At 33.8% G+C, this 72089-nt stretch overlaps 3 protein-coding genes across 4 annotated transcripts; all 3 read right to left on the minus strand.

Moving 5' to 3' along the window:
- Positions 1–315: 315 nt before the first annotated feature.
- On the minus strand, positions 316–6974 carry LOC120254178 (nucleolar protein 10-like). The gene is made up of 13 exons (XM_039262327.1): positions 6845–6974; positions 6479–6577; positions 6216–6307; positions 5573–5673; positions 5028–5118; positions 4767–4825; positions 4510–4630; positions 4363–4431; positions 2586–2638; positions 2370–2478; positions 1014–1184; positions 780–913; positions 316–683 (listed from the first exon to the last, which is right to left on the minus strand). Exons 1-13 carry the CDS (start codon positions 6972–6974, stop codon positions 551–553), a joined length of 1362 nt encoding a protein of 453 aa, XP_039118261.1. The 3' UTR covers positions 316–550.
- Positions 6975–10744: 3770 nt separating this feature from the next.
- Positions 10745–16327, minus strand: LOC120254177. The gene is made up of 5 exons (XM_039262326.1): positions 16107–16327; positions 15603–15692; positions 12893–15528; positions 12595–12784; positions 10745–11210 (listed from the first exon to the last, which is right to left on the minus strand). Exon 3 carries the CDS (start codon positions 15521–15523, stop codon positions 14048–14050), a length of 1476 nt encoding a protein of 491 aa, XP_039118260.1. The 5' UTR covers positions 15524–15528; positions 15603–15692; positions 16107–16327; the 3' UTR covers positions 10745–11210; positions 12595–12784; positions 12893–14047.
- Positions 16328–22191: 5864 nt separating this feature from the next.
- Positions 22192–30703, minus strand: LOC120254179 (cysteine synthase-like). 2 transcript variants are annotated; one of them, XM_039262329.1, is made up of 10 exons: positions 30405–30703; positions 30159–30268; positions 29994–30051; positions 29235–29498; positions 28999–29136; positions 28843–28894; positions 28359–28438; positions 27850–27909; positions 27651–27731; positions 22192–22340 (listed from the first exon to the last, which is right to left on the minus strand). In XM_039262329.1, exons 1-10 carry the CDS (start codon positions 30444–30446, stop codon positions 22248–22250), a joined length of 978 nt encoding a protein of 325 aa, XP_039118263.1. In that variant the 5' UTR covers positions 30447–30703; the 3' UTR covers positions 22192–22247. The 2 variants fall into 2 exon arrangements, with proteins under 2 accessions (XP_039118263.1, XP_039118262.1); XM_039262328.1 differs by lacking the exon at positions 22192–22340 and adding an exon at positions 26482–26719 and having other exon boundaries at positions 30405–30699.
- Positions 30704–72089: the final 41386 nt, after the last annotated feature.

A 72089-nucleotide genomic window follows, 5' to 3' on the forward strand; every position in this document is an offset into this window, starting at 1 on the left:
AAAAAAAAAAAATGTTAATCTACTTGAAAACCTTAAATCACAGTACATCTCAAGGTTCCATAACATAGCATATCATATATATGCAACTTTGGCTACATGAATATAGAGTATTTCATAAGAACCAAACACTTCATGGCCAGACCTTGAGTTCAACCTCCATTCCCGAAATTACGACATCATTACAATGGTTGTGTGAAATGGGCCATAGTCGAGCACTTCCAGTAGTCGGGGGCTTCATTCCAAGAGTGTCGTATCTCCCAATTTACTGCCATCTTCACCAGGATGCACGCTCTTCACCAAGCTTCAAGATCATCGACGACCGCAACCCTATCTTCAGAAACTCACAGAGGAGTTCAGCCAACACTATCTCTAGGATGATTAAAATCAAAACCCTCTTCTATGTCTCCCTTTCAAACAAGGAGAAGAAGGCCATTGTCTTGTCTCCATCGGTCTTTCTCGAGATGACATGATAGGGCTTTTGTGACGCGTGGCCATTGCTAGCTAATGTGGAAAACTCAACGGCTGAAATGATGTGGAATGGCATGATATGTCATTGCTTGGCTGATGAGGAAAAAAACCGTGACATGGATGCTCCAGCATGGAATAAGTATGGTGATGAGGAGTGCTGACAGTGTATTCCGGGATCCACATCAGCATCAAGCGCCTGAAAATGACAGAGTGACCTGCCGGTGGACAGGAATTAAATTTTGGTAACCGTTTAGAAACAAATTAAAGTTCAGGTACCCAAAATAAATAAAGGAAAAGTTAAGTAACCTCACAAAAAATTAACTCTATAGGCTATCAAGAGGTTGCTTCCTATGAAATATGTCAAATTCAACCGTTCAATATCCTCTTTAGTTAAGAACTTGTAGTCATCATATATGGTCGTCTGCGATCCTTCTTCCATTTCTTCCTGTATCCAGTGAGAACCAACATAAAATAGTGGTCTCAAAGACAAAACTGTAATCTTAAGATGCATAATTAATAGTAACTAGGGAAAAACAACAACAAACCGTTAAGTTTTCAAGGTAGGAACACCACTTAGGGGCAGGTCCTAAAGCAGGTATGAAATAAGCTGGTATCTGGCTGCAGTCCAAAGCAGCCAACAGTAAACCGCTTTCTCGGAACAAACATACATCATTGATTGCCCCTGTACTTGGCTCAATGCTGGTCATATTATCTCCCTGGAAGAAGGTGAAGAACAAGATAAGGCAAAAATTGCTCCTATATTATTGTACTTTCTAAGAAAATACAAATACAACTGATTTTAAAGAGGGCCACGATCTACAAGAGATTTAAATAAAGAAAGAAATCGGTGAACTATAGGGCATAAACCAAAAAGAAAGTTCAGATATAATTAAACTCCAACTCCAAGCAAGAGATCGGATGGGAATTATAGAGATGATCACTCTAACAGATTTTAAAAATTGTAAATTACAGAACTACATGGGCATAAACAAAGAAGAAACTTCAAAGAGCACATAATAGTCAACAAAAGAAATCACGAGTGCACTAAAATGATTAAAAGAACAATATGATCCAAAAACAATTGAAAGAAAAACTGCATCCTAGGTGGGAACCTAAATTTATCCAAGTTTAAAAACCTTTCATACCACACTAGGTTAAAACTTAGTAGGTGTAAGTTATACCAGCTTTGCTTAAGTAAAAAATGCCAAGAACTAAAAAGGACTTCATTTCAAATGTACCCTTTCTAGATAATACACCTAACACTCATGCCAAGTTGCCCACATTAATAGTAGACAAGAGTGGTTATAGACTTAATAGTTCTTATAATCATATATTAAACAAGATTGAAACTAAAGAACATCCAAATTCACATTACTTAGCAGAAGTTCATACATTTGTCCAAGTAAACATTTCTAACCAGAGAAGAAGTAGAACTCCATCTAATTTTGCTAAGTTTTGCTGAACCTGTCTTTTTCACAGCAGCATAGCTAATGTATCTCCCTTTCACAATGGTCATGGATGTCATGTGCTTCCTAGCAATTCCACATCGTAAACTGTTACATGTGAACCCAACAAAAAAGGCAATAGGCAACCCCACCATCCAGTAGGCAAGTAAGCACCTCTTCACATATCATTTAAGCAATAAAGCATCATCTAGCATCCATTCAATCTACGTAAATGAGTGACTTGGCATATCAGGAAATAGAATAAAAACCACAAGAAGCAATGGCCATGAGAAAAAGTTCACACAAATCAAATGGACAATGGTATGAGATGGGCACAGTTCTCTCAAACTTTTCAAGACAGGCTTTCTTTTCTATCTGGTGAGGAGCAAGCATGCAGTGTCTAACTTAGGTGCCACCACCCAAAAATTCCACATAAGAATTACTTAAACTACTCACCGTTTCAGGACCCCAAATCCTGATAACATGGCAATCTGTGGTGATGATTTTTGGTTCTGCAGAATTAAGTGTTTGATGCCACTTAATATCCAATACAGGACTTCCACACCTACAACAAAACCAACAAGTTGGTGTAAGCAGAATTTAAGCATCATGTTCTCTTCCCTAATAATCCATCCGAGCATTTAAATGATTAAATATGGAACAAATACTTACATGTGATCCTTGATCCTAACAGGATCAGACATACGCAGGTCATATATTAATATCTGCATTAAATCTTGGAGTAAGACAAGTTTGAGGATTTAATAATACAAGCAATCATCATGAACAAAAACAAAAAGTAATTTTTAAGTACATAAAGATAAATTTTTGGGGAGTGGGATGGTGAAGCAAAGTGAAGTGGATGTAATCAAACTACTCCACATTGAAGTAAATATTTTATAACTTCTTTCAGCACTTCACACAAAGTTTTTTAGGACTAATATTGCAACTTGGTCACAATGTAACTTTGTATAACCATTGTTCATATAAATCTTAAACAACTAGAAACACTCTTGTAACATAGCTTTTATCTATTAGCACTAAGATAAAGATGAAAACCACAGAATAATGCCTTGGGGTGCTAGCATTCAAACCATGGAAGCAGGAAGAAATGAAATGCATATAACTTACTGCCTACCATTTCCAGATATTGTGAGATTTTCTTAAATTTTAAACCAATATTAGACATTATATTCATTCCAAATATCAAAATAGAAGCATAATACACCATACACCATTTTCTTGCGCAAGGTGAAGAACTTGCCAGACCAGGAATATATCAACATGTCCCAAACTTTAAAAAATACCTACAGGTACGGTCCCAAAAAGTAAAGCAAATTCAACTCCTTTATTATTCTGAAATTATAAATGAAGACATCTTAAATAGGTTGCTTTAAATATTTCCATTTAATTCGTATACCAACTGTTTTCTATGAATAAGCATAGTTATCAGCTTACCATCATCGTAATTAGTGTAAATGGGATAATAGACTTATTCCTGTTATGATGACTGCAGTGATGAATTGAAGCTTGATCCTAGAGAGCATTACAAGAGCCAACCCAAAAAAGTGACCCTGCAAAATTCTAAACGAGTAGAACCTGAGCCAAGTCCACTGTTGGGATTTTAAATTTGAATTAAGCCAGTTCAAAAGAATGAAAGGTCAACCAAGCTTTGTTTAGTAATAAAGAGCTAATTCTATGAACTATAAAGCCTTTCTCTATAATGATGCTTCATTTCATCCACAAATGACATGCCTCCTACACTCTCTATGTAGTCTCTTCCAAATTACGTGTCAAGCTTCACTGATCCAAATTTAAGAATAAAAATATAATAAATTTGCAAGTGCTGTGAGCCACAAAGAAACCACACATGTTTAAGAAGGAAGCCTATATTCAGCCATTATTTCTTTTGATGAGATTGCAACTGAAATATATGGAGGTTTTGGATGTTATGAAATATATATAATAGATGCCTAGCTGCTAATTAGAAATTTAGAAGTAATGAGAGAAAGGAGGTAATTACTCCTGCCAAATAAAGAATTTCTACGTTTATCACCCAACAGACCCAGTTGCTCAAGATTCAAGAAATATGAGATGGAAATCACAAAAGGAAGAAGAAACTTACACACCAAAAACATATACGTTGTCATTCCAATGATTAAATACAATGATGACCATCGATAAAGTGCATGTTTCTAATGGCAAGAGAATCCCTTTAAATAGAAATGTATATTATATAATCATATAGCAGATGAAGAAGATTACTAGGAGACAAATTACTTGCAACACTATAAAACAACAACTTCAAAAAGACGTGCATAAAATGTCTATCAGAGACTGCAAAAATAGATTTAAACTACACAGTATGTTATTTAAAAAGGGGAAGCATCTTTCAAGAAAAAATTTTACAAAATAAAATAAATTATAGAGTAAATTGATATTATCATACCTTTCCAGTGCTACTCCCAACAGCCATCTGGTAACCGTGAATATCCTCAAACTGCAGTGAAGTAACCTCCTGCTAAAAAAAAATAAATGATCCACCAGAATAAACCCAAATATTGAAAAGACCAACAACAATAGGTTGAAGCATTACCTGATCAAGATCACCAGAATGAGCAGCAGCACTAATCTGTCCAATAGCAGTTTTCTTTCTCATATCAAAGCATTCCACAGATCCATCTTCACCACCACAAGCAACAAGACCATGCAATGCACTACATTAATAAAAGGAGAAAATTATTCATCAGTTTTCATATAACGAACTCACTAAATGAATCCAAGGTTCCGAGTTGTAGCCCAAGAAATAAAAAAGATATTCACTAGGAAACAATCAAAAATACATTTGACAACCTTCTTGAAACCACATTTATAGCGGTTGATTGTGTGCTGAGTGATGATAAAAAACATCCCTGCCAACCCAAAAACAAAATGAAACCTAAGAAAGAAGTAATAACAAATAAATGAAGTGAGGAAATTCTAAAATCCAATTTAATTAACAACTAAAAGATTGGCCAGAAATTTATTTTCACAGTTCAATATTAAGAATGTGTACTTGATGGTAATGACTAATTGTCAATTACTTGCATCAAGAAAAAGCAGTCTTAAACAAACCTGTTCCAAATTGATTCTATACAAATCAGGAGAGGACGCCGCACAAAACAAGTCACAGGACCAACAGTCATATGCGATATCCCTTCCCATCCTAGCAAAATAGAAACAATCAATTTTCTGACCACAAATTTAGGATTGCTGTTATATATTATATGTTAGTGATCTGATTTTGTAGTGAATTTTAGAAAGGTTATAAATATGCAATGCTAGGTGTAGCTTCACAAGGAAAGAATACAGGATGTGATTGTCTGTTTGTATATATTGAAGCAAATCAGCAACAAAAGATGCAGATTAAAGTGAAAACTTCCAATCTTTTAAAAAAGCAAGGTATTAGTCCCATCTTGAAAAGGAGCTATAAAATAGTTCATAAACATTTCATTGAAGACCATAATTCAATTCACACCTAATAAAACCATTCGTAAGCCAATAGGTTTGTTGGATGAAAATCCCCAATTACTCCACCATGATGAACAATATGGTTATCTTTAAGATACAAAAAGCATACAAAGTACAGCACTAGAATAATCAATATAGAAGAAAACAACCTTGGAATCCATAAGCTGCAGTGACTTCCATATTTTGCATGTAGGCATACTGAGCGATCAGCGCATAGAAAAGCAATCTTGGAATAATCATCAGACAGCACCTGAGGAAATTTTTACATCATCAATACTCTAAAAAGAACATTCAGAAGTTGGCTTCAATGCACAATGTTAACTTCTCTTAAAGACATATTTTCCAAGCACAGGAATAAATCTAGAAGGCCTGTCCAAGAAACCAAATAACAATGGCAGCAAAAGCAATACCAGGGAAGAAGACGCCCCTTTCAAAATGTAAGATATGAAAAGTTTTAGTTAAGGTTTCCAAAGATATTTATGAAAACAAACCTCCGAGATACCATAATAGAAAGTTTATTTTCAAACAAAGCCATCCCAAAGAGGTCCTTTTCCTCAATTAAACCATAAAAGAAAGTTCACTTTTTTACTGAAGTCAAAGATTCTTCAGATCATTACAAAGAAGGGTTGTCAAGTCAAAAACCAAATACTCAGTGACTCAGTGTTTGAAGTGAACATGTATTCAATTTGCAGAACTAAGCATTTCAACAGCTTTGAACATGAAGATTATTAGGCATAGAATATGCCAAATTTCTTCTAATGTGCAGGACATGGAAATTTATAATGGGCGTACCTGAAAATCAATAATTTCTGAAACTAGGTGTCTTTCAAACTTTAGTGACAGTTCCCTCAATTCATACACTTTAACTTGTGGAGGGTATATACCTAAATGTCAATATCAAATGATCAAATTAAACATGAACCTTCCATAAGAACAGAGACAATGTAAGTTCATCATACAGTAGTTTGTACAAATTATGCAACTTAGCACATTAATCTGTGATGCCAACATCAACTTGTAAGCATTGAAATAAAGATTTAAAACTCAAAAAGTACCTGATGAAACAACATAATCTCCATTAGGAGTCACCTTAATTTTTGTTGTGGCAGTCTCAAACCTCAAATCTTGGATCAAATCCACCCTTTGTAGATAACCTAGCATTATTTAAAAATTGTTAAAGGGAAATTTCACCATTAAACCAAATAGCACCAAAAACTACACTAAACTATCCAAACATTAAAAGAAGACAATATCAGTGGATATTATTGAATCTTTCACAAGAAAACAATAGTATGAATTCATTCTATTCTTATGTTTCCCTAGAAAAGATCAAGTATGCCAACTTTACTAGTTATATTTCACAAAAAAGCATGATTCTAACCGACAAAATAACATAATAATTCTAAGTATTATAAGAACACCTTTGTCTTTGCGAAGGGATTTGAACTTCTTGGGAGTGAGCCATGAGGTCAGAGAGCGTTGGCCAGAGATGGAGTAGAGCTTCACACCATTAATGGAAGTGAAGTTGATCTTCCCACCATAGCTCGCCATGGACGGCACACTAGTGTTTGCCACCAAAAATCAAAAGGTTATTAATATGCATGGTTCATTCATAACAATGTCAAAAGGTTAAAATATTTCTGCGTTGGACTATTATGTGTTTTGATTAACAATGAATAGAAAAGGTTACAGCGTATTATAAGGCAACAAGACGTGCAAGCACCAGTACAGTTATTCTTATTGTAAATCAACAAAAAGTATTACTAAAGTGTGCATGGAATAAGCATCATTGTTTAAAGAAATACAAAGGTTCTTTCTTTCTTGAACCAAGAGCTAAAACCTCAAATTAGATAATTAATACATAGGATGAATAATCAAATTCAATTGCCTTTTCAATCAGATTCAAGTCGAACTTCATATTTAAAGATATTTTCAAGCTGACTGGTCAAGTAGGGTGCATAATTAAACTAAACAATTGACAACCAAGTGGAAGAGTAAGTAAAGACTTGGGATGGAACCTGAGTAAGCTGCCAAAGGAGTAGACTTGGGAATCTGCCAATTGAGCAGACTTGGGATGGAACCAAATAAGCAGGCCGCCAATTGAGTAGTAGACTTGGGCAGACTTGGGATGGAAATAATTTTACTGAAACATAAATGAGACATTAAATATAATAGGGTAAACTATTCAATTAGTCACCCAACTTTCAAGTAACTCCTATTTTAGTCACCATACTTTTAAAAATTTCAATTGGCTACCTGTACTTTAAATTCACTCCTATTTAAGTCACCGGGTCTAACTCCGTCAACAGCGTTCCGACGTGTCTTGCCACGTCTCACCCAAAAGAAGTTTCTTGTGAACATGGAGGAGTTTATTTATTTATTTTGTCCACGCCAAAGAGCAAGCATCCTTCGCACCAAAAAGCAAATGTCCCATCTCCTTGTGAAGCTCATCACCCAGAAGAACCCTAATCGGCTGAGAGGGGAAGAATGACGAAGACCTTGGTGATGATACTGTCAGGCAAAGAAGCCTTCCCCTCCCCCAACAATCAATTATTCTCTCTGTGGCCATGTTATTCTAAACCCACATCCAGGACTATTTTAGTGTTCATCAACTACAAAATAAATCAAAAATTCCAATCCCTAACCCTTATCCATCTTTGTATCTCAAAGAATTCTAAACCCACATCTTTGTACCCAAAAAACTATAGATCATACTAAAATCAATCACGAATTAAGGAACAAAACTTCATAAATGAAAACATGGTAATATATAATTAATATATGTGAGGGAAAAGCAAACCTTAAGGGATAAAAGTGAAAATCAACCTGATCTTGCACATTTGTTGCCATAGCATCGGACGATGATGTAGCTCACTACAACAATATTCTTAGAGGGCTAAGGGTTCTCAAAAAGAGAAAATCTTAGGAAAACTCTAATATTTTGGGTGTCGATCTTCTCAAAAAGGGAAAATATCAGAAGAACCCTAATGTTCTAAGTGTTGGTCTTCTCAAAAGGGGAACATCTCAGAAGAACCCTAATGTCCTAGGATGATCTTCAGGAGGGTAAGAGGAGATGGGACGATCTTCACGAGGATGAGAAAAGATGGGATGTTTGCACTTTGGCGTGGAGAAAATAAACTCCTACACGTGTCATTCCAGGTGGCATGAGCAACTTCTTTTGGGTGAGACGTGGCAAGACACGTCGGAACGCTGTTGACGGAGGTAGACCCGGTGACTTAAATAGGCGTGAATTTAAAGTACAGGTAGCCAATTGAAATTTTTAAAAGTATAGTGACTAAAATAGGCGTTACTTGAAAGTTGGGTGACTAATTGAATAGTTTACCCAATATAATAACAGTGAGTGAAATAGACAAGCCAACCAACAATTTGAAAAAGTAATGGAGCTAATGGAAAATACATGGGATGAATTCAGTCACTACAAGGACACAAAGATGTAAAACTTATATATTCTCTTGGTGGGTCTCATCAACTTAGATTAGTAAATGATACTTGTATAGTTGCCTTACTTTATTTAAAATAAGCAGCGCATTTAATTAAAATATAAAAAATAAAAACTAAAAAAACATGTTGGAATGGTTCCCACACAAAAATGTAATGACATAATCACAGAGAAGACAGATTCAGTGCCTGGATTCTAGCTGCAGGGAGATTTGTCACACTTCTATGCCGCTTGCTCAATTGTCTTGTCCGTGACTTTGGATTCTTTCTTTGCTGAACACCAGGTACAGCAACTTGTTCATCTTAAGCTTTTTAATTCAATTATAGAAGAATATTTGAGATCGTTTGTAGTCTATGATCATGAATCATATCAATTAATTCAAAGTATACAAAAAACCTAATTGGCACTTCAAATAATTTATTCATAATATGGCTTTCCACCAAAAAAAACTAGAGAAACTTTAGGGAAAATGCAAGCCTTTGTGAAGTTATTCTACAACATTCATTATGGCATCATTTTGATCTAACAACAGCAAAAAGAATGACAATGGCTCACCAGTTAGCAAGTGAGTGTAATATAATAAATCATTCCCAGCAAGGCCTTCAATCAGATCACACAATTGCTTCCCATCCAGAACCTTCCTTAAAACTTGGATATCCTGCAAAAGTGGGGGAAAAATAATTTTTTAGACCAAAAAAATCAATAAATGGATTAAGAACACAATAAATCATTCACCCAGCCAAGCGACTACATTCAATGGTGAAAACACACCGAATTCTAAGGCCCTGGCAAGGAAATTATATAAAACATCTGGCCTATATGATTAGAGACTTACACTGAATTGATCGGATCCACATCATAGTAATTCATTTTAAATATTTTACTGTAATCGTTCTTTGCATCCTCGCCATCCATCAACATCTCAATGGTCACCAGTGCTAAACTCATTCCTCCTCTTTCAAAATCATAGTCCTACACCTCTTCCCCAAATCCTAAGGCTTGGTCAAAAACTCTGCCACAATGCCGTGAGTCCGTGACATCTTCCTCGACCCTCGCCGCAACACGATCCAGCTCCCTCACCACGCTGGCTGCCACAATTGCCGCGCCGCCTGCCTCACAGCACTGGGTGCCACAACTACCACGCCGACCTGGTGTTGAGATGTAAGTAGTTCATACCTGCACATTTCCTCAAAAATCCCAGCTTTTGTGTGCTTTTATTTTGATTTTGTACACAATGTGTTTGTTTTACTGATTCTTTGGATTCTTCAATGTGGGATTGGTGGTTGTGAATTCTAGGGATACGCTGGCAACAAGTTGGCAGTGTTTTCTCTTTGCAGCTTTTAGGCTATGATGTGGATCTCGATCAATTCAATGCGGTTCTAAGATCATATTGGCAAGATGCTTTATATAATTATCTCGCCAAGGCCTTAGAATTCGGTGTGTTTTCACCATTGAATATAAAAATATCAATCACAATTATACATGTAAATCAAAATATATTTATTCCATGTGGTGGGAAAAGGACTAAAGGGAGGCATGGTACCAACCCAGGATGCTCTCGCCGGTGTTGCGTATTATGTAATTTACTGTTTAGGATAAGCCATTGAAAGATAACCTTTGGACAATGGGAACACGCAGTTGTCTGTAAGCAACTTATTCCGGCAACAGCAACCTCTTTACTACCATTCAAAAAGCTATCCTTAAAACTAAGCAAGAACTCCCATCCTGCAACACATAAATTGTAACACAATCAACAGCTCTTACCTTAAATCAAATTGGAAATTCATGAGGGCGCCTACCTTCAGTAAATCTCTTCAAACTCTGTAGAAAGGGAAAAAATGACCATAATAATCGAGCTATGCCGCTTAATACTAATACGAGTGTTTCATCCCATTGTTTATGGGCGGTACTATGGCTGCAAAAAATAATAATGATATGTTCATTCCAATGACCTTATTTACAGGCTATGAGTTACCATGTATACAATGCTAGAGCAATAATCAAGTAAAGAAGGTTCAATTCAGGCACTTGACATGCCTATGATGTATAAGCACATGAACAGCTTTCCCACCCTTTCTCCCAAGCTCTTTCCCTTGCCATTCATCCTTGGATGACGTTGCTGCCTGCCAAAGAACGATATTTTACAGCCACATATGTAACTAGTATAGCATTTGCCTTCAATGTTTTCTCATATTCACCAGATGTGTAACATGATCAAGTATAGGGAAAACATAACCCCAAAGGCAATCCTCCCACATGCTGTTGGAGAGTTTCTGACCATGACAGCCCAGGGTTTGAAAAAGAGTTTGAATAGCTGAGTTTCGTACCTGAAAATAAATGGGAAGCTCAGAATAAAAAAACTACAAAGGATGCCTCAAATTAAAACAAATATTCAAGTTCAAGAGAGACAAATTTGTATATCCTATCTCTGAAATGCTCGAATAATCTCCCTTTATGTTATGGCTGATGAATTTTGGGATGCTAAAGCAAATAAACATTTCAAAATGAACTGATAATTTAAAAGCAAGAAGCCAGTTAGCAAGACCAAGAACAACATGCTGTGAACTCACGCAAGTCCACCACCAGAAGGAAGAAAAATCAACAGGTAACGTTCATCTAGATTCTACAATTAACTTCCAGCTCTAATTTGTACAGAAATACAAAAGTGATTTTGCTGATATGAACAAACAAACGAACTATAAGTAATGGCAGCACATCTAACTAATCAAAAATCTAACCTGCAGTAAAGTGTTTTGGATTTTAAATTTTATGATTTTAAAGATGATATTTATACAGAGCAATGCAGATTTACCATGCACAAAACCTTAAAGTCGTAACCAGTTTCATACAGGTTTGCCCACATAAAAGCACCAAAGGCTAAAAGCATTCCCAAGAGAACTTATTGAGTGCATTCTCAATTCATAACCAACCTTCACTAAAGATGGCCCAACCCATATTAAGATATCTTACAGCGAGGTTCCTAAAACTTGCAAGCATATTCATAAATTGCATCAACAGGGACTTCTCATATTTTCAATAAAAACAAATACTAAACAGATGAATACAACATTCTTCCACACATGATGGGATCACCTAATGAGGATAGGGATCAGATAACCGTGGTTTACATGTGATCTAGTGATCTATTTCTTATCACTTAAGAATCCTAGAAAAAGAACAAACCCATCAACCTATGTGCATCTTTTTATTCATCAGACAACATAAAAGAACAAAACCATTCTCTCCACCCAACTTAAGTCTATATAACAAATTCAAGCACCTCTCCTTGTCAAAGATTTCAATTATCACAAGCATACATGAATGATAACAAGGAGATCTTCATGGAGTCATTGTCTGCTGCGTAGAAATCAAGAGGTATCCATGTACCATACTAGGATGTCACTATTCTCAACAAAATGGTAAGAACATTACATGTACACAGATACACAATCACACATTCTGACTTATAGTTCGATTGCATGAAAAAGACCTGTCAAATAAACCAGTAAAGATGCCATAGTCAACAATGTAAGTCACATAATATAAGGTAATTATTAGAGTAACTAATTGTCCCATAGGGATAAAAGAGTCTGGGTCTCTAGGCCTATCAACTAAAGCTTTTAAGTTAACTTAAGCCAAGATAATGTGTTTGGTTTGCACTTAAGCCAAGGTACCCAAAGAACTGGTAATGAGAAGAAAAAGGATACACACCTCTAGTCTCTCATCAGCTCCAAGCTTCTGAAGGAAAGTGAAAACTGAAAAGAGCAACTTGGTACTATCAAAATATGTAGAATACAACACTCCATGAATCCCGTTAGTAGTATGAGTAGAATGTTCATCTTCAACCGTATCGCCTAAATTACTCCCTGGGGCAATGCATGCTTGAAAATATCACTGACACCTGTTAATTGAAAACATTATAGAGGTAACAGTATAATGCTTTCAGTTCTTTGTCCATAAAATAACAAAGCATATTAGCCCTTTCAAAAAAAATGAAAACCTAGCTTACCTGTTTCAGTTGCCTTAGTAGATCCCTTGGCAGTCTTTTGACCTAAACCTTTTGCAATGGAGTCAGTTGCAGTGCGGAGGAGCCCAATGGCAGTCAAACTTATATTTATGTCAGTTTTCTGAGATCCATATGCCCCAGTAACTTCTATACATCTACAGTAATTATTTGACAAAAAAAGTTCCATAAAAAATTGCATGCCATTATAGTGAGAAATATGTGAATAAACACCAACCCAATGTACAGATTCTTAAACTTTAGCTGATCAAGTCATACTTAATGAGGACCTCATTAGAAGAAAAGGCTACTGAGACTTAAATTTTTCTGTCTATACAGAATCCTCCGACAATGAACAATAATTTGCATTATTCTCAACTTAAACACAAGAAATAAAATTGCCACTTTAACATGTAAAACAAACATATCAAGTAGGACACATACCCAGAAAAATACAAGAAACTGAACATCCTATAATTTCTCAAAATTCCTCAACAGCATGATGCTTAGTGTCCATGTGTGATTAGTATGGCCAGTTTTATACTCACCACTTGATATGTAGGTAACTTTCCATCTTTTTTTTATGGCAACCCACTAAAGGGATTATATAAATTTCAAGTTTTGATTCATTGCATAGCTTATCTACTTCCTTTCTAGTATATGTTCATCTAATAAACATAATTCAGTTTAGAAGAGTTCAAATTTGCTAATAAGAACTTTCTTAGTAACATTGCAATCAAACAGACTTCTAACCATTGCTAAAATACCTTGTGGTTGCTCAAAATTCCCACATAAATGCAAAGCATTGGCATATGGACTTAGGTGCGAAAACATACCTTGTTTATGTTTTACAACCTTCTTCAAAGATCCTTCAACAAAATCATAAGTATATATCCACTCTAAAACCAAAAACACAAGAAGCTTGCCATTGATCAATGTGTAGTTACTATCTCCTTTCGATCCACACCTAATCCCAATGGCATTATATCAAGTTCATGGACTTTCCTACACGTGCCTTGCGTGAAACCTATTGAACTCTATTCAACAAGCACAATAAAAGAAGCCCAGATCCATATAAAAAATAAAAGAGCCTAAGTACAACTGAAATACAAAACAAAATACAAAAATACAAAATATGTAAGATGATGAAGAAAATAAAAATCAAGCAGTTGATGGCTGCTGATCTTGTGGTGGTGTCACGATGGTGGGTGGATCCTGACACAAAGGCTGCTGATCTTGTGGTGGTGCCACAATGGTGGGTGGATCCTGACGCAAAGGCTGCTGATCTTGTGGTGGTGCCACAATGGTGGGTGGATCTTGACGCAAAGGGGATGGAGAAGCAAATGGAGAAGAACGGTGAGATGATGATGGGGATGATGATAAAAACTGCTGAATCAAAGACTCGAGCCGGCCAAAATGAGCTGCTACCCCATGTGTGAAATCCCTCAGCTCGGCTCGAACCTCCCGCAGCTCTGCTCGAACCTCCTGCAGCTCGGCTCGAACCTCAGCTCGAGTCTCCCGCTGCTCGGATCTCAACTCCTCAACCCCCTTCTCGAGCGCGCTGAATCTATCTCTGGAACTGAATGCTCGGGAGGGTCGAGAATTGGAAATTGGCAGCTCAGTCGCTGCCGCCTGATCTGCATGACCAGAGGAGTGAGTCTCTGACTCGGACTCTGACTCGGACTCCTCTAACTCTGCGCCCGGCTCTGGAGCTCTAACCAATCTATAGACTACGCCCCGGTCCTTCTGTCGTCTCTGCACTACCCCCATGGCACGGAGAGTCTCCATAGAGAGTGAAACAAAACCTCCAACACTCTGCATCTCCTCTGTCACAGTCAAAACTCCCAAACCCCTCAACAATCTCATGATATATGGTCCGCAGAATAATACTGCAACTCGAGGATCCTGGGCCTGGTGCCAGATTAAATAGGCCACCGCATACCCTAAATGGATCGGTACCCCCTCAACCATGCTCCACAAAAATAATATATCGCGAGTAGATACCACTCCAGAGCTCTCGCCTAGGCCAGACAAAGATCTGCTCAGGAGGGCGTGTACAACTCTAACCGCTGGATCCCGAAGCTGAGCAGCCTTCGACCGCGCAGGGTTATAAACCGTCTCTCGGCTGACCTTTCTCCAGTACTCGCTCGGAGTGATGTGCACTGGAAGCTCTAGAAATAAATTACTGTACTCAAATGTCCGTGTGAACTCCAACTCATACAATCCTAGTGCAATAGAAAACTCAGTGACGCTCATCTGATACTGGACTCCATAAGCTCGAAACTGAATCACTTTCGAGCTGCTCATATTGATCTGTGTGAGCTGCGTCAGATCAAAATCAAAAGTCGCCAAGAACTCTAAAACAATCTCTCGGTACACTGTCTCCTGTACACTGAAAAATTTGTCCCAAGCTCCAACTGATAATAACTGTCGGACTCTCTCTGCAAGTCCAATGCTCTCAAGCACGGCATAATCAAGTGTCCTCAAGTCTCCAAACTGCCGTGTACTCAATCTCTCATATCGCTTGAGCTGAGCTTTGTCAGAAAAGTCCAAGGATGGTGCTGCAGAACAAGAGCTCTCTCCCTCTCCTCTCGGCCTCATGCCCGGTCTACGAGAGAAATTCTTGCACCTCGGCATCGTTTCTACGCAAAAGAAATCAAAACCAATCAAGTTTCCATGTGGTGGGAAAAGGACTAAAGGGAGGCATGGTACCAACCCAGGAAGCTCTCGCCGGTGTTACGTATATTCCGATCTCTGAACACCCAATCCAAACCCGATGGGCACGAGTCCCAAGCCCAATCAAGCTCTGTGAACACAAAAACATATATATAATTTGTTATATCATTTTCTTATAATTAATTTCAAGCCATTAATTTAGATGAGTTCTATAGCCGGTGAAGCAGGGGAACTCAAGTTCATGTAAAAACTCACCCACATGGTTTTAAAAGTCTACAATGTTGAAAATCTAATAAAAAAAACTCAGTAAATCTACATGGTTTCAAAAGTTCTATACCAGAAAACAAACTTATCTTGAAGTTTATAGATTTGGCACAGCCCAGTGGGAAAATCTAATAAAAAACTCAGTAAATCTACAAATGGCACAAGACACTTTGATGAACTTCTTGAATTAGAAAATAAAAATATTAAACCCAACTATAAATGAAAATCAAAATAGATTTCTTCCATGTGGTGGTAAAAGGACTAAAGGAAGGCATTGTACCAACGGGGAAGTGCTCGTCGGTGTTGCGTCTCGCCGGAGCTCCGAACGCCCACTCCAAACCCGATGAACAAGAGTCCCCGACCCAAGCAAGCACACGGCACCCAGGAGTCCCCGATGTAGGCCCCCAAGCACGCACTGCGATCGTTGCACTCACAAACCCCTGAGCACAGTGACGGCGAGCACTAGAAAGAGAGAGAAGATCTCCAGAAACCAGGAAGAAGAAAAAGAAAACAAGGGTTTAGGTTATTTTATTTAATTATTTTTTTTAAACCTCTTTATAAAATTTATATTTAATAATAAATTAAATTTCGAGAAAATGTCCAAATAATCCCAATATATCCCCCATCAAAAAAACCCCTCGCTTTTTGGCATATCCTACCCCCTCTTTTAACACGGTTAAATTGCTTGTGAAATTACATTGCCACCTTGTAAAAGTTACCTAATTTTTAGGTTGTGTTTGGTTTGTGGTAATGTAAAAATATTATTAAAAAGTTAGTGATAATGTGTTCAAATTAGTATTGTTGGTGATACTGTGAGATTACCGATTAGTGAAATATAACTAAATAAGATGGTAATCTGATTACCATCAAAATAGGTGTCTATCTAAATTATCAAGTAGGTGGTAACGTGTAATGTTTTTTTTTTAATTATGCCCCCACTCATTTAATCTAATTCTTTATTATACATTTGTACTCATTATTAGTTTTTATTTTCACTCATTATCTTTGATATTATAATTTAATTATTTATTTATCTAAATATTTTAAATTAAGTTTTTCAAAACTTTATATGTAGGTCCGTAGGTGTATTTTGGTAAATACAAAGGTATTTAAAAAATTGTGCAAAAAAGTAAAAAAAAAAATTTTGATATTATAATTTAATTATTTATTTATCTAAATACTTTAAATTAAAATTTTCAAAATTTTATATATAGGGGTATTTTGGTAAGTAAAGAGGTACTTTAAAAATTTGTGAAACATTTTTTTTAATATTATAATTTAATTATTTATTTATCTAAATCCTTTAAATTAAATTTTTCAAAATTTTATATGTAGGGTATTTTGGTCAATTTGATATATTACTGAGGTAATTACTATGACTAACTAAATATGGTAATAAAAAATTACCAATAATATAAATTCTCAACCAAACATACTAATCTCACGTTACCATAATATTCCCGCACATATAACATTCACAACCTCATTACCACGGTAAGGCCATCTCCAACCTACAACTCCAAATTTCTACCCCAAATCCCAAATTTGGTTCTGCTACAGTAAATTATACTCCAACCACAAACCCCTAATTTTACCCCAAAAAAAGCATATTCACAAAATAATCCTTCCACATCTTTTTATATATTATTACTATTCAATAAAAAAATACTTAAAATTAATCATTTTAACAATAATTTAATTAAATATTTATTATAATTTAATAATTTACTAATAAAAATAAATCAAAAAATTTACAACTAAATTTTTTTTAATTTATGATTTTATTTATTTAAAAATTGAATTATAAATTTCTTAATTATCTTGATAAATAATGAAATTATTTTTTCATATAGCAGGAAAATATTTAATATAAACACATGATTGATTACAATTTTAACAACATAAAAATTACTTTAATTAGATATTTTATATTGAAAATCATAGACAAACACACAACAAATACTTAATATTACAACATAATATTATAAAAGGAACATAGTCTCATTGATATGAAGAACTTTCTGAATTAGTATATTGTTCCCACAAGTGCTCTATCAACACATTATGAAGTGCAATATGAGCTTCTTTGTCTTTAATTTGATTATATCAAGCCACAAACTTTTCAAATCGAGCATTTTCATCTTCGGTGACTTCCACAGTTGGTCTAGGCATATCTGTCGATTCTACAATCGGCGCGCTAAGGTCTCTCTCATCCTCAACTATCATGTTATGCATGATAGTACAAGTTTTCAATATGTCACCCAACACATTCTTACTCCATAAACGTATAGGTCCAGCAACAATTGCAAATCTTGCTTGTAGAGTTCCGATGCACGTTCCACATCTTTCCTGTATGATTCTTGTCTCATGGCAAAGTATTTTTTTTTTCGGCTACGTGGCTCACGAATAGTTTTCACAATAGTTGACCATTTAGGATATATGTTATCAACTAAATAATATCACATGTTATATTCTTTGCTTTGAATAACATAATGAACAGGAGGAGCAATACCTTAGCTATATTAGAGATCAAATGAGATGATTCTAACACATTTATGTCATTATTCGTACCTAGCATCCCAAAACAAGCGTGCCATATCCAAAGATCAAATCAACAACTACTTCAAGAATAATAGTTGGTGACCCATACTGACCTTTGTATTAGCCAGCCCATGATGTGGGACAATTTTTTCACTTCCAATGCATACAATCTAGACTGCCCAACATTCTAGGAAAACCTCGTTGTTGCCCAATGTGTAGTAACCTTGCGATATCGTTGGCATTGGGAGTTCGAAGATATTGATTCGAAGAAAATCTCCATAATTGCACGACAAAATCTATTCAAGCTTTCAATGGTAGTTGACTCACTAATGTTCACATACTCATCAGTAGCATCTGCTGTTAAACCATACGCTAGCATCCGGAATGTTACAGTTACTTTTTGTAAAGTTGACAGTCCAAGTCTACCAACCCTATCTCTTCGTTGTTGAAAATAGTTGTCGTGGCTTTGAACTGCATCCACTATCCGAAGGAACAAAAATCGGGATATTCAAAAACGTCTTCGAAACATGTTTTCATTATATCGTGGATTTTTTGAAAAATAATCATTAAACAAGTTTTGATTTGCCGCTTCACGATCTCGATGTATCATTGCATGACCTGGGATGGAGCCTCCACGAACAGCTTCATTGTTACAAAGCATGAGAGCAAGGAAAGAATCCTATTGTTATTATGAATTATTTGGCAAACTATTTCATCTTCTGATAGCCCTGTATGAGGAGTCTCCATGACTTCATCCTCTGAATTAGAAGTGCCTCCAATATTAAAATTCATATGGAATGACTGAAGAATGTTTACTACCAAGGAAAGAAGCTAAGGAAAAAAACCATTGCCATCCAAAGCTGCCAAATTGGCTCTTAATATGGGAGCCCAGAAATCACTGTGTCATCACGGGTCTCCTATACCCTCACATGTCTTCGTGTGCAAGTCACGGGTCTCATGTGCCCTCATATGTCTTCATGTGCAAGTCACGGGTCTCCTGTGTCCTCACATGTCTTCCTATGCTAGTCACAGGTCTCCTGTGTTTTCACATGTCTTACTGTGCTAGTCATGGGTCTCCTATGCCCTCACATGTCTTCATGTGCAAGTCACGGGTCTCCTATGTTTTCACATGTCTTCCTATGCTAGTCACTGGTCTCCTGTGCTAGTCACGGGTCACCATATTAGATACACATTATATATAACCTCTTCTACAACACATATTTGTTACCTTTGATTGAAAATGAATTCTCGTCAATCAGGATACAGCAATGTAGAGGATATCTTCCTTTGCCAAGTTTACATGAAACTTTCTCAAGATCCGATTATTAGTGTAAACCAATCTGGTGAACGTTTTTGGTCTCGAGTGAAAGACAAGTATGCGGAGGAAAAAAATAGTAATTGGGTGTCTCGTAATGTGAATTCTCTAAAGAAATGAGTTCAAGCCATAGAGAAAGATTGCCGAAAATTGAATGCATGCAGTTGACAAATAGAGAATTTAAATCCTAGTGGTGCTTCAGATCAAGATATTGTAAGTATATCTTTACAATTCTAAGATGCAAACTATGTATTATTTTCTTTTAGCTTAACATTACAAAATTTTGTAATTAAATCAAGCAAAACTGTTGCTAGGACAAAATCCAAAATACCACAACGGTTTCAAGTATGATCATGTATGGGATAAGGTAAAAAATTTTGAAAAATTTAAGGACCACGTGCTCATTCCAAGGCGAATGTCTTGAAAACATAGCTTCAATTTTCTCTCCTCTGAGTTAGAAAATGCAACACCCGAATCTCAATCTGCAACATCCCTTGGATTGTCACAATTTTCAATTAACCTAGATGATGATAGTGGTGGAAGCTCTTCCTAACGTCTAATCGGTGTGAAAAAGGCTAAATTGAAGAAAAAGAATGAAGCTGATCTTATATCTGCAATGGGCAAATTGCAAGAAGATAACTGACAACTTATGGAGATACTAAAGAAGAAAAATGCAGATAAAATGGCTATGAAAGAATTTAAAGAAGAAAATAAGATATTGCCTACAGATTTGAGCATAATTACTGATCCTAATATTCGTGCTTATATTCAATCTGAACAAGCACGAATTATGCAAAAAAGAGGATATTTTCAACAATCACCTCCTTCAACCTCGAATCTCTTTGGAAACTATTTCAACAATCTAGGCGGAAGTGCTGCTGGTTTACCAGAATATTAGTTTTAATGTAATTAGTATTTGCATTGTATTAGCTTTTATTAAGGTTATTTTTCAATAAAATTTTAACTATTCCAGTTTCATAAATTTGATCATAAATTAATTTAATTAATAATTTTATTATTAATTAAGTAATTAATTACACACAAATTAATTGTAGATATATAATAACTAGTTATAATTATATTAATGAATTAGTAGTTTTATAATTTTAATTACAATAATTATAAAAATAAAAAATAATTAAAAAATTAATATTCTTGTGGGACCCAAAATTTGACCCAAAATTTGAGATTTGGGTCATCTATTGGAGATGAACTAATCTCATTACCGCGGTAATATATCATTATTGCGAACCAAACGGTCTTTCTGCCAATGACATTGGTTTGAATCCCAAAGAATAATAGAAAACTGACACTTCCTTCATCTTCTTCTCTATATATAGCTGTAGAAGTTGTTGCTGTCATTGCCGGGAAGGAGAGGAACGTGGAGATTTGTAAGTGTTCCCTGTGCTAAAGTCACCATCTAATTGATGATTATAGCTGGGTTTCTTTGTAACAAAGATGAGTGCTTTGTCATAAAACCTGATAGGTATAGAGGCCCGGTAACACCTAGTCGGCAACTTTTTTTTACTTAAAGATTGTGCAAGACCAAGAACTCATGCTCTTACGCCTTAATTTTGTAGATGAGTTTGACAAATATTCTGGATTAGTTATTATTTATTATATTCCTACTCAAATCTTCTAAGTGAAGTGTCACTTTTAACCTATGAATTTGTCATAGAAAATATTGTAGATAATTAGATGAATTGAATCTTATTTGTGATTCACACCTCTACTTTTAGTTTGTGAAAATACAATCTATAATCTTACTTTCTATTCAAAATTTGTGTCATTGACGTCTTATTCATTGTTATCAGAGAAATATTATAAATTATGTGAGAAAGTGAGTAATGAATTATATCGGGGGACTAAATCCGATAATATCAATTTATGCACATCTGAACCACTATTGTCGTAGAATTAACTCCCACAATAAAATTAATTCACATTTTTTAAAAAGTATGGGAATTAAATAAATTTTTTTAAAAAATTGTTTGCAAGAAAAAATTTAGAACTCCTACCATCTGACAAAGAGTATGGGAATTCTTCTGGAGCATCTTTTTATTTAAAAAGTAAAAAATCCAAATGACATATTCTTAAATATCCTTAATTTTTTCCAGAAGAATGGGGAAAAATAGAGGCAATCCAAACAAAGGTCGGCTAATTATAAAGTTTTCCATTGAAACATTACTGCCTGAAATTAATTCAAATGACTTTTAATAATTAACGATTCAAACAGCTACTGTTAATTAGTGCCAAAAATCAAGCAACAATAACCCTTAACTATGATTTAAGGACCATAATTAGAAATTAATTAATACCACTGGGCATCTTGATTCACTTATTCCAAACATAACAAACAAAACTACTTCCTTGATCCATTAATGGAACATTAAATCAGGCAGAAATTTAATAGAAGATTCAGTACATAAAAGTTCTTTGTTATTCAAGAACATTATCAAGCACATAGACAGTGCTTCTTCAGTAGATAACTTCTCTTATTCCTATCACTCCAAAGAAACACAGACACGATGATGTCTGGTAAAACAATGTTGATTGTTCGAATTCTCAAGGCTCAAAAACCATGTTCTCCGCTTCATCTTTGATTGACTGGAAGAGCACGGAGGAAAGATAACGCCCTCCGGCACTAGGAAAAATCACCTGCATTTATCAGCAAAATTGACTTAGAAATAGTACTATGCCTAGGCCTGTCAATTGATTAAGCCCGTTCTTGAGCTGGGTAAAAGTTCAAACTCAAAATTAATTTCAAGCCGAGCTTGTCTCGATCATATATTTTTATTATATGAGTAACAAAAACATATTTCGACCCTCATTGTAGTTTGTTTTGCCTATTGTATAGAACTTTTTAATTTTGTGCTCTTGACTAAATTGTGCTAGGCTCGAGCTTTCAGAAAGCCGACCTCGAGCAAATATATTGAAGCTAATTTTGAGCTCAAGCTGAGACCGGCACATTTATAGCCCCACATGTGCACTGGTGCCATGAAATGGATGCAAGAGAAGTTCTTCAGTTTCTAAGATTGGTTCCTAAAGTAACCAAAGCTTAATACGGCAAAACCGGAGAAGTTTATTGAGGGAGATTCTCAAAGAATTTTTTGTGAAAATTCAACAAGAGCAGACATTTGTGTTAGTGGTAAAGGTCTGCAACAAATTTACCTCGATTAAGATCTTCGGACTGCCAGATTAGTAACTAATTTTGGAATGATAGAAAGTTTTTAGTGGCTGCACTTTGTATACTCCGTATAATTTGGAGAGGAAATCAAATAATAAGATTCGTATTGCTGATGGTAGTTTCTCTCCTATTGCTGGGAAAGGAAACATTAATCTATCCAAGAGAATAAGTCTTAAATCGGTACTCCATGTTCCAAAACTCAAATGTAACCTTTTGTCTGTCAGCAAACTTTCAAAGGATTCTAACTGTCGTGTTATTTTTTTGTGATTCTTCTTGTGTTTTTCAGGACCAGAGCTCGGGGATGATGATTGGGAAAGCTAAAGAGATAGGCGGGCTTTACTATTTTGATGAGACCACTCCTAAGAATAAAAAGGCTCAAGCTTATAGTAGTATGAGTTCGAACTCTACTTTAGACAGAATAATGGAATGGCATTTTAGACTTGGTCATCCTAGCTTTTCTTATTTGAGACATTTATTTCCTGATATATTTAAAGGTGTTGATTGCTCTTTACTTCAATGTGAAACTTGTTTTTTATCAAAAATCCATAGAACAAAGTTTTCACCTAAACCTTATTATCCTTCAAAACCATTTTTTATGATACATAGTGATGTTTGGGGGCCTTCAAAAATAAAAACATTATCCGGAAAAATAGGTTTTGTAACTTTTATTGATGATCACACTAGAATATGTTGGGTTTACCTTATAAGCAGGAAATCTGAAGTTGAAAAACTTTTTAAGGATTTTTATAACATGATTGAAACTCAATTTCAAACAAAAATTTGCATCCTTAGATCAGACAATGGAACCGAGTATTTTAATGAATGTTTAGGGGAGTTTCTAAAGAACAAGGGCATAATTCACCAATCTACATGTCGTGATACTCCACAACAAAATGGGATTGCCGAAAGAAAAAATAGACATTTACTAGAAGTTGCTAGGGCTATCATGTTTTCGATGAATGTTCCCAAATATTTGTGGGGGGACGCTGTTTTAACATCTTCATATTTGATAAACCGAATGCCTACTCGAGTTTTAAAATTCATGACTCCGCTAAACAAATTAAAAGAAACATTTCCAATTCTTCGAATGTCATCAGACATTCCTTTAAAGGTCTTTGGGTGCACATGCTTTGTTCATATTCCAACCAAGTTTCGATCAAAACTAGATCCTAAGTCTAAAAAATGTATTTTTATCGGATATGTTCCAAATAAAAAAGGGTACAAAATGTTTTTAATCCTATTTCAAAAGAAAAACCTACATTAGTATGGATGTAATCTTCTTGGAAAAGATACCGTTTTTTCAATAAAAAAATCAACTTCATGAGGAGTATGTTTTTAAATAAAGATGATTTTTTTGGCAAGTATCTCAACCATTACCTAAAAATGATTTTTAACACCAAATGTCTTTTGATAAACAAGAACCCGAAATAATGGGTCAAAAATAATAAAAAAATAATGAGAATCCCGGTCATCGGATACCAAAAGTTATTTTTGCCTAGTGAAGGGGAGAAATACTACGAAAAATTGTAGTCGAGCCTCTGGTTTATTCTAGGAGAAGGTTTCATACAAGGAAGATTGCCCAAATTGATCCTTTGGTTTCTTCCCAAAATCAAGAACCGGGTAATGGTCTTCAAGAAACACAGGTAATTCCAAACCTTGATCCCATCTTTACATCTACAGAATCTCAAAATCAGGATATAGTAGATCTAGATCTTCCTATAGCCAATAGGAAAGGAGTCCGCTCTTGTACAACAAAACACCCTATTGCAAAATATTTGTCTTATAAAAAAATTACACCCAAACACAGAAGTTTTTTGTCAAAAATCTCTAACTTGTCTGAACCTAGAACAATACAGGAAGCACTCAATAGTCCGACCTGGAGGTTAGCAATCAAGGAGGAGATGGATGCTCTTTTGAAAAATGAGACTTGGGAAGTTGTTGACTTGCCAAAGGACAAAACCACTGTCGGATGTAAGTGGGTTTTTACTATAAAATGCAAGGCTGATGGAAGTGTTGAAAGATACAAAGCACGACTCGTGGCAAAGGGGTTTACTCAGACCTACGGGATTGACTATTAGGAGACCTTTGCCCCGGTAGCCAAGATAAATTCGATTCGTGTTCTTCTATCCATAGCAGCAAATTGTAATTGGCCTTTGCATCAACTTGATGTAAAAAATGCTTTCTTCAATGGCAAATTGGAAGAAGAAGTCTTTATGGATCCCCCACCAGGTTTTGAGAAGAAGTTTGGCGAGAACAAGGTTTGCAGATTGAAGAAATCTTTGTATGGGCTAAAGCAATCCCCTCGGGCTTGGTTTGAAAGGTTCGGGAAGGCCATAAAAGGATATGAATATTTTCAGAGTCAAGCCGATCATACTATGTTCTATAAATATTCAAAGGCAGGTAAATTGGCTATACTCATTGTCTACGTCGATGATATTATTCTTACAGGTGATGATGTTAAAGAAATCGAGACGTTGAAAGCAAGAATTGCCACTGAATTTGAAACTAAAGACTTAGGGCCAGTGAAATACTTCCTTGGCATTGAGTTTGCTAGATCACAAGAAGGGATTTTTATCAATCAACGAAAGTATGTGCTTGACCTACTCAGTGAAACTAGGATGCTTGGATGCAAAGCAGTTGAAACTCCAATTTAACCTAATAAAAAACTACAAGTAAGTGATACAGTTGTTGGTGTTGACAAAGATCAATATCAAAGACTCATTGGAAGATTAATCTATCTCTCACACACTCGCCCTGATATCTCCTTTGCCGTTAGTGTGGTAAGCCAATTTATGCATTCTCCAAACTCAGACCACTTAGATGCTGTCTACCGATTTCTCAGGTACCTAAAAGGGACACCTGGAAGAGGATTGATTTTTAAAAATAATGGGCACTTACAAATCGAGGCATTTACAGATGCAGATTGGGCTGGGAGTGTTACAGACAGACGATCTACTTCAGGATACTGCACCTTTGTAGGAGGAAACTTGGTGACTTGGAGAAGTAAAAAACAAAGTGTTGTGGCTAGAAGTAGTGCAGAAGCTGAGTTTAGATCGGTGGCTCATGGAATTAGTGAAGTTTTGTGGATTAGGAGAGTTCTTGAAGAATTGAAAATCTCTACCCCACCACCGATTAAAGTATACTGCGATAATAAATCAGCAATTGCCATTTCACACAATCCAGTTCTTCATGATCGAACAAAACATGTGGAGATAGACAAGCATTTCATTAAAGTAAAAATCGATGGAGGAGTAATTTGCATGGTGTATATTCCTTCCACAGACCAAGTAGCAGATATCTTAACTAAAGGTCTTCAGAAGAAACAGTTTGATAGTCTAATTTTTAAGCTGGCCTTGAAAGATATTTTCATGCCAACTTGAGGGGGAGTGTTGAAAAATAGCCTGCTAAATAATACAACTATGTATATTAGCTATAAGAAATCTTTTATATAGCTGTGATTATAGCTGTGATTAGGCTATATTAGGATATTCTATATTTAGTTGATTGCACCCATGATTGTAGAGATTACCTCTTAATTGTAGAGATTACGATTACTTACCTTGTAATTGTTTGGCTATTTAAACTCTTGTAAAGCAGAAAAACATCAAGAAATAAGAAAATCTTCTTCATGTTTGATAATAACATTATGAAGCACATAGACAGTGCTTCTTCAGTAGATAACTTCTCTTATTCCAATCACTCCAAAGAAACACAGACACGATGATGTCTGGTAAAACAATGTTGATTGTTCGAATTCTCAAGGCTCAAAAACCATGTTCTCCGCTTCATCTTTGATCGTCTGGAAGAGCACAGAGGAAAGATAACGCTCTCCGGCACTAGGTAAAATCACCTGCATTTATCAGCAAAATTGACTTAGAAATAGTACTATGCCTAGGCCTGTCAATTGATTAAGCCCGTTCTTGAGCTGGGTAAAAGTTCAAGCTCAAAATTAATTTCAAGCCGAGATTGGCTCGATCACATACAATTATTATATGAGGAACAAAAACATATTTCGACCCTCATGGTGAAATTTAAATTCAGTTTGTTTTGCCTATTGTATAGAACAATTTAATTTTGAGCTCTTGACAATATTGTGCCTAGGCTCAAGCTTTCAGAAAGCCGACCTCAAGCAAATATATTTAAGTTAATTTTGAGCTCAAGCTGAGACCGGCACATTTATAGCCCCACATGTGCACTGGTGCCATGAAATGGATGCAAGAGAAGTTCTTCAGATTCTAAGATTGGTTCCTAAAGTAACCAAAGCTTAATATGGCAGTCACATGAAAGCACAAAACCGGAGAAGTTTATTGAGGGAGATTCTCAAAGAATTTTTTGTGAAAATTCAACAAGAGCAGACATTTGTGTTAGTGGTAAAGGTCTGCAACAAATTTACCTCGATTAAGATCTTCGGACTGCCAGATTAGTAACTAATTTTGGAATGATTGAAAGTTTTTAGTGGCTGCACTTTGTATACTCCATATAATTTGGAGAGGAAATCAAATAATATGATTCTCTTAAGTCTTTACAGAACTTAGAAGTCGAGTAGTATACTCAAAAGATTATGTAGACTCCGCAAGAATACGAATTGATTATCAGCAAAATGTGAGCTATTGATGTTTCACATGCGGAAAAGTTTTGCAAAGATATGCAATGCAATATTCATTTGAAGGACATGGATTTTTTTCTCAGCAATTTATTCATCTGCAGTGAAGAACTTTCAGGATGGGAAAATTAAGATGACAAAATAATCTATGAAGCAATTGAAAAAGGTATAAGCTTACAACAATGAGTTTCCCGTCGTTTTCTGGTCTCCGGGCAAGCTTAATAGCAGCAGCGGCAGCAGCACCAGATGATATACCAACCTACAAAGTAATGTTCTACTTTAGCATCACAAACAAAAGACATTAGACAATGTATAAACTATTATGGAATTCTCATCATTTTAAGTTTGTAACTAGAAGAGAGCATTGATAAACTCACCAACAACCCTTCCTTCAGTGCAAGAAGTTTTGCTGTTTCAATAGCTTCTTCACTTGAAACCTTTTTTTTTTTTTTTTGCCAAATCACCAACACACAAAATTTAGGTGTTTCATGTGCAATAAGAATAAAAAAATACAGAGAAATCCAAAGTAAAAGAAGTTGAAAAAAAATAAAACCCACAAAGTACATCAAGATCAAGAAATAGTGACAGTATTTTGTGTAAATCCTCATCTAGAGTAACAGAAATCTTGAATAGAAATTTCACAAACTACATTTTCTAGCAGTCTTCAATTATTTACACAAACCAAATTGTTTGCATAAATGATGCATGTTCTTTTTTATGTACACAAAACAAATAAATATAGGCCAATATGTTCATGGATTGATGATGTATTGGCCTTGCATTAGAAATTGTTGAAAATTTGTCAAAGCACATAAATCCTTTCAAATTGCAAGATAAAATCATGAATGCACAATGACATTGCTAAATGAGAAGTTTGGTGGCTTACCTTGACAATTTCATCCATAATATTAAGATCAATAACTCCAGAAATAAAGCTTACACCAATCCCTGGGATCAGGTGAGGACCTAGAAAGAAGATATTTGGTCAGCTCAAATCATGAAAATTTTGACTAAAAATTAAGACCTGTTTGTTTTGACTTTTGAGAGTATTTTTCCTATTTTTGTTTTAATAAGATTTTTTTTTTGTTTTTGTTTTTTGTTTTAAGAAAACCTGTTTGCTTTGATATGTTCAATGAATCAGCTTTTAAAAATGGAAACAAAAAATGTGTTTATTATAAAATTATAAAAAAATATAGTTTTTAAAAATAGAATCATTTTCCTCGCTCACATATGCATGAATACATGGCACATGTATTAAAAACTTACAGTGATGGTATTTAATAGAAACAAGTTAGTAGTCAATTTTATTGAAATGATTCAATGATAAATTAATAGATAACACAAGAAATAAAAAGATAAAAACAACCCACCAAGTTTTCCTTCAGATAAAAATGCACTTTCAGCTGGCTCCACACCATAGACCTTGATCACAAGACAGACACAAGAACTTAGTTAAATTTACCAAGCTCAAGAGAATTGAATCTGAACTCATGAAATCCACAACATCAGTGTCCACTCAGACAAACCTTAATGTCAGGATTTTGCTCCTTCAGATACTTCCCAGTTCCAGTGATTGTGCCTCCGGTCCCAACACCGGCAACAAAAGCATCAATCATACCACCAGTACCTTTCCAAATTTCAGGCCCAGTTGTCTCATAATGTATCTGCAGATTCATACAAATAACATCAATGATGAAACTATTCAAGAAAAGCAAAATTAAGCTCAGTTCTGAATTACAATGCAATATATATATATATATACATTTGGGTTGGCAGGATTATCGAATTGCTGAAGAATGTAAGAATGGGGTGTTTTTGCTGCCAATTCCTTAGCCTTTGCAATTGCACCTTTCAAGCCTGCATTTGGATCAGTAAGGACTAACTCTGCACCAAAAGCTTTCAGAATTATCCTTCTCTCGAGTGTCATAGAGGCCGGCATTGTGAGAACGAGCTTGTAACCCTTTGCGGCCGCTATGAAGGCGAGGCCGATGCCGGTGTTACCACTAGTGGCCTCAATCAAGACACTCTTATACCAAATTCATAATGCCAAAGAAAGGAAATATATGTCAGCTTAACACTCCACAGTAATGAAAATAAGGTTTCAGCAAACAATCTAGATAAGCATAGACAGCTTTATCGAAATGGTTGGTTTATAGAATTTGAGATCAATTCCAGTCATACATTACCACAGTAAGAAGAGTGACAAGAACATTAGCAAATGAAAGCATGCTCTTAATATATTAAGCAATTATAATGATTTTTTCAACCAATGATCAATGATTTAAGTATGATGCTTACATATCAAAAACCAAATGAAAAGAATATTTATCAAGATTGTCATTCATGGATACTACAGCCATGTATACAATGAACAAAGACAGAGCATTCATAGAAACCATGGTAAACACTGAACTCAGGCGCATCAAATGTATGAAAAAACAACCTTACATACTAACAAAAAAAAAAAAAGGAAAGAGTGTTCAAAACTTAATCGTCATTTTCAAGTGCTGAACTTGCTAACCTTGCCAGGTGTGATAAGGCCCTTCTCCTCAGCATCAGCAATCATACTGTATCCAATCCTAGTAAACAGAACATTAACCAAATGTCTCAGAGCTACAATAAATTAAATCATAGAAGAAAAAAAAATGAGATTTTTAACAAAAAATAAGGGATAAAAAGCCATTGCCTGTCCTTAACACTGGAACAAGGCTGCATAGTCTCCAGCTTAGCAGCAATTCTAGCTCGGCAGCCAGTGACAACATTGTTTAGATACACCAACGGTGTATTCCCAATCAACTAAGCATTCCAGACATGAAAACACTCAAAAATTCCACTCCAAAAAAAATATAACTCTTCACATATAAAGAACATCACTGATTCAATAAATATTATGAAAAAAAATAAAACTAAAAAAAAAAAAATAAGAACTCACTTCAGTGACATCTTTGGCAATGGAAGGACCAGCTTCACCCATTGTTCTTCAAATAAACTCCACAATTAAAATACAAAAAATAAGAAGAAAAATCCTATCAAAGGATTGATCAAAAGGCATCAAACACTTGGGATCATAACTGAAAACACTGAAAGAAGTGAAGATCTCAAAACCCAAGTGTCAGAGCACCTTCAGTGTCAGAGCAACTTCATGTGCTTGTGATCTTTCATATGATAGAGATGTCTTTGGAATTTTCTCCAAAAAGAGATGGGTTCATGCGGCGACGTTCACGGTGTTAAGTGAGGGAGATAAAGAGTGTGCATTATGGTAAGAATCTTGAAAGAGGTGGGGGACAAGACAATATGCTCCACTGGAATGGATAAAAATTTGTTCAGTGAAGGACAACATCATATCAATCAGAATCAGTGTTGAAAATGAATGTTATGGAGATGATGATGGTGGAGAAGGCAAACACTTCTTCATGGACGAGACTAATAAAGTAAATAATAAATAAATAAATAAATTCCTTTGCTTCTTTGTTTTGTTGTAAAGAAAATGTAAATGTATGTTCATGAGTGTGTTCATTTTACTGTGTGCCACGTGTCTCAGGGATGTTTGTTATTATATGGCACTCTGAGCTTCTTTCAATTTCATTAATCCGATGTGCTTGTTTCAAACCAATAATGTATTAAAAACAATCACTTAATTTATTGATATCAGATTATATATATATATATATATATATTTGATGTTCATTCTGTTTAACAGATAAATTTAAATATTACTTTGTGCATATAAAAAATATAAATATTATAGAGCTTAAGTTCTCTCGTTTGTCTGTTTTTTCACATATGATTTATCCATATTATTAAAATAAATAAATTAATAAGTAAATAACAAAAAAATTGGGTGGTAAAAACTAAACTAATTAGATAAGTAAAAATCCACTAGAAATAAATATAATAAGAAAGAACAGGAGCTCTTAATCATGGAGAAAATTTTAGCAGAAATCCACTGGAAATAAATACAATGAGGGGAATAGGGGCTCCTAATAGCAAAGAAAATCTCGTGCAACAAATAAATAACAAATTTTGTAATATAGCTTGAAATGTTTATATTTCAATATCCATTATTTTATCAATTTCTCTTTTAAGTGGGAGAGAGAGAAAGAGAGTCTATTATGGGAAGAATATTAGCAGAGCTGGGGAACCATATGCTCCATCAAAATTGGATAAAAATTTTTGAACGATGGACAACATCAATCACTGTTGAAAAGGAATGTTATGGAGTTGATGGTGGAGAAGGCAAACACTTGTTATGGTCCGAGACTAAAGAAATTTTTTAAAAAAATCCTTTGTTTCTTTCTTGTGTTGCAACTTGCAAAGAAGATGTAAATTTATGTAAATGTAAGTATTCACGTAGTGCCACCTGTCTCCGGTAATGTTTGTTATTATTTCGGTGCTCTTGACTTTTTTTTTTTTTAACTCCGAACTTCTTTTAATTTTAATCCGAGACACAATTCATATTTTTATAAATTGAATAAATACAAAATTTATTAAAAATAAATATTTGATAATTTAATATTAAGTTTTTTTTTTTTGCATAGAAAGAGACAGATTTAAACTTTAATTCACACAAATGGAGAGTATAAGTGTTGTAAAACTCATTTATTGGTGTGTGATCATCTCATGCACGTGATTTATCCATATTTATTAAAAATAAATAAATAAATATAAAAAGAGTTTAGTGATAAAAACTAAACTAAATAAAAAAAATATAATAAACATAGAGCAACAAGTACACTGCTGAAATCCACTAAAAACTGAACACAAAAAAAAGGAAAAGGGGCTCTACAGCTCCTAAGTGTAGAGAGAATCACCTCTCCTCCTTGGGTGCAACAAATGCATAACATATTTTATAATTTTGCTTTGAAATATTGTTTATGTTTCATTATACATTATTTTATCAATTTCTACCTTAAATGGGTGTTATTTATTATGAAATGCTTGAAATGGAGAAATACAAAGAAATGATACTATATGAAATGCTTCCAGTAAGGTATTAATGTACAGTAAAATGAGCTTCGTTTCCATCACTACAATTAAAAAAAAAATAATCTAAAAATGAGTTTTATTCAAAAATAAAAAAAATCACTAAAATGAGTCAATTTTCGATTCTCTCCATTTAGACTAAAATAAATTACTAAAAAAAAAACACTGTATTTGAGTAACTTTCTTACTCTTTCCTATTATTTCAGGCCAAATAAACAAACTCTTTGGTTGTAGACTTGTAGTTTCATTATTTAAGACTCAGTTGTATAGTGTTACACTGTTAGTTTATATTTCATGCGGTCTTTTTTACTTATCTAATTTTAGACTTTTTTTTTTTTATCTTTTTTACTTAGTCAATTTATAAAATTTATAAAGTATTAAATATTATTTTTTAAAATTTACCATTTATATTAAATATAGTTCTAAAATTTTTAACAAATCATATTCAACCACAGGTTATATTAAATCATATTTTAAATAAACATAATTTTAAAAAATTAATATAATTATTAATAAAATTTAAATTATAAAGTAATTTTAATAAAAAAATTAATTAATATAAATTAATTAAAATAAACAACTAAAAAAGATAGAGAATATTTGACAATGAAACGCAAAGAGAGAATCAAGATGGATTGACAAACCCTAGGACCTAGGTTCTTATGGTTTATGGGCCACACCTGCACGCGGCTACCAGGCACGTAACCTGACGGGCCAGCCTGGCCCGCTAGATTCTCCACATCCACACTCAAACCAATGTCTCTAAAAAAGCAATAAAAGAACCATATCTTGTACTCAATCATGTTTGTAGTTTTTTAGCAACTTTTGCAAAGAAACAATATAAGATCTGTATCTTTTATTAAATTATTATTATTATTATTATTATTATTAGACACCGATGCTTGTTAATCATGGCTCCTTTGTTCTCCCACTTGTACCCAAAGAATGGTGTTTTTCATTTTTTTATATATATTTTCAGTGCTTGCCACCTGTCTCATTTGATCCCAACTACTGACCTTTTTAATTTGCTTTTTTTTTCCGTGCAATTAGACACATTTAGATAAAATCTAATTCTATTTTAAGGCGATCTCCGTACATATATTTTGAACAAAATGGGGCTTTTTTTTAAATATTGCATTTTTTAATTATTTACTAAAATAAGTATCTTTTAGATTAATTACCAAAAATCTGTAAAAGTCTAGTGGAGATATCTTTACATGTATATTTTGAACAAAATGGGGCTTTTTTTTTAAATATTGCATTTTTTAATTATTTACTAAAATAAGTATCTTTTAGATTAATTACCAAAATACGCAAAAAGTACCATGGAGTGTACTTACATTGTACTTTTTTGCACATGGGTAATATTTAAATTTTTTTTTTCAATTTTATAATAGTTTTTTATATAAAATTTTACATTTACAACCTTACAAATTTTTTAATTAATTTTTTCACAAATCTATTTATATTTTTCAATGGTTTTTTTATATAATATTTTACGGTTTAGTCCTTATAATTTTTTTAAATTAAAATTTTTTTCACAACTCTATTTAAAATTTACAATGGTTTTTTAATATAGTACTTTACTTTTAAGTCCTTATATAAGAGAACCTTAGTGTTGTAATCGGGATATAGTTCCGAACTCTCAGAACATCTTCAAGTAATACGAGAATTCCCGAGTTTGATCTTAGGACCTTCGTTTTCGCTTTAGATCTTTTATTTATCCTTTTCATCCGTTTAGAGTATGATATTTGCTTTTTTTTTTTATTACAAATGACATGTGTTAGAAAGAATTTTAATTAAAAAATATATATAAGGACTTAAACGTAAAGTATTATATTAAAAAACCATTGTAAATTTTAAATAGGGTTGTAAGAAAAAATTTTAATTTAAAAAAATTATAAGGACTAAAACGTAAAATATTATATAAAAAAACCAGATTTGTGAAAAAATTGATTAAAAAAATTTGTAAGGTTGTAAATGTAAAATTTTATATAAAAAACTATTATAAAATTAAAAAGAAAATTTAAATATTACCCATATACAAAAAAGTACCATGCAAGTACACTGCATCCTACTTTTTGCGCATTTTGGTAATTAATTTAAAAAATACCTATTTTAGTAAATAATTAAAAAAAATGCAATATTTTTTTAAAAAAAAGCCACAAAATGGTGGCATAAAATATAGGTTTTTTTAAATATTAAAAAAAATATTTACTAAATTATGCATGTTTGGAAATATTTACCAAAATACGCAAGTTTCTCCCGTTTTCCCATTTTTTTTATTTTAAAAAAAATCAAATGATTGTTTACTTTTGCATTATCAGGCTTTCTTTGCATTTTAAAAAAAAAACAAAAAAAAAAGCGAAAAAAAACTAAACAACCAACCGTTTGCATTATCAGACTTTCTTAGTATTTTTAAAAAAGCAAAAAAAAAAAACTTTACTAACGGATATAAATTTATGGTATAATCACTCAAAAATAGTCCTCATGCTTTTTCTCTCTCCTTTTTGGTCCTCTCTCGAAATGCTCTCATTAGTCACTCTCTTTGAAAATGTGCCCACTTGGGAAAAAGCTCGTCAGGTCCCTCTACTTTTAAAAATGTGCCCACTCTAAGTGGGCACATTTCTAAAAGTAGAGGGACTCATGGGAGCATTTTTAACTAAGTGGGCACATTTTCAAAAAGTAGAGGGACTAGATCTGGAAAGCAGTAATGACAAAAGCAGGGAAAGAGAAAGAAATAGAAGGACCAACTAGGGTATTATACCTAAATTTATCCGTTAAATTATTTTATTATTATTTTTTCTTATATAATGCCCACTTCCCACTTCATACTATCTCCCCCCATTCTCATTTTCTCCCATTTTAATCTTATTTCAAGTTCTAATTGTTCTAATTGTTTGAGTGTTTTATACTTACACGTGTACGTGATTTTTGTTGATAATTTTTGATGGCGTTCTTAAGATTACAGAGTGATCACATTTCATCCATTTGGTCGGAAAAGGTAATATTTTTGTATACTTAGATAACGTTGAAATTAATTATTTATTAATAATTATATTAAGACATTAGTTTCACATAATAATTTTTTTTTATGTCATACTTATTAATCGTATCTTATTAGCGGCCGAAGCATGTTTGATTAGATAACGCACTATATTTTTAGGGTAATTTTCTTATCAATAATTGTATCATGTCATAATTAATTATTGTATTAATAATTATTATATTAACCTTGAAGAATGTTTACTTAGATAGCCTAGTATATTATTTGGTTATTTTTTTATTATTAACTGTATTAAGTCATTATTTTATATTAATGATTGTATTATATCATAATTATTAATCGTATTAATAATTATCTTATTAGCACCCCAATCATGTTTAATTAGATAACCCACTATATTTTTAGAGTAATTTTTTTATTATTAATAATCGTATTATGTCATTAGGTTTTATGAATAATTTTATTATGTCATAATTAATTATTGTATTAATAATTGTAATATTAACCTTGAAACCTAACATATTATTAGGTTATTTTTTTATAAATAATTGTATTAAGTCATTATTTTAGATAACCAAGTATATTATTATGTTAATTTTTTATTGTATTAATAATTGTTATATTATGGTGAAGCATGTTTATTTAGATAACCTAGTATATTATTAGGTTAATTTTTTATTAAAAATTATATTAAGTCATTAGCTTATATTAATAATTGTAATATTTCATAATTATTAATTGTATTAATAATTATATTATTAGGTTAGATAGATGATGTATTACATAAATAGCACACTAATGTTTATGGTTTACTCTTCAATCATATTTAATTTTTCGATGGCATATGTTCGGATTTATGATTTTTTTCATGTCTTATATTTTTTGAAGTCAACCTATTTTATTTTTTCATTTAATATGAAATTGATTAATTTATAACTTTCTACAGCCTGATCGGGTTCTTAGGTGTAGACATGTGTCTATCGTAGAGCCTCCTCCAGAAATCATAGGCCTTTTAAGAGAATCCGGGTTTTATCATGCGGCTCAAATTCGTAATTTCCTAATTGATGCCGCTCTTGTGAGCGCATTAGTGGAGAGATGACGGACTGAAACACACACGTTCCACCTTACATGTGGTGAGACAACAATCACGTTAGAAGATGTGGAGCTATTACTTGGCTTACCATTAACGACCACGAAGTTATCAGACAGACTTCCGGCTTAGGAAGTGCAGTCTGTGCATAGTTGCTTGGATTGGTCCCACCGGCGAAGCAAAGGAAAGGTCAGAGTGTAACTCTAACGTGGCTTGAGGAAACATTTGGCATGTTGCCATACGATGCAGGTCAACGACAGATAGAATGTTATGTACGTGCCTATATCCTAAGGCTTATCGGTCGTGTCCTCATGCCAGATATGTCTCAGAATAGGGTTCATCAAAAGTGGTTACCACTTCTAAGGGATTTTACAGAAGCAGGAAGATACAGTTGGGGTTCAGCATATCTAGCAACCTTGTACATGTCTTTATGTCGTGCATCCAACAAGGATATGAAAAATATCAGTGGATCTATGATATTACTTCAATCATAGGCATGGTACAGGATTTCAAGTATATCCCCTCGAACCCGTGCTATCGTATCCTTTCCTCTGGCTCGAAGGTGAGAGCAAATTAAATTGATGATTCATTTTACACTTAATTATAATACATTGAAATTATAATTCATTCTCATTTTTTAGGTGGGCGCACATTGAAGTGGATGATGATAGCCGCAACAACAAGCACAATGTGAAGATATATAGGCAGTTACTAGATCGGTTGGAGATGCAACAGGTAATGTTGTTAAAAAAACTGATAATTCATACACATACTTTAGGTATTAATAATCGTTGATTATTTGGTAAATAATTTTGAACAGTTTATATGGCGGCCTTATGATTCGAACGAGATAATCGCACAAGTGCCACATGACATTTTCGCGAACAGACCTTTATGGACTGCGTTTACATCATTGATTTGCTTCGAAGTTGTCGAGTGGCACCAAACAGATTGAGTGATAAGACAATTTGGCTTCGCCCAAGGTGTTCCTCTCAATCCAGTTTGCATTGGACCGACCCATGATCATGATCTTCGTGGCAGAATTGACACAGATTGGGCATTGATGCACAAAAGATGGATTGGATACTGGAGAGATAGAGCGTCACGTTGCCTCAGCCTCTATGTTCCTGCCAGGAATAACGCAATGTCGGTGGAACATTATGACTGGTATACTACTAATACCATACTATTTTTATCGACAGATCAGGACCTATTGGATCCTCGTACGAGAGGGAACACTCTTCTAACGCCCCTCAGAGCGTTTCCAACAGTAGTTGTAAATGTGTCACCACCGAGTCCTCCTGTACGAAGACATCGTCGGCATAGTTCTCGGGCAGAACACGACGAGGCACATATTCCTTGACACCCACATCATGAAGGGTACCAGCCATTTCACTCATCAGATGATATCAACGTTACTCAATCATCTCATCTCCATAGATTTCCTCTAGTTGAGCCCAGCAGATACTCGGTTGATTTCGGGATGGAATTTATGCAGAATTTATTTGAGTATTAACCTCATCCACCTATGGAACGCGGACAATCTAGTCGTTCATCTTCATTTCGGCAACAAGACTGGGAATCACCCCCAAACCCTTCATACTTTGCTGTGAACCTGAACACTCCAGCCTCAGCAATACACAATTCGGATGAATCATCTGATGACGACCCGCCAGCCGAGCAAGCACGAAGACCTAGGCTATGGGGACTGCCTGACAGAGATATCCATCCACCTCAATGTTTTACTGAGAGGTGGCAGCGTAGACGGTAGAGTAGACTCTTGTATTAGTTGTTGTTTTTCTTTATTGTGTGCACAAAACCATCTGTAGTATTTTTTTGCTTGGTGTTGTATGTTGTGTATTTTTGAAAGTTACTTTTTCTTTGCATTTGTTTTTTCTTCATATGCTTTAACAAAAGGCTTTAATTATAAGTCATTGCATGTTATAATTATATGGAAGGTTTATGTCACACCCACCCCTTCTACCGAGGTAAATGTGGCACCCATCAGTTAAAATTCCCTTTTAACTGGAAACTGACACCCTGTTTTAAACAAAAAGCGGACCTACTGAAATCACAATTTACAATTTTTTTCACCAAGTACGAGGTTCAAATACATAAATACTAATAAATATAATTACTCTAATTTGCGGGTACAACCGCTACTGAGATCATGACACCAATAAGAAGAAAGAAAGAAATGAGGGACCCACTGCGAGTCCTGGACTCGACCCACGACTAGCTCTATACTCGATCGAGGCAATCTAGGGTCAGTGCTCCTGCAGACTACTGACACATTCGAGTTGGTCGGTGGTGGCTTAATAATTTCAAATACTAAAAATACGATGTATATAAAGTATATAAATACCAACTGCTCAAATAATTTTTCCAACTTTTCCAAAATACCAGAATTCTAGCAAAATACATTTTTAAAGAACTTTTGAAACATAAATTCATCATAAATCAATGTCAAAATAATCGATAATATAAAACCATTCTCAAATCCATAGCTCGAAAACTCTCCCCAGACTTAGCGTACGTCGCGACTAGGTTGGGAGCCGTCAGAATCTTCGTACCCTTGGCGTTGGCCCATCGGTCCCGTGTGGTGACCCCGGGATCCCGATGTATCATCCAATCGAGGGGCTCTACGCTCCCACGATCCGGACCAATCAACAATCGAGTCCACCACGCCACCTCTAAAAGGGTGGCCCGTGGGAACCCACTATCTGCGATGAGTCGGGGCCTTAGCCGCCGTCAGCCATCAAACCAACATGTAGATGCGACGAACAATACAAAGTCTGTATAAATCATATCACATGGTCCTTATCCGGGACATTCGCGATGACGATACGTGCATAATATCGAGTAAAATCCAAATACAAAAATACCATTCCTATGCCGGGAATGAAAACCAATTCCACAAATATTGTTGGTAAAACATTTTTAAAATGCTCACATGATTTCACAAATCATTTCCAAATCAAAAGCATATATAACCATCAAAAAAATAAATACATGAATTGAATAATTAAATCACATATACATGTATTTTTCACTATTCACAAATACATATAATTATACCAAAGCGATGTATCAATACGATTGTCAGGAACATCAACGGCAAGTAAATATACGTATATTTTAACCTTATACGCAAATTAAACATGATAAAATGAAATACTTAAATAATTATTTCCAAAATACTAGCCATTAAACAGTTATTTCAAAATAATAATAATTAATCAATTATTTAAAATAATAGCCACTACCAACTCACCTGGTGTCCTTGGGTTAATTCCCAGACCTGGAACTCCCTCCTAAGCCTGAACAACACCTAACAGAATAATATAATAAAAATAAATATCACATTGAAACCCAAAAGAAAATACAAAAACCAGTAATTGACTCTCTAATTGGGCCCACTTATTCCAATCGGTTAAAACTCGGCCTTGAATAGTTAAATCGGTCTCCAATTGCACTTAAATTAACTTAATTTAGGCTAAACACTGCTGAACCAATTTGAACCAAGATCAATTCCACTGAACCAAGTTTAATTGCACTGAACCAAACTCAATTTCACTGAACCAGATTGAACCAACCCAATTCTTATACAAAATTTCCTGGACCAACTTGGTTCAACCGAACCCAAATTTTCTTGAATTGGTTCAGCCAAAATCCTTAGCCCAACATCCAAACCAAGCCCAAATCAATCTCAACCAACTCAAATTAACCAAACAATTCAATTCCAACCACACTCAATTTGATTTGATCAAACCTAGACCAAATTAATTCAATTAAACCCAACCACACCAATTCTCATTCAAACCCAAGTCCATCTCAACTTGATTTGATCAAGCCCAACTCAACCAAATCAATTCCAACTTGGTTTTAATCTAATCAAATCAATTGGACTAACTCAACCCATTTCAATCCAACAATCATCATTAACACCTTAATCATCATAATCATCAATTTAATTAACTAAACCAAATTTTAATCTCGGTGCTACTGATAGCGCTACTGATGAAATCCAGTGAGCAACTCCACCCAATCCAAAGCAATTTCATCACAAATCTGAGGTTTTTCGACACAAATTTCATCTCAAAACAACACCCTCATCATTCTCATTAATATTTCTTCAAATTCATCAACATTTTCATCAAATCCAACCATAAATACATATATATACATGCATACATACACATGCAAAAACAATACAGAGGAAGCTCTTACCAAAGCCAAGTCATCCCTCCCATGAGCTCACTCCGACCCGATCTCCAAAGTCCTCTCCTTAAAACCTCAAATTTCTTCCCATTTCTTCATAACCCTCGGGATTCTTGTAGCAAAATGGTGGAGAAGAAGATGAACAACACTCAAGCTCTAGATTTTTCTCCAAATTTAACTTTCAGCCGAAATTTACATTTAGTCCCTCAAAACATAATTCCTTACAAAACAGTCTCTGAAAAACTCACAAATGGTCCCTGAATTATAAAATAGTATTCTCAAAAGATCCTTTCAAATTATCCAATGGTCCTTGAAGTATAACACAATATTTCCATATGATCCCTTCAACTTACCTTTCAGTCCTTGGTTTCCATAAATATTTTATATCAATCCTTTTTCTATTACTCTTTAACCCAAAAATCTTTTATAAACTTTTTACACTTAAGTCCTTGATTACATCACTTGGGGTTTCTCAACAATATTACTCGTAGAAAAAAATCTTCTATGAACTATAGTAATACCCTGAATATATTTTTCCAACGAGTTAATCACGAGGTTCGAGGTATTACTGATCCTTTCCTTAAGAAAATTTAGTCCTCGAAATTTCCTTAACATCGTCAATCGATATCATTTGAATTTCACTTACTTGTTCCGAATCATTCTCTTGTTCCAAATATGCTCAATAGTAAATAACAATCTTTGTGAAAGGATGTCCAAGTATCTGCGATGATCAAAGTGAACTGATTCCTTCTATACGATTGTTATACATGGTATCTGACACTCTTCGATGTGTTACTCGGCTTCCTCACTTCCAAAAACTCATACTGATAAAAATAATCTTGTATTTTTCCACAATCTAGAAGAAAAGCAACTTCTTATTTACAAGTAGGAATACATCATCTTTGGAGATACACAAGTGGAATACAAACATCTCAAGCACACAAGTGGTAGTACAAACAGGTTATTCCACTATTCACAAGTCTCATATAACTACTGAACCTCATCCTTGTCTGCGGTTTCTGCGGTTCAACCTTTCCCGGTTCCATTGCTCAACTGCTGCACCATAGTTAAGGACTGCATGGGCATCATCATATGCCGTTGCAAACTCCTCAGAAACTCCATACCTCCTTCTCAATTCTGGCATATGACTCTCGTCTAGGTGAAAAGCGTTCCATGTAGATATTCCTCGACTCACGAGCAACTATAGAGCTAAAATCTCTGGTATTCATAGTTACCACATAACGAGCTTGTGGGACATAAACATCAGTCATTGCTTGCTCTTGATTACCAGGTGTAATAACAGAACTAGAAGATGCTGAGGCAACAAGAGTAGAGCTAGAGGGTACTTGAGCAGCATTATTGGTTTCCATCTCTTCTTCCCTCTTTCGTTCCTCCTCTCTCCTTCTCTGTTCCTCCACTTCTCTTCTATGTTCTTCTTCCTCTCTTTGCTGCTCTTCCAGGAAATATCTCTCTACTCTTTCTCTATTATACCTTGGAGGAGGTCCTCGTCTCAGTCGTCTCAAACGCCTTGGTTCCATTACTCAAAAATCCTTAAGACACTCAAAATCCCACTGATGAAAAATGCAAGTATGATCTTCTCCTCTATTTAAACACAATTAAACCACACTCAGAGGAGCTGGCTATAATTCATCCAAATTCAGACAAATCAAGCTCGAATCAATGTCACGTCGTGACACACCTTTTAAGAATCAACAGAAAGGTGATAAAGAAGACTGGTTACTCACGGGCTAAATCCCTCATATCTTAAACACAGGTATGTCCAAAGTATCTTTCAAATCACTGATGCAAATCAGCATGTGCGGTCAACAAAGAGAATGCCAAATACCCTTCTTTGGCGACTTTTTAAGTAAACTTATTTTTAGATAAAACCAATTCCAATAATTATCTCAACCCGTGACCCTAATCACAGTGCACTGCTCAGCTCTCTGCCTCAAATGTCAAAACCTACTATCAGCTCTCATTCCAAATATGCAACTTAGGGTTTTTAACACTGATTGGAGAGTCTTAATACTTCTCTCGGGCCCTTAACTTTTCCGTCTAATCACTACTAAACCCTCTAAGTCTAGACATGACTTCTAAACTTAGGCTCGGATCACAGACCCGTAATCTCTACCCAACCGGGGATATCTCAACCTCACATCCGATACCAAAAGATGTCACACCCACCCCTTCTCACAGAGGTAAATGTGGCACCCATCGATTAAAAATTCCCTTTTAACTGAAGCCCGGCACTGTTTTTAAACAAAGAGGCACTCTACAAATCACGATTTACAATTTTTCACCAAATGCGGGTTCGAAATACATAAATCTGATAAATATAATTACTCTAATTTGCGGAGTACAACCGCTTTCTGAGATCATGACACCAATAAGAAGAAAGAAAGAAATGAGGACCCACTGCGGTCCTGGACTCGACCCCTGACTAGCTCTATACTCGATCGAGGCGATCTGGGGTCATGCTCCTCTGCACTACAGACACATTGAGGTTGGTCGAGTAGTGGCTTAATAATTTCAAATACTAAAAATACGATAGTATATAAAAGTATATAAATACCAACTGCTTAAATAATTTTCCAACTTTTCCAAAATACTAGAATTCTAGCAAAATACATTTTTAAAGAACTTTTGAAACATAAATTCATCATAAATCGATGTCGAAAATAATCGATAATATAAAACCATTCTCAAATCCATAGCGAAAACTCTCCCGACTTAGCCGTCGCGACTAGGTTGGGGGCCGTCAGGTCTTCGTACCCTTGACGTTGGCCCATCGGTCCCGTGTGGTGACCGGGATCCCGATGTATCATCCAATCGTGGGCTCTACGCTCCCACCGATCTCGGACCAATCAACGATCGGGTCCACCACGCCACCTCTAAAGGCGGCCCGTGGGAACCCACTATCTGCGATGAGTCGGGCCTTAGCCCGCCGTCACCATCCAAACCAACATGTAGATGCAGCAACAATACAAACTGTATAAATCATATCACATGGTCCTTATCCAGGACATTCACAGTACGATACATGCATAATATCAGTAAAATCCAAATACAAAATACCATTCCTATGCCAGGAATGAAAACCAATTCCACAAATATTGTTGGTAAAACATTTTAAAATGCTCACATGATTTCACAAATCATTCCAAATCAAAGCATATATAACCATCAAAAATAAATACATGAATTGAATAATTAAATCACATATACATGTATTTTCACTATTCACAAATACGTATAATTATACCAAACTGATGTATCAATACGATTGTCAGGAACATCAACGGCAAGTAAATATACGTATATTTTAACCTTATACGCAAATTAAACATGATAAAATGAAATACTTAAATAATTATTTCCAAAAATACTAGCCATTAAACGCTTATTTCAAAATAATAATAATTAATCAATTATTTAAAAATAATAGCCACTACCAACTCACTCGGTGTCCTTGGGTTAATTCCCGGACACTGAACTCCTCCTAGCTCGAACAACACCCTAATGTAATAATATAATAAAAATAAATATCACATTGAAAACCCAAAAAGAAAATACAAAAACCGAGTAATTGACTCTCTAATTGGGCCCACTTATTCCAATCGGTTAAAACTCGGCCTTGAATAGTTAAATCGGGTCTCCAATTGCACTTAAATTAACTTAATTTAGGCTAAACACTGCTGAACCAATTTGAACCAAGATCAATTCCACTGAACCAAGTTTAATTGCACTGAACCAAACTCAATTTCACTGAACCAGATTGAACCAACCCAATTCTTATACAAAATTTCCTGGACCAACTTGGTTCAACCGAACCCAAATTTTTCTTGAATTGGTTCAGCCAAAAATCCTTAGCCCAACATCCAAAACCAAGCCCAAATCAATCTCAACCAACTCAAATTAACCAAACAATTCAATTCCAACCACACTCAATTTGATTTGATCAAACCTAGACCAAATTAATTCAATTAAACCCAACCACACCAATTACTCATTCAAACTCAAGTCCATCTCAACTCGAGTTTGATCAAGCCCAACTCAACCAAATCAATTCCAACTTGGTTTTAATCTAATCAAATCAATTGGACTAACTCAACCCATTTCAATCCAACAATCATCATTAACACCTTAATCATCATAATCATCAATTTAATTAACTAAACCAAATTTTTAATCTCGATGCTCATGATAGCAGCTTACGATGAAATCCGTGAAAGCAACTCCACCGATCCAAAGCAATTTCATCACATAAATCTGAGGTTTTTCGACACAAATTTCATCTCAAAACAACACCTCATCATTCTCATTAATATTTCTTCAAATTCATCAACATTTTCATCAAATCCAACCATAAATACATATATATACATGCATACATACACATGCCAAAAAACAATACAAGAAGCTTCTTACAGCTAAAGTCATCCCTCCCATGAGATGTTCACTCCGACGATCTCCAAGTCCCTCTCCTTAAAACCTCAAATTTCTTCCCATTTCTTCATGTAACCCTCGAGGTTCTTGTAGAAAATGGTGGAGAAGAAGATGAACAACACTCAAGCTCTAGATTTTTTCTCCAAATTTAACTTTCAGCCGAAATTTACATTTAGTCCCTCAAAAACATAATTCCTTACAAAAACAGTCTACGAAAAAAACTCACAAATGGTCCCTGAATTATAAAAATAGTATTCTCAAAAGATCCTTTCAAATTATCCAATGGTCCTTGAAGTATAACACAATATTTCCATATGATCCCTTCAACTTACCTTTCAGTCCTTGGTTTCCATAAATATTTTATATCAATCCTTTTTCTATTACTCTTTAACCCAAAATCTTTTATAAACTTTTACACTTAAGTCCTTGTTCTGTCCACTTGGGGTTTCTCAACAATATTACTCTGTAGAAAAATCTTACTGCAACTATAGTAATACCCTGAATATATTTTCCAACAGTTAATCACAGGTTCAGGGTATTACAGTTTACATCATTAAATATTACAACAAAAAAAGACATTTAGAGTACATTACGACCGACTACTTAAACCGACAATGTTGGGACAATTTCGGCAACTACGTCCTTCGTTGCGACATAAACTATAACGTTTTCGCTGAACACCTTCCCTAATATTCATCTCATTATGAATCCTTGTAGATTTTGGTCTACCTTTCGTTGGTCTTCTCATCGTAATAGCAGGACGTAGACGTAGACCATTATAAGGCTTCTAATATCCCTTATTTGATACCGGCTTAAACTCTTTACAATATACATTAAAAACTGTCTGAAGCCTATACACGTTGTCAACATTCTCCTCCCAATGTAGACGAATATATGAGCATGCTGCAAGGACATGCTGACATGGAAAATGTAGCGTATGAAAGCACCACAGTCGCAATAATGTGATCATAGGTTGATACGAAAACTACTAGCTTGTCGCCCACATTGTGGCGGTGACATCTCATCTACCATGGATGACTTCTCTTCACGGTCAAATTGACGAATATAAATGCTAGATACTGCTTGTTGATTTTCTTGGATTACCTTCATTAGTGATTCTGAGAAGATAAGGCCTGATGCAATCTGAGTTTGCGCCTGTACACCTTTCCTCACAAACAACTCGGCCATTTGGAAGTACGTTGATTTAACCATAGCTTATATAGGAAGGTTTCTTGTTCCCTTAAGCACTGAATTAACACATTCTGCGAGGTTGGTTGTTATGTGACCATACCTTCTCCCTTCTTTATCGAACGCTTGAGTCCACTTCTCCAGCGGTATGTTTGAATCCAGCTTCGAATGATCCTGTGAGATCATTGTTGATGAACACGTGTGATGGCCAATGTACTTTGTAATTTCCCAAAGCTATCTCTGCTTGCTGTAGGATGCGCGAACCCTCCAATTGCACCCATCGCCATATGACTTACATTTACCGGAGTATCGAGTCGGATCGGACTCGATAACTTTGTATTCGACAGATTTAAGTAAGCAGTAATGCTTAATTGCGGTCACATCATCATCTTTGCTTCGAAACCTCATGCCTACATGCAGATCTCCATCTGTCGTTGCTCCACTTAATGTGTCGGTATACAATAAAGGGTACTCCGAAAATTCTTGTGCGGACATTGCTTCCAAATCAATGGCCCGCATATGTGCTGGAGGCTCCATTGGTGCCATTGTGAAATTATGGCTGGTCATTGGAACGTCTTCAAGATTGCATTCTTCTAACTGAATGTCATCAACACTTGCTTCAGTGTCTTCCCCAAAGCTGTCACGATCGTCGTCCTCATCGTCTCCACTTGATCGCCCATACTGACTGAATTCAGTTTCATGAGTATCATGAAAAGAACTTGTTCCGCCTTGTAGATGTTGTGAATTACTAAAATAAATATTGGGTGGTGGATCATCTTGTGCCCTCCACTCCGTAGAGAGCCGTTCAGGTTCATTAACTTGGCATGGTGATGAAATCCTCTCCCGTCTCATATTGCGTTGAACTTCTTCATCTGGGGCTGTTTGTTGTTGGGAAGGAGCACCCTCGAAAGTTGCAGTACTGAACTCCACGTACAATTCAATAATGCCAATATCTGGATTTCTTTTGTGGTAGTCAAACATCATCCAAACATTTCGGTCATTACGTAATTTGAATGACAAATAACAAATCTTTCTAGATCCTAAAGAAATTGGGAGCCGGTATTTGATACATGAAACTCCTAAGTTGTCAGCAGTCTCAATGCTTTCTTCAATGGATCTCTTTAAATTTTCGTAAGAGATGTCATCTTAGACATAAAAATATTATTGATCCTCCGACGAAACTATAATTGTGTCTTCACTAGCAGTGATTGAACTATTGTAATAAACCAATACAAGTGAATTCTCTGCTATTGTTGAAGACAAGAAGAAGAAGTATGGGTGAGTGAGTTGAAAGAGAGTAAATAGTGTGCAAGAGTGAAAATGGGCTAATAATGTTAGCTTATATAAAGAGCTCGAATTTTGAAAATTTTATTTATGAACATTGCAGGTTTGACCGTATTAATTACTGATTGGTGCAGGTTTGACTGTCTTACTTTGTCCTAATCACTGAGTGGTGCAAGTGTGACCGGCGTACTTTATGCTGAATGGTACATGTTTGATTGTCCTACTTTGTCCCAATCACTGAGTGGTTCAGGTTTGAAAGACGTACTTTGTGTTGACTGGTACAGGTTTGACTGTCCTACTTTGTCATAATCACTGAGTGGTGCAGGTTTGATCGTCATACTTTGTGCTAATCACTGACGGGTGCAGCTTTAATCGATCTATTTTGTACTAATTACTGACTGGTGCAGGTTTGACCGACCTACTTTGTGCTAAGTACTAACCGGTGCAAGTTTGACCGTCTTACTTTGTGTTAATTACTGATCGGTGCAGGTTTGACTGACATACTTTCTACTAATTACTGACAGGTGCAAGTTTGACTATCCTACTTTGTGCTACTTATTGAACGGTGCAGGTTTGACCAACTTATTTTGAACTAATTACTGACAGGTACAGGTTTGAGCAACTTATTTTGAACTAATTACTGATCGGTGCAGGTTTGACCGACGTACTTTGTGCTAATCACTGACCGGTGCAGGTTTGACCGTCCTACTTTGTCCTAATTAATTACTGATACAAGTTTGACCAAACTACTTTGTACCAATTACTGACCGGTACAGGTTTAACCGACCTACTTTGTACTAAATATTTACCGGTGCTGGTTTGACAATCCTACTTTGTGCTAATTAGTAACAGTATAGGTTTAACCGTCTTACTTTGTACTAAGTATTTATCATTGTAGATTTAACCATCCTATTTTGTACTAATTAATTACCGGTGCAACTTTGATCGTTTTATTTCTAATATTTTTTAGGAATTGTAGTTTTTTTTAAAATAAAACGTTAAATATATATATCAACAATTATTTTTTAATTAAAAAATTAATTATATAAAAAGAATATTTTTATATAATGCAGAGAAAGCCTAATAATGCAAAAGTTAACAAATGTTTGTGTCACACCCACCCCTTCTACCGAGGTAAATGTGGTACCCATCAGTTAAAAAATTCTTTTTAACTGGAAACTGACGCCCCTCAAAAATCAAATCAGACTTACAAATCACAATTTACAATTTTACACTAACTACAGGTTCAAATACATATATACAACAAATATAATTGCTCTAATTTGCGGGTATAATCGCTACAAGATTACGACACCAATAACAAGAAAGAAAGAAGGACCCACTACAGTTCTAGACTCAATCCTGACTAGCTTTATACTCGATCAGGCAATCTAGGATCCGGCTCCTGCAACTACATCACATTCAGTTGGTCGGTAGTGGCTCAATAATTTCAAATACTTAAATACAGTGTATTTGAAGTATATAAATATCAATTTCTCAAATAATTTTCCAACTTTACCAAATACCATAATTCTAGCAAAATACATTTTTAAAGAACTTTTGAAACATAAATTCATCATAAATCAATGTCAAAATAACTGATAATATAAAACCATTCTCAAATCCACAGCTTGAAAACTTTCCCCAAGTTTAGCCGCCGTCGCGACTAGATTGGGAGCCGCCAAGGTCTTCACACCCTTGACGTTGGCCGATCGGTCCCGTGTGGTGACTTCTGGATCCCGATGTATAATCCAATCAGAGCTCTACGCTTCCACCTAATCTAGACAAATCAACGCTCAGGTCCACCACGCCACCTCTAAAGGCTGGCCCGTGGGAACCCACTACTGTAGTAGTCGGGCCTTAGCCCGCCGTCACCATCCAAACCAACATGTCGATGCAACAATAATACAAACTGTATAAATCATATCACAGGGTCCTTATCCAAGACAAGCATTCACATCTCGGAAATAAAACATTATTTTCCACAAAGCCAATGCCAAAAGTATAACAATGCATAAACCAGTAAATTCCAGATCCATGATACCATTCCTATATCAGGAATGAAAACGAATTTCACAAACAATGCCGATAAAACATTTTAATATGCTCACATGGTTTCACAAATCATTCCAAATCAAAGAATATCTAACCATCAAAAATAAATACATGAACCAAATAATTAAATCATATATATGTGTATTTTCACTATTTACAAATATGCATAATTATACAAAGCTGATGTATTAATACGATTGTCATGAACATTAACGACAATAAATATAAGTATATTTCAACATTTTACGCAATTAAACATGATAAAATGAAATACTTAAACAACTATTTCCAAAATACTAGCCATTAAATAATTATTTCAAAATAATAATAATAATCCAATTATTTAAAAATAATAGACACTACCAACTCACCTGGTCCCCTTGGGTTCCTTGCTAGATCTGGAACTCCCTCCCAAGCCTGAACAACACCTAACAAAATAATATAATAAAAAAATAATTTATGGTAAACACTGCTGAACCAACCTGAACCGACCTTAATTCCATTGAACCAAGCTCAATTTCACTGAACCAGCCTTGAACCAACTCAATTTTTATACAAAATCTGTTGAACCAGCTTGGTTCAACCGAACCCAAATTATCCTTGAATTGGTTCAGCCCAAATCCTTAGCCTAACATCCAAACCAAGCCCAAATCAGTCTTAACCCACTCAATTTAACCAAACAATTCAAGTCCAACCACACTCAACTTGATTTGATCAAGCCCAACTCAACCAAATTGAACCCAACTCAATCAATTCAATTCCACTCAACCAATTCAATTCTAACTTGGTTTGATCCAACCAAATCAATTTGGCTAAACCCAACCAATTTTAATCCAACCACCACCATTAACATCTTAATTATCATCATCATCAACTTAATTAACCAAGTCAAACCTTAATCTCGGTGCTACAGTAAATCCGGCAAATACCTCCACCATTCCAAACAATTTCATCACAAATACAAGATTTTTTCAACACAAAAATAATTTCACAACAATTACTTTTTCATCCTCATCAATATATATTCAAATCCATCATTTTTTTTTTTCAAATCTAACATATATACATGCATGCATACATACATGAAAAGTACAACACCAAGAAATCCTTACCAAGCCAAACCATCCTTCCGGCGAGCTTCCTCCGACGATCTCCAAGTCTCTCTTCTTAAAACCTCTAATTTCTTCAATTTTTTTTCCTATCGGGTTATGTAGCAGGATAAAGGAGAAAAAGATGAACAAACCCTCGAACTCTAGATTTTTCTCTAACTTGTGTTTTCAACCGAAATTCACTTTTAGTCCCTCAAAATATAATTCCTTATAAAAAAAGTCCCTGAAAAACTCACCAATGGCCCCTGAATTATGAAACAGTATTTTTAAAAGGTCCTTTCAAACTATCCAATGGTCCCTGTATTATAATACAATATTTCAAAAAGATCCCATCTTACCTTTCAGTCCTTAGTTTTCATAAATATTTCATATCAATCCTTTTTCTATTCCTCTTTAACCCAAAATCTTTTATAAACTTTCACATTTAGGTCCTTATTTTTCCACTTGGGTTTTCTCAACAAGATTACTCTGTAGAAAAATCTTACTGCAACTCTAGTAATACCCTGAATATATTTTTCAATAGTTATCCACAAGTTCAGGGTATTACAGTTTGACTTTTTTTAATCTTAAAAAAAAAAGAAGGAAAACGGGAGTTCATCTCCCGTTTTCATTTTTTTTATTAAAAAAATTATAAAATTTTTAAAACGGGAGAGTTTCTCCTGTTTTCAAAAATTTTTAATTAAATAAAAATATAGAAACTCTCCCGTTTTCTATATTTTTAAAATAAAAAAATAAAAAAAAGCCGAAAACGGGGAAAGTTTTACCGTTTTCCACCAACTTGCGTATTTTTGTAAATAATCCCAAACATGCGTAATTTAGTAGATTTTTTTTTGTAATATTTTAAAAAAAAGGCTAATATATATATATATATATATATATGAGAATCCATCATCTAGGGACGTCCCTAGATTTCAAATCTAGGGATGTCCATAGTAGCCATCAGATGAAAATCTGACGGCTCTTATCATTATGAACAGTAGAAACCGCGTTCTACAGTATTGTACAGTGATCGTGAACAGTAAAAAGATGTACAGTGTTTATATAATCAATCAACCATCGGATGATGATCCAACGGCTTAGATTTAAAACGTCCCTAGATTTGAAATCTAGGGACTTACTTAGATGATGTTTTCCCTATATATATATATATATGATGTGTTTTACATACATGTCTGAGTTATTATGAATTGGGTTCAAATAAATTAAAGGTTTGTCTGATCAAGAGATGAGAACATGACTAGTAATATAATATTGTTTAAAATGATTGAGTTATAGTATTTTTATATTTGATATTTAATAAGTAACATAAAAAAAAATTTGTGCTATTCCGCATTTAATTTGCATAAGTATTGTAAAAATAAAAATAAAGTTATTTTGATGTATTTTTATTTTATCAATTTTATTATAATAAAAATTTATTTAAAAAACAAATTTTAAAAAAAATGAAAATATATATTTATTGAGGTTGTTGGGATTATTGAGAAAAGATAAACAAATAAACAAATAGAATAGAAGAAGCAAAAAAAGGCGATGATACAAAAAAAGAAAGAGGGGAGGGGCTATGTTCTTCGAGGAAAACTTATCTTGAATCAATTTAAGCAAGATGATCTACTTTGTTTAGGATTATTTTCTTTTTGTGAATGTCTTAATTTTGTTTTAAATACCACTCTGTCACCATTATCTTATACGGCTTATATTTTAATTATGATACAAAAAAAATATTTAATCATGCTTCATACTGTTAAATATAAATATTTTTTTGTCTTAGATGAAAAGATTACATGTAAGTTTATATATGAGCTTGATATCTATCATTTAAAGTTGCTGATTTAAAGTTGCTGACATGGTGATATATGACATAACAACTCTCCAAATGACATGCCATGTGTTGTCATATCATCAATTAAGGGTCCGTTTGGATCACGGAATAAGAATGGTAATGGTAATGAGAATGAGAATGAGAAAAGTAATGGTAATGGTAATGGGAAAAATAATGGTAATGGTAATGAAAAAAGTGTTTGGTTGAAAGGAATAAATATTGGGAATGAAAAAAGTGACATAGAGAATTAAATAGTTTTATTAATTATTTTATTTAATTAAATCTGTGTAGGGGCAAAACTGTCATTTCTCTTTTAATTATTATAATATTTAAATGACTCAATTTATATTAATTATTATTTACTTTAATTATTATAATTAGTTATTTAAATTAATAATTATTATTTAATTAAATCTATGTAGGGGCAAAACTGTCATTTCACTTTAATTATTATAATATTTAAATGACTCAATTTATATTAATTATTATTTACTTTAATTATTATAATTAGTTATTTAAATTAACAATTATTATTTAATTAAATCTTAAGTATGGGCAAAAATGTCATTTTACTATCAATAATGTTTATTCCCCTTCATGCCCCCCAATTTTGGGGGTAATCAAATGCCTTTACTATGCACCATACAATTATCTACAGTACTCATTACTAAGCTAATAGTAAAATACCCAAACATAGACATATATCCCTATTAGCAATCAATCCCATGCCAATAGTGCCCAATCCCTTCATCCAAACACAACCAATAGATATCATGTTATACCATGTCAACAATTTCAAATGGCAAATGCAATGAAAGTCAAAAAAGAATTATGATTTTAATAAAATTACATTAAGTTTATATGTGAGCTTGATATCTATTATAATTTATTAGAAGTTATTTAGCCTTGATTGTACATGTATAAAATTATTGCTTAAATATGTAAGAAACATGACTGAGATGGTGCCATTTAGAAATTTGAAGATTTTTTTTTGACAAAGATGAAAGTGTGGGAATTGAGCTATAAAATTAATGGACAAAAAGATATATTTTATATAGAGGTTGTTTGGTTGTTTGTAAGTGAAATTACAGTGTAAATGAAAATATTGTATTTTGAGTTACATCACAACTATTTGATTTGCTGCAATTTGAAATGGTGTACTTCTTTTTTCTTTGTTTGGTTTGATATAAGTTGTGGGGTATAATTACCATATAAGTGAAGTGGTAAGATTACCCCTATCACATATTGTTAACACTAGTTATTTAATATTATTTATAATTTTTTAATTATATACTATGATTCAATTATATCTTTAAAAACTATTAATTATTTAACTCTCATTAATTATAATTAATATTAATTAAAAAATTGGTGGTTTATTAAATTTAAAAATTTTAATATAATCCAATTATATGCCATAAAAATATTTTTCTATATAAATTAAATAGCAACTAATATTTTAAAATATAATATTAAATAAATAAAGCATAAATAACTATTTTTGTAATCATGCTATTGCATATGCTACAAAATTTGATTAAACATATTTTATAATATGTCATCAACATTCATACATAATATGCATCTCCACAATATGACATTTGGCATCAATCTTCAAAATATGGAATATGTACAATACAATATTTGACATTTACAATCACAAAGCTAACACATACATAATACATCCATTACAATACACAAATATAATCAACTTAGAACATTAAATGCACCATTAAACATTCATTCGAAATGTAACATCTTAAAAAATACAACGTTAGTCCAAATTTAGCATCATTAAAAGTTCAACAAAACAAAAAACAACATTGGTCAAACTTTAAAATCATAATAAGTTCAAGAAAAAAAAATACAACATACCACAAATACATAATAGCACATAACAAAGTTCCAACAACTTATGCTCAATTGCTAGCCCTTAGTTGGTTAAGAAAATCATCCATCCAAAGGCATCGAAGGGAATGGGTTTTATTTATAAACCTAGTTGCTAGAGGAATATTTTGAAGCAAATAATCATATGTTCGTTGGAGATCATACTTCGTATAATGCTCAGTCAAATTCATAATCTCATCAAACAATTGCTTGCTTATAACTTGCCTCTTGTCTGCCTCTAATGCATTTGTAATTCTTCCTAATTGATGCTCAACATTGCTCATGATCTTTTCCTCCGCTTTACCCCGTTTTCCTTGCTTTTTGCTCTCCTTGGCCTTAGAAGTGGAACTTGCCGGTGTGTTATTAGTAAGAGGTTGGTTTGATGCAAAATCATCAAAGTCATTGAAACATTGGGTCTGATTGTCGAAATCAATTATTTGTGATGTTGGTGGTTGTTCCATGTGTGAACTCAAGCCTTTAGAGCTTTGTGAACTTGTTCTTGCAAAAGATCCTGTGGCTTGGCAATTGCCACATACAATATCCATCTTTTCATAATCTTGAATTGACTTATTGATATAGTGCTCCTCCCCCGGATGTGCTTTAAGAAAAACATACATTTTATAATTAGGACCAATACACAAATCGTACATAAATTATTAATCATATATTCCAACTTAGAACTTACTTGTATATATATTTGGTATTCCTCCTCGCCCATAATAATTTTTTTTTCTTGGAATCATCCCACGACACTCCACCTAAACTCTTGGAGTTTTTTTTATTATCAACCATATTTTCCTTACTAAAGGTGATTGCTGACATGGGTGTCATTCACCACCATGTTAAACCGTGCGCTAATAGCTCTTGCGGTAGCAATAATAGCAACACTCTTAAATTCTTTATCAGATTTAAGGCCAAGATTTTCTTTTTCAACTAAACAGCTTAGCATGAATGATGTAATGATAGCTGTCCACCGGAAATTGGTTGACGTCCTGCTTCCAACAAAATCTTGGCTTTCTAATGGTATCTCTTCAAGCTCCATCTATTATGAAGCTACCTTCAATGGAGAACAAAATTTACAAACCAATATATCACATACTTGGTAATATTCAATTACAAAATGCAACCAATGTATCCTCAAAAACAAGGTAGAAAATTAATTTATAGAAACTATATTACAAAAGCAAGCTTCAAGGCAATATTTGCCAAAGTATAATTAAACAAAAATAATTACAATCTTACTAGTTTATAACATTAACACAAGTCATACAAACAAAAATAAAGAAAAGAGTATAACATACGAAAATACTTTTATCTATTATTCCACATGTAATTCATGATTGTAACCCATACTTGGGAGTGTGTTCCCATCTCCTATACATTTGGTTCCCATTCTTCCAGATTTGGTATGTAGATGTTATTACCTCTTTGTAAAACATAATTATATAGAATACAATAAGCGATGGCAATATCTACTTGAGTTTAAAATGATAAACATGGTCTCGAAGTTAGAATTTTGAAACAGTTTTTCAAAGTTCCAAATGCTCGTTCCACCAAAGTACTGAAAAAGAAATACCTATAATTAAATAATTCTTTGCTAGTTGATGGTGTACGTGTACTAAGTTCTTTGAGATGGTATCGAACACCACGAAATGGTGAAATAAACCCAGGTCGTGTGGAGTATTCGGCATCTACAAGATAATATTTACCTATAAAAATATAGTTTGAAGTTATTCCACAATTGCATCAGTTCAAATATTTTAATGTTAATAATTTTATTATAGTGATAAAATACCTTTTGGCTCTCTAAGTCCATCTTCTCTTTCCAAAGCATTTCGAAGGACAAGTGCGTCATGTGCCGAACCTTCCCACTCGGCCAATACATATGTAAATCTTATTACAAAATCAACCACGGCTAACATATTTTGAGTGGGATAAGGTTTTCTCCCACAAAAACGTGCTACAATTTTAGTTGGAATAGATGCGTGGATGTGAGTACCATCAAGTGTCCCAACACAATTCTAAGCAATTAACAACCCAACTATTAGTACTATGTAAGGTTTGATTGAAAGATTGTAATCGTATAACCTTTGAGAATTTACCTTAAAATATGGCATAAGTCTTTGATCTTGTATGATGATTGGACTAGTAGTCATGCTAGGTGGTTAAATTAATTCACCCCGAAGTTCTCGAATAGCATATAAGACATGATTGAAGTATTGGCTAATAGTTTCTCCGAAGCATAGAAAATTAACTCCAATGATTCTATTTCGCACATTATGGCCAAGAATGTGAAGAAACATGGCCACTTGCTCTTCGACACTTATATGTAAAGTGTCGATTAATAATCCTTTTGATTTTAGTAAATCACACAATCCGAAAAATGATGCTCTTTTCATTCTCAACATGGCTATACTAGCTTCGTCAGAGGCATATATTATTCTTGAAATATAATTTGAACATTGTTCATCCCTGTTGTAATATAGCTCCAATGGCAAATTAAATCGCCTTCTTTTATACCATGTCAACACCAAAATGGTAATAGCAACAATTGAGGCAACTGCAACATTTTCATCTCTGTAATTTGGTTCCATCTAGAGTATATTACAATAATCATCAAAAGGTAAATATGCCTCCGTAAAAATATCATGCAAAATATTCTAGCAAATAATAATGTTATAAAAAAGAAATTGTCACAATGCACATCATATGGACTACTTAAATTTATCAGGAAGAAAAAGAAAAAAAAAATCTTATTATTAGGAAAGACAAGATCTTTTTCATCTACTTTAATTTTATAAAAATCATCTACTTTAATTTTATAAAAACCCTCGAGGGGTTTCCAAGCAGTGTTTCATTTTATCATAATATATTATTATATATACATACATCCTTCACTTTCTTACAACACTGACAAAGTCCAATAAATAATTTATCTAATAAAAACCAAAAATGAAAAATGATGCATATTGATACTACAATAAATCTATTTTCCCCCTCGGCCATCGTTTACTGCTAAGAATGGCCATCATTTATCATCCTTTTATAATAATAATATTATTATTAACATTATTAAATATGTTGTATTTAGTCTTATCAGATCCTCAATAATTTTGGTAATTCAAGTTGGTTGTCAAGCTTTCAATTGGGTTGGTTCCTCATCAAATTTTTCCAAGCTAATCTCAGATCCTTAACCAAACTTTCAACAATACAATGAGATGCCTGTTACAGTGAAGATGAAGGAAATTACTAGTTTGAGTAAATACATAGGCTAAGCAAGGATATGAAGAATTAGAATTATATATATTAATAGTTCTTATAAGTAAGGTATACACCGATGATAAGTTATTCATCTTCTCACAAAATATCTAGTTTAACATATGGTTAAACAAATAGGGAATGGTTTGGTTATGCAAAAGCAACATTCTTGATGTCAGTGGTTGGCTTAATGATTTGGGCTATAAATAAGAATCTTCAAGCTAAATGCATGGAAATTCTGGTGCCTACAGCCTCAGAGCAAATGACAATGGAGAACTTGGCTTCAGCTAAGCATGCATTGGATAAATTTCGAGAAGTTCTTTAAATCACAAACATCATCACATTGAAAGTTCAGTCAATACTAGTATCAAGAGCTTCGAAGGTAAGATTCACAAACCAATGCCTCAACAGAAACAGAAATTCAAAGTCAAAGGTTGTAATTTTGTTTTATTTATTTGTTGTAGCATGCAAACATGGTGATATGGGTGGCATCTGGAGTTGTCGTTGTGCTGATGATAGTTCCATTGAAGTTCATTCTAATGGGTTAGATCATGTACTTGTTTTGTGTTACCAAAACAACAAGTAAAATCAGGAAGTCTATTTCTAGAGATCAGGGAGTAGAATTAGGAAGTCTATTTCCAAATACAAAACACAATTGAGAAAAATGGGGGAATCAGCTAGTCAAATAAGAACCAGGCAAAGCCATTGCACTAACTCTTCATCTTAGATCATAATATAGATTGGACTACAAAAAAAAAACAATACCTGGTGTGACTCCTCTAGACTAATAATAACTCTATCAGCTTAGGGAACAACCTGAGTTCAAACAAAAACACCAAAAGTAGAAAAGCAACAACTTGATAGAACAAAGGATAACCTAGATTAACATGAGCAAAGAGAAACCTTGGATGGCTCCAATTTCTTTTCGGCTATGGTGGCTCTGACCGAGCAGCGTCACGACATAGCATGAAGAGGGTGCGAACGAGATGGAGACAGGCGGGCGAGAATGAAGGGCTTGATGGATGCGAGAAAAGAGGACGACGGCTTTGATTTTGTCAAGTGGTGAAGGTAATAAAAGGCTATGATGGTGATTTTAACCCTTTACATTTTACTACATTTTCACTAACAACCAAATTGGTTGTGAGTCAAATTATAGCAAAAGGACATGATGGTGCATTTACTTTTATATTTAAATGGTATTTTATAGCAAACCAAACACACTAATACATGTAAAAACACTTACTTTACAGCCACTTACATCTACTTATATGCAACCAAACATCCCCATAGTGTTTGGATCCAAAAGCAAAAGGAAAGCGAGAGTAGGGGTAGACCTTTATTTGATTAATAAAATTTTAATGAGGTAAATTATATATTATATAATAATTTACCAATTTTACTCTTATTGTAAAAGAAGTTGTACAATTAATTAAAAGTATTGATTGTATTATAGTTTTTTAAAAGTTATAAATTTTTTTTAAAGGTTTGCCCCCTTCTCCCCCCCAAATCGGGGGCGAAGGAAAAAGAGGTTTCTGAGGGTTTTGGGGAGTCAGAGTTAACCTTCATTTCCCTTTATTAAATTATTTAAAAAAAAAATTACCCAAAAGGGTTTACCTTGACTCTTATTAATCATCCCTTTACTTTATTTTTTCTTCTAAAACCTCAATCCAAACATAGATAAATTTGAGACATTGCAAGGTGTATGATATCTTTAACACTGTTATGTCAAGCAAAATACATTCACATATTTAACACTATTAAGCAAAAGGTCATTCAAAAACATACATAAAGCCATAAAGTTGAAAATAGTAAAGTTACACAAAAGGAACTCAAGTGTTACATAGTAATGGATTTATCCTAAAACAATGCTAGTCATCCAACAAAAATCAAACATAAATAACAATTTAGACGAGTTCAAGAAGATAGAGGGAGCCCGACGTAATAAAAATAATGTAAAGCTATGAATCACTACCCCAAAAAAAAATATAAAAGAGAAAATAAGTAACACACTTATACAGTAAGAATAATGCAATTTCCAAAAGGATGAATAAGGTATCCAATCTCAATAAAAGGCCTGCAAATTAAGACCAATAAGAAGGGATTGCTAAGAAATCTTTTCAAACCCTTGTTGTGACTACGACCAAGTCTAGGACCACCATGACTATGTTACACATTTTGAAATAAAATGAAAGTGAACTCGCTTTAGTGTTGACCTCAGAAGTCACTTGTATGGTGAATCATGGTGGCTCAATATTAGTAGGGGTAGCTACCCACTCCCATTTAGGTTTTCTCCATGCCTCTTGATTAGAAAAATCATAATCTAGGTCAACCATGTTGTTTCTCAAAAAGCCAGGCTATTCGCTAAAATAGTAGCCAAGTCATAGACTAGTAGTTAGTAAATATAAAAAATACCATGTATACACTAGCAATAGATGAATACATATAATTTTACATTTCATTTCCACAATAGTATTGTCACCAGTATAATATAGATCATATATGTCAATCAATTAATATCAAGTCATAAAATCTTGTTTGCAGACCAAGTTTTGTTTTTGACAAACATACCTCACTTTTGGAACTTTCCACTTGCTCTAAACCATGTTTAAGTATATAAATAGTAAAGTTATTAGAAATAAGTGTGCAGAATATATATATATATATATGTATGTATGTATGTATGTATGTATGTATGTATGTATATAAGTCAAGTTATGAGATCGTAAGTGACCCATCTAAAGACATACCAAATTTAGTTATAAATGCTAATGAGTATATATGTATAAAAAATTGCAAATTCAAAGTTAAAACCATAATAAAAATGAAAGTAGAATTTTTTTAAAACAATGTTTTCCCTACTGGAATCATGCAATTTAAATCATCTACTTATAGTGTTAGATATATAGATTTAAAAACTAAGAATAGTTACACAGTCAACGAGTTTTTTGCCCTTTATTTAGATTTCACCACTTATAAGATCTAATTTAACATGAATTTAGAGAGAGAATCATGTATGCAAGAGTAACATGCATAATTATAGTCCTATATACGATGTATGAGAGATTAGGGTTTGATTTGGCTTAAAATTGATTCCAATTAACTCAACTAGCTTCAATGAAGTTGAACTACAAATTTTAAATTCAAAGAATTTCCTTGGTGCTATAGTATGCATTGCACTACTACTAAAATATCTCTTGCATTTCCCTAAAAACCTAAAGAAAAAGAGAGAGAGATCTCTGTCTAATCTAAATCTGAGTTGGTGCCCACTAGCAAGTCAAAAGTGAAGTACCACATCAATTACTGTGTTGTTAAGGCACCTTTCAAGAATCACAGCAAAAGATTTCCTAATAAAAGCCCCTTCTCAACTAGAACTCTCTAGGAATTATTCAAGTCTTGTGCTTTTGTTTCTCATCAGAGTGATGAGTGTCTTGTGCTTCTTATCAGAATGATGAGCCTGTAACCATTTCATACCTTTCCTTGTTTATGTGCCTATCTAGAAATGACGGCCTTGAGCGGCTACACATCTCATGATATCGCCAACAAATACCACCAACTACGCATTGATGACCCAGTTGAAGATATATCAAAATCTGACACAGTAGTATTAGAAGCTCCCTTTGAACTTCTCCCCAACCTATACTCTCTATGGCGTTGGTTGGCAGATTCTTAATAGATAGAGCTATGAACTTCAATGCCATGAAAACCATACTAGCTGACATCTGACATTCTTTAAAGGGAGTTTAAATTATCATTCTCATAGGCAACCTTTTTCTTTTTAAGTTCTTCTATGAATTCAACTTCGAGCGCATCTACAATGCTGGACTGTGGATGTTTGATAGAAAGATGTTTATTTGGAAGACTTTTATACAGGGAGAAAACCCAAGTGCGGTGCAGCGCCTTCTAGATATGCCTACAACCTGTTTTTTGGTTGTATGATAGAGCAAGTGGCTGCTCTAATTGGCAACTTGATTGGCTATTTTCTTAGATTTGATGATGGAAGTCACATGGGGAGGGGGTTGGCGATTGTTTCTGTGCTTCTGTGTGGAGATAGACATTGATCTTCCTCTTAAGCAAAGGTTAAAACTCAAGCTCCCGGATGGTGACTGCGGGATAGTTTCCATAAATTATGAATAACTCCCACAATTTTGTTATTTATATGGGATTCTAGGTCATTCCGAAATGGTTGTCATGATTTTTTCAATCTCAAAGATAAAACAACCCACAAGCCCTACTTTGCAGAGCTCTGAGCACCGACTCATCGTCAGCAATTATTGATAGCCGGTAGCAAGTGGATGCTTGATAGCCTGGAAGATCCAAACTTCAATGATTCCAAACAGAAGGAAACACCCACCTGGTGCTTTACAGATATGAAAAGTAACACGACGTCTCATAGGGCAATGGACCTGACACCTGCATGTGAAGCAAGTTCCAAGACTTGTATGAGTGACCAAGGAATTTGATTTCCCTTTGCTCCAACCAATCTATAGGCTATTACTCCATCCCTCTTCATGTCTACATGTAACTCAAATCCCAATAATAGACTCCAAACGAAAGAGACAAGTAATGGAAACAACAAATGCCATCCCCTAGATTATTACAGTGAAAAGTCATGTTGATTAGGAAAGCAGGAATCATGCAGAGTAGACAATGAGGACTCAAGATCAGAATGCAATAATGAAATGAATCTTATCACCAAATTAATATTAGGATTCCATGAAATTTCTATACTTATCACCCATAGATTATCATCGAGTCTTGCATGATTAGTCTCTTGATGTTGCCTTTTCCAGAAAAAATCTCACCTCTCTCCAATTTCTCCACAGTCTTATCATGGTGTTTTTTTGAAGTAACGCATCTCTCCTTTTGCAAGAAGCACCCACAAGGCCACAATGTTCACAATCAAAGTGGCATAACTGAAAAAATCACTAATAACCAAAATGCTCCTGGTAACAGAAACGACAACCAATTGTAATTGATGGGCAAAACAATGGACATAAAAAGCAAATGGATTTTCATTCTAAATTAATGTCTTCAACCCATTAAATTACCCTTTCATATTTAAGACTCCATCATATCCTTGCCCTCTCAATCTAGATATGGATAAACCATAACATGCAAACAATCCATCCAAAGTTGCCTTTAATAAAAGGGATGAAGTATCACTAACATGTTTAACATCAAGAAATCTTTTACTGATTTGTCATGAGACTCATCAAGAAGTATAGAGAAATGATTATCTCCAATCTTAGTAATAATGGTCCGCGTGGTTTCTTCTGCACAAACCCTCCCCAACTCTTTTTATATCTGTGGAGAAGTCATTTGATTATTTCTAGGAGCATTTTCATTAATCACATGACCAACACTTTCAACTTCCCTTCCATACTAATTCAACATCTCTAGAAAGTTACCTCAATTTGTAGAACTAGAAGATTCATCATGTCCAAGGAAAATAAGACCTTGCAACAGAAGAAATTTAACAACACATAAAACAGTAGTGACACGAACTCTATATGCAATCTCCATCTCTCTGCTATAAGAAGAGAATATATGCGGCACTCTTTGCCTTTGATTTTTGAAATCCTCACTGTGTTGCCTTCATTGTGATTGCTATTAACTCCACCAACATGATCAATAAAATCTTCTATTGCCTTCTTCCAATTACTAAACCATGTCTTCGTGTAGACATCAATCCCAAGTTTATCACCCCTCTGTTGCTTAATAAGATAACAATAGAAACAATAAGCTGCATCTTTCTCCACACTATATTCCAACTAATCAAATTTGTGAAATCACACTTCTTTTAAGCTTCTCAAATCTTTTTCTTGTTGTTTTCGAGGAAAATTGTGGCCAACTGGTTGATAAGGACCCATCAATAGATACTCCCTCCTCATTTGATCTCTAATTCTTGCATTATATTCCTTAATTGGTTTTCGTAGCCCTGTCTTGACAATAATATCATTCGGATCAAACTCAACACAACTTTTCTTTTGTGTAGCAACACTCACATTAGAAGTTGAACTCGTTCTTGATTCAACATGTTTTGGTATAGGTTTAAAAAACCTCTCCATGTCTATAAAATTGTTAAATTAAATATATAAATAAATTATACTAAATCATACATTCAATAATTCATACATTACCAAAACAAAATATATTTATAAACTACCCATTATACATGATTATGATTATAATTCATAAATTAACCAAACTAATTACATTAACTCAAATTATTAGTATCCATAAATTACTATCCAACTATATCAACAAAAATTCATGGATTTTCCATCAAATAATGATGAAAGAGATGAGATCTCCTCCGGATAAAAAAAACATGGTATGATAATTTAGAAATAAATAAAAAATTACAGTTTTAAGTGGAAAAAAATCATACTTCACATACCACATGAACAAGTAGCAAAAAAGAAAAAAAGGCAACACTTCATAACAAAAACCTAAAAAAGTATTAAAAAATTAAGAAAAAGAGAGAATTATTTGAGAGAGCTTGAGAGAAGGTTTGCTTGCTCCGAATTTCAAAGCTTGCACTCTCCACAAAATAAGGCAACACTTCAGAAAAAAAAATCTAAAAAAACATACATAAAGAACTCATTATAATTTTTTTTCATTTTTTTATTGGGATTTGCAATTGAGAAGTAAGATCAAAATAACAAGTGGTGGATGGAAACTTTGGCCACATGAGTTTAATGGAAACTTGGGCAACATGTAGTAACTCATAAACCATTGGCATCTCCAACGTGGCATCAGATATGATGTATGCCAATTCATTCAAGAGTGCAGAACTTTATATGGAGGGCTTGCCTAAGTATTCTATCAACAAGAGGCAGTTTATGCAGAAGACATGTAATAGAAGATAACAAATGTTTAGTTTGCAACATCAGTACATGTTATGCTAGAATGCTTGTATGCTCATCAGGTTTTTAGGCTTTGGGAGACTCTAAATGGTTGGAAGTAGGGAGTTGTAACTTTTGGAAAGTTGGATATCATTCTCAGAACAAAAAACAATCACTGAGCTAAGTAGAAGTGATGTTATCATGTGGAGCATATGGAATCAACGAAATAGCCACATTTGGTCAAATAAACATTTTTTAGATCCTCTGCAAGTCCTTAGCCAAGCAACTATCTTCTTAAATCAATGGCTGCAGGTGCACTCTGCTTCTCTAACTCCCCCTTTTCTAGATCCTAGCATTTACTCTTGGCAAAACCCACAACAAGGGAGACTCAAATGCAACTTGAACGCAACCTATTACTCTCAACGTAGATACTCAACTTTTGGAGCACTAATCTGCGGAGATGATGGGTTGTTCAAAATAGGGGTGCATGAATCCCTTCCTTTCTCTTTAGATCCAACTATTGATGAAGCTTTGGCATTGAGGAAGATGCTGGAATGGTTTCAAAGGCTCGGTATGGATCAAGTTAACGTGGAGACGGACTCTTAGATTATCGCTCAAAGACTTACTAGTAAAATGCTTCACCAAAGATCCATGCTAAATTTATTTTTTGGGTGACTTAGTCTTACTCTCTAGGTTTAAGGATGTTAATGTTAGGTGTATAAGGAGAACAACCAATTAAGGAGTTCATGCTTTAGCTAGGGCTTCGAGTATTGAGTCATCTAGAGTGGAGTGGATTTCAAACCCCCTTAACTTCCTTGTAGATGCTCTCCTTCATGATTTAATCTAATGCAAGCTCTTCTTTTTTCAAAAAAAAAAAAAAAAAGATGAATGGGCATCAACACACCCATATTAATGGTCGCATTTCCTGTACAAGATTTACAAAGAGATACATGGTCATCAACCCGCCTTAATTGATGGTTTTTTTATAAAAAAATCAGGGGGCCTAAAAAGAGATATATGAATATTAACATACATGTGTGTTGATTGGAAAAATAGCACAATCAACTTGATCATGTAAACTAGTAAGGAAAAAATAAAGCTATAGAGGTACAATTCTAGGATTCAAAACTAATTTCTATAACCTTAACAATGAATATCACAAATCTACATAAAATAGCAGCACATTAAACATCAATAACAAGAAACATTTGAATTGGCAACACTCAAGATTCTAAATATAAGGTTCAATCACAATATACTTCCGATACTCTACTCCAAATCACAAAACCCAACTATTAGGTGAATCAGTCTATTGAAACCATTAAATTAAATGACCTTTTCTTTAAGGGGTGAAAATCAGACAAATTAAGAAAGTTGAATCCAATTTTGATTAGGAAAAAAATAAATAAAATAAAAAGAAGAACAATGAAAGAGAAAAGATGAAATTTTTTATCTTAGGTTTGCAAGGAGAGAGAAAGCAAAAAAAGATAGGCAAACACTAATAAAATTTGGCCGAGTTGAAAGAAAGAGTCGGTTGAAGGAAAAGTCTAGGGATTTTAGGATATAAATATAAAATATTTAAATTATTTAGGGCCTCCACACTCTAAAACACTACAACTCTAGTATTAATCTTAAAACTCTTTCTCAAGAAGTCTTTGCTTAGGGTGTTTCCATCATACCATGGTAATTTAGACATATTCTCTCAGTTTAAAAACCTATCATAACTATTTAATATAAAATTATCATTTTACCCTTGAAAGCTTAAAAAGTACTAAAATGACCCTATGACGAGGTCTAATATGGAGGTCAAGTATTACAGTGAAATCAAGTAGTGTTTTGGTAAATTTACAATACTTTCTTCTAATGCCTATTGTTAGATTAAATCTTTGATTGATTGCTTTCCTCGAGAAGGCTCATCATTGTCCTTTGACACTCCAAAAGATTGATAAAAATTGATGAGATTGATGAGATTGATGAAGACATCCCTTGAAGCATACTATAGGGTCCAATACAAAGTTGACCTCTCTTCTCACTACAAAAATTTTATAGTTTTGCAACGGACGAAACCATTGCAATTCCGTTGCAACTATATATTTTGTAACGACTTTGCAATGGATTAATGTCGTTGCAATTTTGCTCGTAGCAAATTTTTGCGATGCGGACTAATCCGTTGCAAAACTTTTGCAACAGAGTTGCAACCCCCTTGCAATGGATTAAAATTATATCGGTTGCAAATATATTATAAATTGGTAATGGAATTGTAAGGGACTTGCAACCATTCCGCTGCAAAGTTTGTTACAATTGGGTTGGAAATTTGCAAGGGATTTGCAACAGATATTTTGGTCCTAGGAAAATCCATTGCAAATGTGTTTCAAATTGGCAATGGATTTGCAACGGAGTTCGCAAAATATGTGTCAATTTCATTGCAAAGTGGTTGCAAATTTGCAACAACTTTGTAATGGATGTATAACATGTCCCTTACAAATCGGTTGCAAAATTTGTAATAGATTTACAATGGATCCATAACAATTCCCTTGCAAATCGGTTGCAAATTTGTAACAATATTTTTTATCAACAACAAATCTAATACAAATTTACTAATATCCTATTATCATGTACATAAATGAATTCTAACATTATCATCTTAATAAAATATAACACACAGAAATTCAAATGTATTTAACAAAACATAACATACTAATAAAAAGTATTCATAGTAACATGCACAAAACTAAAGAAAACATATAGTACTAATGTGCACAAAGACAAGTAAAATGTATATATAGTACTAGTAACATCCACAAAGCTAAATGAAAATACTCATACTGTAACTATAGGTCATCATCATCATCCTCGTCCTGATCATCCTCGTCCTGATCCTCCTCATCCTCCTGACACTGTGATGTTTGGCCTGGTCCAGACTACATCATCATTCGCATATGCTTCCACTCACGACGCATCTGTCTCATCATGTTCTTGTTCTGCTGCATCAAACTTTGGTTTTTCTCTTCCAAGTCTATCATTTTCTTTTTTATGCCCTCCATCTCAGACACAATTTCTGGGGGGATCGTAGATGCTGAAGGCGGTGGGGGAGCTGATGTAGCACCACTACAAAATGACTCTTGAAACAAGCTTGATGCATGAGAACCAAGACCATAAACTCTCCTCTTCTTTTCTCCACCAGAAGCCACTAAGTACATAGCATCCATATCATGTGGTGAAGGTTGTGAACCATTTGATAATGTGTGAGAAGCAGTCTCAACCATCTTCTGCATAGCATCATGTAATTAATTATAATAATGTTAATTACAAAATGTACAAAATAATCTACAAATCAATAAAATAGTATGAGATAGATTTTGAAAATTACATAAATCGCCTGTACTCGTGAATCAACACCTTTGCCTTCTTTGTTCACATGAGTCTTACAGAAGATATCAAATGCAGTAGGTGTTCTCTGAAGTGTCTTACTCTAATAAAACAAAAGCACAACAAATTTATAACAAGTTTACTTAATAAGGACAATGTAAAAAATTTCAAATTAAACCATGAAACGTTTTTGAATGCTCAAAGGAAAAAGAAAAACTCAAATAAATTTTAAAATATTTACCAAGTCTATAGCATTCTCGACAAATGACTTAGAGCCTCCTAGATGCCTACTAATTCCACCCCCGTTGCCTCCTGTCTCAGAACAACGATTAATGGAGGCTTGTTTGGACTTCTGCTTGAACTCTTTTTTGTTCCAATACTCCAACCATTTGTTCCAAATTTCATCTTCAACCCAAACAGGCTTCTTACCGGTCTTCTCATAAGATTTGTGCCACCTACATAAATTCTGACTATAATGGCCTTGACAGAGTTTTTCCCAAACTGCTTTAATAGCATCCTCTTCTTCTATGGGCCAATAATAATGTTTTTGCAAAAATCAAAACAAGAAAAATTAAAAATTAGTTCATTCATACAAAAACCAATAAGAACTATAAATAAATTAATGCAACAAACATACTATTAAAATTACTAAAATTTTACTACATATATTAAACCATAATTGTACCTTAAACTCTCTCCAATAAAAATCATGTGTGTGCTTATCAATTTTGGACCATGTGTATCCTTCTTTGTACTGCCTCTCCTTCATTTTCTCAGTAATAAATTTAGAAATGGCATGACCGTGTGGCACAAACCTAAAAACATAATACAATGAATGTTAATGAAGATTTGTATAATTTTTAAATACACAAATGAGCATGTAAATTTTTTATTTTTTATTTTTTTGCTTTCTAGACAAAGATTCTTTTACCTGTCAGACAACACATAAATACGAACTCGGCGTGAAGAGCCACCATCACTTATAGATACACCCTCAATAGGAGCAAAAATAGTTGAAGGAGATGATGCTATAGTAGGTGCAATAGTAATATGAGGAGTACTTGTAGGAGGAGGCACAAAAGTTGTAGTATGAGTAATAGTAGATGGCATAAAGATAGGAGCAGTAGTAGTAGTATGAGTAGGAGTAGTAGGGGGAGCCGTATCGCTCTGTACAGCAGTAGCTGAAGTGATGTGGATGCTCCTGTGGGCCATCTTAAAAGCCTTGATCATTAAATTAGAAATAAAAAATAGAGTTGAATATGAGGGTTAGACCTACTTGATTTTGAGATCGCACACCTTGTCTATAAATAAAAAGAGCCGAGCCTTTAAGGAAAAGAACACCGTTTTGGAAGCTCAAGGTCAAGGAAAATATGGCTGGCCACTTCTGCTTTCATTGGCCTCATCACCTACCTTTCCATCAACGTAGGTAATGTATACTCCCTCACTCCATTCTATTAATCACCTTCATTCAACTTAAGTCATTCAACTTCTTCTTCAAATGTCAACCTTTTAACCAAATACCAGCTCTCTAAGATGCCCATCTGACTCTCTTTGGTCAACTTCTCTCTCTCATTCTTCTTTTCAAATTCCATATATATATATATATATATATATATATATATATATATATGTATGAACTATGAAGTTGTTTTGATGTATAGGATCAAGAGCAATATCAAAGTACATAGCTTTTATCATCATCAATAGTTGCACACCAATTCAACAAATTTAACATCACATATTACAATAAAAAACTTTCTGCTTGATATTCATAAAGTCTATCACTATGGTCACAATGATATTCACTGAAGTTGTAATCTATAGACCTTCTAAAGTTTATCACTATGGATGAAAACAAGGGAGAAGAGAGGGATTAGAGCATTAACCCGTGAGCGGAAGGTGAGGAAATCGACGATGATGATGATGGAGTCGTTGCCACCGGAGAGATGACGGTGATGATGGTGCTGTTGCTAGTGACGTTGGCGATTATTGGGGTGGGGTCGGAGTGTCGATGGATGTCGGCTGGTAAAAACAATTTGCAAAGCCCTAAATTTTGGTTGGATTTGGGGTTTTAATTTTAGTGAAAAGTTAGTATGATTGGTCCATTAAACTAATAAATAATTTAATTAGTTTAATGCAAATTTATTAAAAAAACAAACATGATTGTGCAGGATAAAAAGAAACAAAGGGTTAAAATAAACAATTCATCACAACTTTATTTATATTATTATTATTTTTTATTTGTCAAAAAAATTTATTTATTTTCATAAATACATATTTTTATTTTATTTATATTTTTCACTTCAGCCACGTGTTTCCAATATCATTATAAGTGATGTTCATACACCACACCACTTTTAATATTTATAATATTATTTTTAATTTAAAAAAACTGATGAAAATGATTCTTGTATGCATAATTTCTTTATTACAACTTTTGTTTTAATGTTTTATTGTAAAAATATTTTAACATAAAAAATTGTTGAAAATTTTTTGTTAAAAATTATAACTCATTTTTCACCCAAATTAGATACTAAGGATAATTCTTTAGAGATGTATAAAAATTATGATTTTTTCATATCATTTAAAAAAATTTGTTATAATAAATCTTGGTAAATGATACCTCACTGACATAAATGAGAGTGAAATAAATTTTAAATCTTATTCATATAATAATAAAAACACTCAAGTTACACTCTATGTGTACTTAATTTTGAAATAAACATAAAATAATTAATTAATATTATTAAAGAAAGAAAATTTTCCTACTGATTGTTATTAGAATAAGTAGCTACTAAACTACCTATAACTATAGAATAATAAGATGATTAAAAAGATTATGCTACACATCCATATTTAATTAATATTTAATTTATATTTTTACTATCATAGAACTTCATTTTTAAATATAATTTGAAAATATTAAATAAATATGGAAATAGTTATGGGACTAATAACCAAATTTAATACTTAATTATGAGAATATTCATGTGTTTACTACTTTAATATATATATATATATATATATATATATATATATATATATATATATATATATATATATATATATATATATATATATATATATATATATATATATTAAATTTATCAATTTTTGATAAAAAAATGAAATAACTTAGTATTCTATATTATCATTAATTAAATTTAGAATATCTTAGTATTTATATTTATATAAATCAAACAACATTGTATTGCAAATCATCATTATATCAAAATTTTGACAAAAAAAAAGTATATTTAATAACTCTAAAATTATATAATATAAACAAAAAAAAAATTAGAAATATATAAATTAAAAAAATAAATTAAATTAAAATCCATAGCAAGTTTGTTACAATTATGTTGCAACTTTGTAATGTCATAATTTCATTGTAAGTTTCTATTCCAAATTTGCAATGGAACTTTGCAATTGAACCATTCTGTTGCAAATTCATGTTGCAAAATTGTAAAGCCTTAGTATACATTAATAGTCCGTTGCAAATTCCTCGCAAAATTTCTCCCGCGCACTTCCTTCCATATTTTTGAAACGAAAATTTATATCATTGCAAATCCATTGCAAACCTATCACAAAGTAAGTTGTAAATCCGTTTCAAAGTCACTCCCACTATTTTTGCAACAAATTTTTTTGCTTGTTGCAAAATCCGTTGCAAATGTTTAATGCCATTGCAAAGCTATTGCAAGTCTATTGCAAAAATGCAACAGAATTCATCAGTTGCAAATATCCGTTGCAAAACTGTAATTTTTTTGTAGTGTCTTAAGGGCGTCTCATCATTCGGGGTTTGATGGGATTGATGAGGACATCTCTTAAAACCTATTATGAGGTCCAACACATAATTAACTGCTCTTTTCGAGGGAGATTCATCATTGCCTCTTGATACTTAGGGGTTGTTTGGTTGCATGTAAGTAGATGTAAGTAGCTGTAAAGTAAGTGCTTTTACATGTAATAGTGTGTTTGGTTTGCTGTAAAATACCACTTACATGTAAAACTAAATACACCATCACGAGTTTTTGTTGTAATTTGACTTACAAC

This window comes from Dioscorea cayenensis, unplaced genomic scaffold, assembly GCF_009730915.1.
Source record: "Dioscorea cayenensis subsp. rotundata cultivar TDr96_F1 unplaced genomic scaffold, TDr96_F1_v2_PseudoChromosome.rev07_lg8_w22 25.fasta BLBR01000374.1, whole genome shotgun sequence".
Classification (NCBI taxonomy): Eukaryota; Viridiplantae; Streptophyta; class Magnoliopsida; order Dioscoreales; family Dioscoreaceae; genus Dioscorea; species Dioscorea cayenensis.

Coding starts and splice junctions, on each gene's coding strand:
- LOC120254177 (XM_039262326.1), bottom strand. CDS start 15,523: ATGCCGAGGTGCAAGAATTTCTCTCGTAGACCGGGCATGAGGCCGAGA.
- LOC120254178 (XM_039262327.1), bottom strand. CDS start 6,974: ATGGCGAGCTATGGTGGGAAGATCAACTTCACTTCCATTAATGGTGTG. Junction 6,578..6,844: donor ATCCCTTCGCAAAGACAAAG/GTGTTCTTATAA, acceptor AAATAATGCTAG/GTTATCTACAAAGGGTGGAT. Junction 4,826..5,027: donor ATAGAATCAATTTGGAACAG/GTTTGTTTAAGA, acceptor TTGGGTTGGCAG/GGATGTTTTTTATCATCACT.
- LOC120254179 (XM_039262329.1), bottom strand. CDS start 30,446: ATGGGTGAAGCTGGTCCTTCCATTGCCAAAGATGTCACTGAA. Junction 30,269..30,404: donor TTGCCAAAGATGTCACTGAA/GTGAGTTCTTAT, acceptor TGGAATGCTTAG/TTGATTGGGAATACACCGTT. Junction 28,439..28,842: donor TTTATCTGAAGGAAAACTTG/GTGGGTTGTTTT, acceptor TCTTCTTTCTAG/GTCCTCACCTGATCCCAGGG.